Raw genomic sequence first — 72,089 nt, 5'->3', positions numbered from 1 at the left:
GTGAAGGGGGTCTCTGCATATCAAATGCTCCTTCTCCTTTTCCACATCTTCCTCCTCCCATAATATTTTTTGTCTCTCGTGCTGCAGATGCTGTCAGCACGCACGTCTTATTTGCTCCTCTCCCCACTCCACAACTCAACCTGTTTCCCTTTGTTATTGCAGACACCCAAGAACACGGGGCGGCATCGTCCAAGGAGGAGGAGGAGGAAGAGGAGGAGATGGAGGATACTGAAGACACACCGTCACTCGATCTGACACTTGCTTCCACCAGCTCAGAGACTGACACTGTGCGTCCTTTAGAGGTTAGGTTAGAGGTGGGATCTGCATGTGATGAGACACCGAGCACAAGTGCACAGGAGCGGGGCGGGGGGGAATGGATACCACAGGTGCCAGCTCACCGGAGGGCAAGGTCGCTCACTAGTTCTGCTGCAGAGGAGTCAGATGAGGACTTTGATGGGCCAAGCTACAGAAGACGGCTGATGGGCGTACACCAACAAATGCTAGGGGCACTGGAAAGCCTGCGCACAATGAGAAGGGGCATGGAGGAGTCCAGCTCCAACTTGGCACAGGGATTTGCACAGAGCTTGGAGCCCATTCTTTCCAACGTGTAACGGGTGGTCACCTCCATCCGCGCACCTGTGGAACCCACCATGATGCAGCGCCTGATGACTGATGTCACAGCTTCCATTGTATCACAAAGGTCTGACTGCTGCATTTGCAGCTCAGACTGCTGCCTTGGAAGCTCAGACTGCTGCTATCGTGGCTCTGGGGAGCACTGTGGAATGGGGCTTCCAGGGCATCACAGCGCTCCAGCAATCTGTTCTCCAGCCGATCACCGGGATTGCTGAGGCACCGCCCTGGGAGAGTGGCAGTGGCGCCATGGCAGTCGGACTTGCTGTTCACTCTCAGGACGACAGCCTTCCTGCTCCCACCCCTGCCACTCTGCCAGTGCCCCTGTTGTTGCCTATCGGCCAGCCAGGCCAGACTGCTGCAGCCCATGCTGCGATGATGCAGCTTGAAGCTGGGCCCTCCCGGCCCAGAGCTGCTCGAGGTTGTCCTCCAAGGCCATCTGCACACTCCTCCAATGAAGGCCAGCAGCCTCCCACCACCCATGTTTCAGGCACTGGGGAAGCACCTCGTGGGAGCACTAGGATAGGTAAAGGCACACGGACAACAGGCACTAAGGGAATGCACAAGGGTGAATAGTTCTGTTCTGTTTGCATAATTTCATTTATTCATTGATAAATGAGAGTTTGATTTTGTATTTGGTGGTGGTTTTTATTTATGCAGTGAGCTGAGAGGGACACCAATGTGTAATCTGATGGAGGGCGATTTGATTGTCTTGTGGGAGCGGAAAGGTGGGGAGTGTAGGACTGTTGGTGAGTTGGGGGATGTAGTTCAAATTATTGATAGCGGGCACGGATCAGGTGAGCACACAGAGCCCTTGCAGACAAGGCGTGTGGTTCCTGCTGCACCCTTGCATCTTCCTCCACTTCCTCTTCGGGCTCCACCCCCTCCTCCTCCTCCTCAGCCTCTTCCTCCTCTTGCTCCTCCGCCTCTTCCTCCTCAGCCTCCTCCTCCTCCACCTTTGGCTCAGGGCCTTCTGCAGTCATTGGTGGCAAAAGCTGGTCCCTCATGATGGCGAGGTTGTGCAGCATGCAGCAGACCACCACAAATCTGCCCACCCGCTCAGGGGAGTACTGCAGGGCTCCTCCAGACTGGTCCAGGCAGCGGAAGCGTTGTTTGAGGAGGCCTATGCTGTGTTCCATGATGTTGCGTGTGGCAGCATGTGTCTCACTATAGGTCTGCTGTGCACGTTTGCGTGAGTTCCTGACCAGTGTGATGAGCCACGGCGTGGGGGGATAGCCCTTGTCGCCCAGTAACCGGCCTTTGACTTGCCGAGTCAGGTGAAAGATAGCTGGTACGTTGGACTGCCGCATGACAAAGGCGTCGTGACTGCTCCCAGGGTAGCGGGCATTGACCTCCATGATTCGATGTGTGTGGTCGCACACCAGTTGCACGTTGAGGGAGTGGAAGCCCTTTCGGTTGGTGAAGACGGCCGAGTTGATGAGTGGGGCACGCAGGGCAAAATGCGTGCAGTCCATGGCACCCTGCACCATGGGGAAGCCAGCAATGAGGGCGCACCCCTGTGCTCGCTCGTTCTGCTTGTCTCTGTCAAGAGGGAAGGTGATGAACCTGTTCCTCATCTGGTACAGTGTGTCTTTAGCCTCCCTTATGTAGCAGTGCACTGCATACTGCGAGATATTGCACATGTCGCCAGCAGAGGCCTGAAATGCTCCTGAGCCGTAGAAATTCAGCACCACAGTGACCTTCACAGCCACAGGCAATGCTGTCCTCGCCCTGCTCTGAGGCTGCAGTTGTGGCCGCACCAGTTGACAGATCTCGGTGATGGCTTCCTTGGTGAACCTTAGGCGTCGGATGCAATCCTCCTCGGTCATGTTGAGTTTTTTTATTTGTTCATGGGATGTGGGCTTCGCTGGCGAGGCCGGCATTTATTGCCCATCCCGAATTGCCCTTGAGAAGGTGGTGGTGAGCCGCCTTCTTGAACCGCTGCAGTCTGTGTGGTGAAGGTTCTCCCACAGTGCTGTTAGGAAGGGAGTTCCCGGATTTTGAGCCGGTGGGTTGGAACCGGGATTCCTGCCCGTTCCAAAATAACCTGATTTTCTTTGCCCCTCCCACCCCCAGCAGATTTCTTTCAAAATTGTGCCCAATGAATCGAACTTGGAAGCTTCTGGTGGGTATCTACAGACTGTACAGTCTTCAGAGCAGTGTTTTGTGTGGGAAAAAGGCAAAGAACATTGTGCTGTGCAGATATTTAACATTAATATTTGCGTGGAGGCACTTAGCTACCTCTGTGATCAAATGTTTCTGGTGACAATGAGACACAAATTACTGATGAACACTATTGTTTAGACCTACGTGTTTGTTGTACAGTATTTCAAATGTCACTCACTTTTTCCTTCATCCCTGTTTATAAGTTAATCCCCTGAGTTTTATTTCAAAGTCCTCTTGTTCTTTGTAATCCAGCGCTGTAGTGATTAAGTTGGCATGGTCCCAGACTCGAGCTCTGTTAATTCCACTCAGCTCAGCTACAGCTGCTGAATCCTTTTGTTTTCTCATTACACATTCTTTATGTTCACTTAACTTCATCTTCAGTGAAAGTCTAATTCATATTCACAATGAATTTCTGTCAGCTCCAGATTCGTATGGTGGGCTTGAATGAACAATGCATTGTGTTGGTTTTGTTTGTGCTCCTCAAGGTGAAGGATTTTTCGAGCCCAATTTTCTTCTTTTTATCATTCCATCAACAACGCTGCCTTCTTTCACTGTCAAAACATTGCCTGCTTCTGCCTCTACCTCTTCCACACTCCTGCCCACACTCCAATCCCATGCTTTTATCACCTCAAGGCTGGACTCTCTAATGCTCCTCTAGCCAACCTTCTCTATAAATGCTAACTCATCAGGAATGCTGCTGCCGGCATCCTTAACCACTCAAAGCCCCACACTTCCATCACCATGCTTCTTGCCAGGCTCCATTGACAACCGTTACAATTTAAATTTTAATTGAAATTTCCTCCAATTGAGTATTGGGAAGACTGAAGCCATTGTCTTTGGTCCCCGCCACAAACTCTGTTCCCTAGCCACTGACTCCATCGCTCTCCTTGGCCACTGTTTGAGGCTGAACCAGACCATTTGCAACCTTTGACTATTTGACCCTGAGCTAAGCTTCCGACCCTGTATCCTCTCCATCTCCAAGACCACCTACTTCCACCTCTGTAACAGCGCCCATCTCCGCCCCTGCCTCAGCGCATCTGCTGCTGAAACCCTCATCCATGCCTTTGTTACCTCAAGGACTTGACTACTCCAATGCTCTCCTGGCCGGCCTCCCATCTTCCACCCTCCATAAACTTGAGCTCAACCAAAACTCTGCAGCCCGTATCCTAACTCGCACCAAGTCCCATTCACCTATCACCCCTGTGCTCGCTGACCTACGACCTACCATAGTAACATGCATTGGCCCCATGTCCCATCTTGTGCCATTTGCTCCTCTGACATTGATCTGCTCCTTGGTCTCCAACTTCTGTGCTCAACCACTGATGGCCACTCTTGCAATCACTGTGCCTCTGCCTTCTGGAATCCCGTCCATAAATCCCTCCATCTTACCTCCTTCCTTCCTCCCTTCAAAAGACTTCACAAAATGATTCCCTTCACCTGGACTTTTAGCCTCTTCCCCTAATTCCATCTTACCTGTTCTTCCCTTCCATATGGTATCCATGGTTTCTTCTTCTCCACATTGTGAAGCATCTTTCTGACATGGGGAATGCTATATAATTACAAGAGCTTCCTTGTTGGGGAATGGAGCTATTTACACACCCAGTTGAACATAAAGTATTCTTTTAAAATGTTACTTCTTGTTAGTTTTTGCCTTCCCTTTCCCTGTTGAGTGCAATGATTCCACAGAAGTCTGCTGTATTCCGATGCATAGGAACATAGGAATTGCTAGACGAAGAAAGACCAAAGTCCACCTATTCGCCTTCTACCATCCTGGTAGTCGCATGATACAATGATAATGGAGTTGTTGACTAATCATAGCAATCAATCTCGAACAATTAATCTACAAGGCCCAGACATGACATGAGGAAAGCCCCAGTGGTGGAGAGCTTTGGGAACCATTGGTCCAAAGTCACCATTTTTCTCCCAAGCAAATGTTACACTTACCACATGTCATAGAGTCATAGAGTCATAGAGTTATACAGCACGGATAGAGGCCCTTCGGCCCATCGTGTCCGCGCCGGCCATCAAGCCCTGTCTACTCTAATCCCATATTCCAGCATTTGGTCCGTAGCCTTGTATGCTATGGCATTTCAAGTGCCATGTCATGTCTCATTACTCATATACTGTATCCCAAAATGTTATTTTCGGAAAGAAACCTATCTAATTTGCATTTGAATGAATCAATACTAACTGCTTCCACCGTCTCCCTAGGGAGTCTGTCCCATAAATTGACCACTCGTTCACTGAAATTGTGTTTCTGCCGATTAGTATTGAATTTACTCCCCTTCAAGCACAGGCCGTGTCCTCTGCTTCAACAGTTCTGGATAAGGTGAAACAACTTGTCATGGTCGACATTATCTAGTCCCTATGGAATCCGAGTAACAGCAATCACATCACTTCTCAACCTTCTCTTTTCCAGTGAGAACATGCCCAATTTACACAATCGGTCCTCATAATCCAATCCCTCCATCCCTTCAAATCATTCTGGTTGCTCTCTTCTGTATCCTTTCAATGCCTTGCCATTTGGTTGTTATACATATGAGGTTAACTATAGCTACAGCCATGGTTAAAATCAATTCATTCGGCACTACCCTCATCAGAGGGTCTACAGACAGAGGCTCTGCTTCCTGGACCTCTCTGAGGAGCAGTGCATACGGAGGCTCAGAGTGAGTCACCAGGTGCCTCCTTCATGCCGAGCAGCTCCCAGCGGGGCCTGGCGGCATCTCATTACCCGTCGCTGTTAAAGTCACCACTGCCCTCAACTTCTTCACCTCCAGATCATTCCAGAGTGCTACTGGTGACATCGCCGGGGTCTCTCAATCGTCTGCCCACAAGCGCATAAGGCAGGTCACCGACGGTTTGTTTTGCAGGGCCTCGCAATACATCAACTTCCCCATGGACGACCTCAGCCAGACGGAGAGGGCAGTGGGATTCCACTCTGTGGCAGGCTTCGCACGGGTGCAGGGTGCAATCGATGGTTCCCATATGGCAATACGAGCACCTCCACACGAGCCAGGACTATTCATCAACAGGAAGGGGTATCACTCCATCAACGCTCAGCTCATTTGTGACCACCACAAAAGATTTTTTCATGTGTGTGTGAGATTCTCTGGCAGCTGCCGTGATTCATTCATTCTGAGGGAATCCAAAATCCCCGGCCTCTTCCACGCACCGAACAGTCTTAAGGGCTGGCTCCTCGGGGACAAGGGATACCCCCTGCACACGTGGCTCATGACACCCCTGAGGTACCCCATCAGCAAGCAACAGCATCGATACAGCGAGAGCCACATCGCCACTAGGTCTGTCATTGAACGTGTGATAGGACAGCTGAAGATGCAATTTTGGTGCCTCGATCGTTCTGGGGGAGCGCATCAATACACACGAGCGAGAGTGGGTCGCATTATAGTAGTGTGTTGTGTCGTGCACAACATGGCGCAACAGAGAGGGGTACCAGTTGATGAGGCCCCATGCCCTCATCCAGCATCCACATCTGCAATGAACATTGAGGAGCAGGAGCAGGAGGAGCAGCAGGAGGAGGAGGACGAGGATGAACCCATGGGCAGAGTGGCAGCTCACCTGGCTGCTTGTGAGGCCAGGGAGTCACTCATATGTGAACGGTTCTCATAAGTTCACAAGATGAGAAGAGTCCAGTCCTCACACCACCTGGAAAAAGTAGCGCCAACACCAACACCCCCACCACCACCTCACAAAACAGTCCTACAACTACACATACACCCACTGTAAAGTCACCCACTGGGTGGCATCAAGTGTCGCCATTCATGTGAAGCACTTGAAAGGACGCTATCACAAAAGGCAGTCAAGAATGGGGAAGACATGGCAGTAGTGGTGAGAATGATAACATTTAATGTGACTTTAACAGAAACCAAATATAAATGAAAAACATGACAGTCTGTCAGACACCCTGTACATCCCCTTCGTGATCACAATTCCTTCGTCTTTCTCTTCCTACCGCTTCTACGTGGTACATCCCCTGTGGCTGCAGCAGAGGCAGTAGCAGGTTGCTCATGGTCATGCACTGACTGCCTAGATGCTTTCGGCCTACGCCCTCTGGGGTTTTGGAGCCCGTGAGGGCCCCGCCAAAGACTGCTCCACATGCACCTGTGCAGGGGCACACTCGGTCACCTGACGAGGAGGCAGCATTGCGGGTGCTGGTTGAGAGGGGGGCAATGGGTGAGATGTGGGAGCACTTTGAATGGCGTCCCCACTTCCATGTCCCCTTTCGCCATCATTCCTATCCTGGACCAGGCCCACATCACTCCTACCACCCTGCTGGACAACAGTTGGAAGACATGTGTGATGCCTTGGAAGCCCAGTTGTAAAGTTTCTGTCTGCCTGTTTAAGGTGGCAGAATGTTGTTCACCGTGAGTTCGAACGGCCATTGTCAGGACCTGAATAGACTCATTTGTGAACTGTGCTTGAAGCTCGATGGAGGCTAGCCTTCCCTCCATCACAGGCATTCCCACACTTACCTGCGACTCTATCTCTGACATTTCAGCAGTTATGTGCGACACTATCTCAAACAGTTCCTCACGTCCCTGTGACGCTATCTCAGAGATTCCCTCACGTAACTGTGCCATCATTCCACTAATGCAGGAGTTGGACACCTCCATCCTATGCACTATTGTGGAGAGTGTGCGTGGCACCTGTTCCAGTACCTCGCAAATGTGCTGCTGCCCCTCGATCATTCTCCATTTAAAGGATGGCCCCCAGGGTTCAGCATCTGTGTCCAGCTGAGCAGAGCCTGGAGAGGAGTGCTCCCACCGACACGGACTCTCCGCAGCTGCCCCTGCCACCAGTGTCTGCTCGTGATCACTGGTATGTGGTGACTCACCAGGTGCCAACCCAACTAACCGACTACTAGGACCTACCGAGGTGTGAGTATCTGCGCTGGTGGATGCCTCACTAAGATGAGACAGTGCGCCCTCAGAGGCCGGGAGCTACTCTGAGGAATCGCTCCCTCCCGTCACTGCGGTCGTTGAAGGGCCTGTAAGAGAACAGAAGACAATATTAAGCATCATCACAGAATGTGTCATGTTGCGATGAGCAGACTGAGGTGTTCAACATGCCAATCATTCTTAACATCAATTCATGTTGTGTGTGATGAATGTTAAAGCTGTGTCACCAGACGTTTGGGGGGGGTGCCAGTCTCGGCTTCCTCGACAGACAGGCGCTCGAGGGTGAGGCTGATCTCCAGGGCCTCCTCCTCCGCCTCTGTGAGGATCACTATTTGTTGTGGCCCCCACTCCAGTCCTCGCCCTCCAGCGTACATTTTGCGCTCTCTTCTCCTAGAAGGGGAGAAAGTGCAGACGTGTGAGTGAGTGAGGGTGAAGTGACCAACCGATGAATGCATTGCTTTGGGTGAGGCTGACCGTGAAAGAGGTGCATCAGAGGGTGAGTATCAGACAGAGACATCACATTGAATCAGGATTACGGTGAGTGGTACTGGTGGGTGACTAATGGGGAGGTGAGGAAGTGCTCAGGAAGTGAAGGTAAGTTGAGGATGAGCCTTAAGTGGGTGTGAGGAGTGATGTGATGGAGTAGTCTTGGCAACGCAGAATGAGTTGGGGGGGACCGCTGGCGGGGGCTGATGTGCAACACGGAATGCAGGAGAATCAGTAAGTGTACTCACTTTTGCTGACATAGTTCGGTCATTGAAACGCTTCCTGCACTGGACCCAAGTGCGGGAGATGTTGCTCCTGCTGGTGACCTCCTCTGCCACCTCGAGCCAGGCCTTCTTGGTGGCAGAGGCAGGGCGTTTCCTCCTGTCGGCCGAGTAAAATAATTCCCTCCTCCTCCTCCTCACCCGGGCCAGTAGCAGCTGAAGTGAGGCATCGCTGAATCTTGGAGCAGCCTTGCCCCTGTGCTGCTCCATTGGGTCTTCTGGCTCTTTGCTCCAGCAAAATCCACTGGAGCAATGGTCCTTTAAATCCAGATGCTGCAGCTGACAGACAGTCATGCGGGTGCGCAGTCCGCCCACTGCACAGCTTTCGGACAAACCCAGAAACAAGATTAAGTGGCACCAATTAAGTCGCGATCACATGGGGAACGGTAAGTTTTTATTATTCGTGTTTGCCGCGCGCCCATTGACCCCCCCACCCCACCGCTGCCATCCCGCCGACTTATTAAAATCGTGCCCTTGGTGTGTGTTGAGTTAACTGATGTCAGCGGGGCCGTTATTGAAGGAGAATAATTGGCCTCAGGACCCCAAAGGGGAAAATCACTCCATTCACTATCTACTGACCCCTGCTGGACAGTGTGAGTATATGCACATCAAGTGGCAGCAGCATCAGTCACCACTGTGGTTCCATCCAGATTTAAATAGCCTTTACACTCCCCATCTAGGCTCACACATGGAGAGGTCACTTAATCAAAGTGTGAAGGGTAGCTGGCAACCACGGAATCATATAGAAAGAAAGAACTTGCATCTATACAGTGTTCTCCACGACCTCAGGATGTCCCAAAGCGCTTTATAGCCAATGAAGTACTTTTTGAAGTGCAGTCACTGTTGTAATGTGGAGAACACGGCAACCAATTTGCACACAAGGACCCACAAGCATAAATTAGATAAACGACCAATTACATTCTTTTAGAGATGTTCGTTGAGGGATAAATATTGACCAGGACACCAAGAGAACTTTCTTGCTCTTCTTCAAATAGTCCCATAGCATCTTTTACGTCCACCTGAGAGGGCAGGCTAGCCTTGGTTTAATGCTTCATCTGAAAGATGGCACCTCCAACACTGCAGCACTCCCTCTGTACTGCACTGAAGTGTCTGCTTAGATTTTGTGCTCAAGTCTCTGGAACGGGACTTGACCCCATGCTGTTCTTGATTTACAGATGAGGGTGCGGACTACTGAGCTACAGCTGACACCGTGGTGAAATTGTAGCTACAGGTACAAAGAAATCTTTTGATTAATTCAATAGTATCTGACAGCCCTAGGTAATATTAAATAAAAACAGAAAATGCTGAAAATACTCAGCAGGTCAGGAAGCAGCTTTAACGTCCTGAGGTTGTGAAAGGCACTCTATATATTCTTTCTTACTATTTCATTTTTCGGTTTTTATTTCAGATTTCCAGCATCCGCAGTATTTTGCTTTTGCTCAGGTAATATTAAGATGTTTCCCACCAGAACTGAGTAGTGAGGGTGGATCTATTGGTGGTTTGTCACAGTGACATTCATTCATCACTTAATTGACACTCTCAAGATGTGGTAACTGTTGGGCCTGAGGATTCGTGCTGTTTCAGATCAGAAGACTCCCTTTATTACATATTTTATAAGAATTTGTGACTATGTCAAATATTGGAACAATTTTTAAGTGGTCTCTGTGACTGCTTCCTGGGAGAGTTGTGAAAGGGAGAGTACACAACCTGACTGGGTTTGATAATTGAAGTGTGAGAGTGGGGAGAGAGTCTAGTTTTTAACAGTTCCTCAGCATAGGAATGCACCAGGCAATGACCATCTCCAACAAGAGAGAGTCTAACCACCTCCCCTTGACATTCAACGACATTACTATTGCTGAATCCCCCACCATCAACATCCTGGGGGTCACCATTGACCAGAAACTTAACTGGACCAGCCGCATAAATACTGTGGCTACAAGAGCAGGTCAGAGGCTGGGTATTCTACGGCGAGTGACTCACCTCCTGACTCTCCAAAGCCTTTCCGCCATTTACAAGGCACAAGTCAGGAGTGTGATGGAATACTCTCCACTTGCCTGGATGAGTGCAGCTCCAACAACACTCAAGAAGCTCGACACCATCCAAGATAAAGCAGCCCGCTTGATTGGCACCCCATCCACCACCCTAAACATTCACTCCCTTCTCCACCGGCGAACGGTGGCTGCAGTGTGTACCATCCACAGGATGCACTGGAGCAACTTGCCAAGGCTTCTTTGACAGCACCTCCCAAACCCGCGACCTCTACCACCTAGAGCAGCCGGCACATGGGATCAACACCACCTGCACGTTCCCGTCCAAGTCTCATACCATCCTGACTTGGAAATATATCGCCATTCCTTCATTGTCGCTGGGTCAAAATCCTGGAACTCCCTTCCTAACAGCACTGTGGGAGAACCTTCACCACACGGACTGCAGCGGTTCATAAAGGCGGCTCACCACCACCTTCTCAAGGGCAATTAGAGATGGGCAATAAATGCTGGCCTCGCCAGCGATGCCCATATCCCATGAACGAATAAAAAAATTAATATTGGTTAGCCGAACACCTTGGGTTTGTGATATGTTAATATAAAGATCCCACTACGAGAACAAAGGTTATTGTTAACCTAATGGACAAACCGTCAAAGATGAGCTTTGTTTTTCAAAAGCTGGCTGTACATTTGTGTCAGAATCAGCATTTCCTGGTTAAAGTCGGCATAAGGAGTGTCTAGTAATGATGTTCCAGGCATCATGGTGTGGGGCAGGCTTGATGGACCAGCTGGTCTTTTCCTGCCCGTCATTTTCCTCTGTTTGTATCCACACTTTTGGAGTAATAAAGTAATACAGCTTCACTAAGTTGCTTTAATATTCTGCAACATGTCCTTCTCTGTCTTCATGTCGACTTTTTCATGGCGCACCCTGGTAGCCCTAGTCTTTTAATATTAAAATTCCAGCTGATTTCTTTTGCTCGCCATTAAATTGGAAGCAATGTATGTGCCCCATAACTGGAACACCGTGACACCACGAAAAACGTCACGATTTCATTTATCCAACACACACAGAGACCTAGGATTAAATTACAATGAGAAGGGTTCAGATAACCACTTGAATTATGAAGGCACTGACAGAATAATCGATGATTATCATCTGACACTACTTGACCTGAAATTTGATCATTTAATTTTCTTCTCTCTACACAGAGACTCCTGCAGGCCAGGGTCACTTGCTCCCGGGTCTCTGCCAACACCTCCCTTCGGCCCACTGTGCAGTACTGAGGGAGTGCTGCACTGTCAGAGGTGCTGTCTTTTGGATACGACGTTAAACGGCAGCTCCATCTGTCCTATCAGGTGGATGTAGAAAATTCCATGTCACTTGTCCTGGTGTCCTGGCCAACATTTATCCCTCAACCGACATCACTGAAATAAATGGTCTGGTCATTTAGCTCATTGTTGTTTGTGGGACCTTGCTGTGCACAAAGTTGCTGCCACGTTTCCCTACACTACAACAGTGACTACACTTTAAAAATAAAAGCACTTCATTGCTTGTGCAGCACTTTGGGACATCCTGAGGTTGTAAAGGGCGTTTATAGCAAGTTCTTTCCTTACACAGCTCATCAGGATGCTGCATTATCAAATGATGTGACACAATACTAGATGCACCATGGGTTCGATTTTCACACCCCCGAGCGGGTGCGTTCGTTGCGGGAGGGGCTGCAAAAATCGGGGATTCCTGGGGTGGGTCCGGAGCCCGGCTCCAACCCGCCCACTTCCAGGTTCCCCAATGACGCGCTGACATGCGCGCGCAGCCCCCGCATGTGGGACTCCCGCCGGCAATTAAAGCCAGCGGGGTGCCATTTGAAGTAATTAACCAGGTACTTCAGGTCGTTTACAGACCTGATTGACCTGATATTTTAGGAGGGGTGGGATTTTCCAAACAACTGGGACTGTTTCCCGTGCTGGGGTAACACTCCCAGTTGAAATGGACGTGTTGCAGCCATCAGCCTGTGGCAGCTGTAAAGGTCCATTTGACAGGTGGTGGGGGGAGACCCTCACTCATTGCAGGAGCCACTCTGTCACTTTGGACAAAGTTTGGCCTCCACCACCCTCCTCCTAACAATCAAATTCACCAACTTGCACACTTACCCCGGTGTCCAGACACATTAACCTACCTTGCGGACCCCCTCAAATGTACATCTTCCGGATGGGGGCCGCCATAGCTGCAGTCATGACCTCCTCGGAGGGTGAACAGCATCACCAGCCTCGCCGGCCATGCCGTCCACCTCTGACACGTGGAGCACCGCAACACAGTGCTGTGACACATCCACCTGCACAGCAGGAGGGAGGGCTACCGCAGAGAGAGATGCGTCGCAGAGGGCACTACCCTCGCCACAGGGTCCACAGAATGAGGCTCAGCTTCCTGGACCTCTCTGAGCAGCAGTGCACATGGAGGGTCAGAGTCACTCGACATGTAGTCGTGGACATCTGCAGCCTCCTTCATGCCGAGCTGCTCCCAGCTGGCCCGGGCACCATCTTCTTACCTGTCGCTGTCAAAGTCACCACTGCCCTCAACAACTTCTCCTCCGCATCCTTCCAGGGTGCCACCGGGGACATCGCCGACGTCTCTCAGTTGTCTGCACAAAAGAACCCTGCAAATACACCTACACCCACTCTGCAGTGACACAATGGGTAGCATCAGTTGTGGGTCTTCATTGTGATCCTCAGGAAAGGGACAAACCAGACAAGATTCGCAAAGATGTGGCAGTAGTGGTGACAATATAATATGTTATATGAGTTGATCAGAAATTAAATATCGGTAAAAACCATGACAAATCCTCAAACACCCTTGTGCATCCCCTTCATGCTCACGACACATTTGCCTTACGCTTCCTACTACACATATGCCCTGTGGCTGCAGCACAGGTAGTGGCAGGTTGAGTGAAGCTGACCGTGAAAGAGATGCACGAGAGGGTGAGTATGAGATCGAGCCATGAGATTGTATGAGGATTGGGTTGAGTGGTAGTGGTGGGATGAGTACTGGCGAGGTGAGTAAGTGCAGGTAAGATGAGGATGAGCTTTGAGTGGGTGTGAGGGGTGATGTGACAGAGTAGTGTTGGCAGTGCAGATGTAGATGTGGGTTGGGGGCGGTGATGTGGTAGATGGAGTGTAGGGGAATGAGTAAGTGTACTCACTTTGGCTGACCTACTTAGGTCGTTGGAGCGCCTCCTGCACTGTATGCAGGTGGGCGATATGTTGGTGGTGCAGGTGACCTCCTCTGCCACCTCGAGCCAGGCCTTCCTGGTGGCAGAGGCAGGCCGCTTCCACCTGCCCACCAGGGGGAAGAACTCTGTCCTCCCCCTCCTCCTCACCCCATCCAATAATACCTGGAGTGAGGCATCATTAAACCTGGGAGCAGCCTTCCCCCTGGGCTGCTCCATGCTGTAATTTTGCCTATTTTCTGCAGCATCAGTCAGTGGAGGACTGCCCCTTTAAATAGGGCTCCTCCAGCTGACAGCCTATGCTGCGCATGCGCAGTCCGCCCGCTGCGCAGCTTTCCAGCGCGAAACCCGGAAGCACAAGTAAGTTGCTCCAATTAGCCTGCGATTCCGTGCGAGCACCCCGATTTCACTGGGCGCGTTACCCACGCGCCCAGTCGACCCCCCGCTGCGAACCCGCCGCCCTCCTAATATCGGGCCCCATAAGTGGTTTCGGTATCCCTGGGGTGACTAGAGGGGTTTCAGCTAGGGGCCCTGCTCCCAATCACTATCTAACGACTCTTGCAGGAAAAGCGTGCAAGCGTGAACTTTGCAGAGAGGACAAAAAAAAAAATCAGGATTCGACGTGATGCCCCCCAAAGTCAAATAGCTGGCTGAGCCTCACACCAAGGCTCACACTTGAAGAATGGCCACTTGGGCAAGGTAACAGATGGCGGCTGGCTCCTGTGCAACTGCAACCATCAGCGCCTTTGGCAAGCAAGAGAAGTAAGTTGGAAAAATAACAGGACAGCAAACAATAGGGACTTTCCACGTGGTGGGTTCTATCAGACATGTTCTTGTACTGAACAATGGATGGCTAGGAGTGAATTATATAGAGGATAGTGGGTGAGTAGAATAGGAATACAAGACAAAAAGATGGTGTTTGAATTGTCCCAGCAAAGCCGGAGCAGTCTGTTCCCAATCTAAAGATTCTATTCATAGTGAGTCACCGAGCATCTTATCTAATATATTGTGCAATGTTCTTGTTTTGTTTTTATTGTGGGAGAATAAAAATCCTACACAAAAAGAGTTTTAAAAAGCTACCAGTTGAAACCTTTCTTTATATAATGTTTGACGACTAATACCTTATGGTGGCCTTTTGCTGCATTGTACTTGAATCCAATTTTAAAGCACAACAAGGAAGGGTCAAACTGTTGATCAACTTTGAGATGAAATCGTGCTGTGCGATATTAACAGTTTAATTTGTTCAGAGGCATTAACTCACTCACTTCAAAGGACGGAAGGCAATGTTAAAAAAAAAGTCAATTTCATATAAATGCTTCGACAGCCCGTATGTTAATATTGCAGAGCAAAACATCATCCGAGCTTTTTCTTTCCCCTGCGACCGATAATTCCGTTTTTCTTTCTCTCTGCCCGTTCCCAAGCCTAGGACCTTGTCCGACAGAATTCAATTATTTCTGAAAGCAGTTTGTCAAAAAAAAAAGGGGATTGCGTGTCAAGAGTTTTAGCTATTTTTCTGTGTGTGTGTGTTAAACGCACGCACGGCTTGTGGCAAATGTCATTTACCGATCATTTGGAACTATAACCCGACAAAGGCTGGTGCATTTTAATATATGTTCCTCTCCTGAACTTTGCTTCGCGAGTAAACAAGCACTTTGGGAACCTGGTGTGTGCACATTAATTCCACGCTGGAAACTCAGCGCAGTCATTATTTTATAATTTGGCATGTAAATAAGATGGTCTTAGGAGACCTATTGAGGAAATTAATGAAACAGCTGGTGCGGAGAGCAAAAAAAAATAACAATATCCAGTATAGTGTCTTATTACAGCAGGCCTTTGCTCAATGACTGATGAGAGCAAATTGACATTTAAGCTTTGACAGCGAGGTGAAATTTATCAACACCATTGCCTGTTGCAGAGCTGGAAACATTAGGAGTTACCATAAAGACAGGAATAAAAGATCAGCTGCGAGAGATTTACAATCCCGGAATCGTTGAAATGTCCGCCAGTGTTAGCTCTACCCCATCCTACTTCCCTGCTCTTTCTCCCTCCCCTTCAAATGGGCCGGATTTTGCTCTGGAAATAACGACGAGGCTGACAAGGCTCATCGTTATTTCTGTGCATCTGGTGCAGCTGCTTCTGGCGGCCGCACGGGCGCAGTTAAACGCGAATTCCGGTAGTTGCTCTATCAGGTGCCCTGCTCCTCCGCAAACTTCCCGAGAATAGCGTCTCGCCGGCAGACTCACCGTTCAAATAAATCAATCGGCGTGAAGCTCCTGCATTAACCTGACGGATACAAAGTAATCTCGCCAAAAAAAAAGGTGTGTTAAAAAATTTAAGTCTAAGCACCCTTTTAAAGACATGGTAAGTCTTAATGATTGCCAAACAACCTCCCTGGCACTGAAAATTTACTTTTCAAAATGTGGTGTCTCATTCCTTCAGATTTTAATTGTTGTCGGACATTAAAAAAATTATATTTTTTTTACTGTTTCTTTCTGTCTCTTTTATCTCTGCCTTTTAATTTAATATTTCTTACCCTCTCTTTATTTCGCTTTCTGTACCTGATTTGACATTGAATTCACTATTCTAACTTACACTCCCTGGTTCTGACTCTGTGTTTCTTATTAACATGCTTTAATCTGACTGATTGAGGGGATAGACAGTTGCTTGCCCCGTTCACACAGGTCCCAGCTGCCCTATAGGGGGCCCCGTTTTGGATTCAGTGCCGCATCAGAGGAATGTGCAGTGAAAAGAAACAAGAAAAGTTTATGGGCAAGTGCAAATCGAACGAGCAGCGGCCGCCGTTCCTTCGCCACTTAGAGGAAAATCCAGGCCAATAAATTTTTCTTTGAGTGTTTATCGAGTTCTTTCTTAAATGTCACATTAGGAATCACTGACTTTTTGGTAGATACTTGGGGAAAGTCAGCCAGTGGTTATTGTTAATGGACTAGCAACCCAGAGGATGGTGAGTTCAAATTCATGGCAAGTTATGAAAATGGGATTCAGTGAATCTGGTAATTTATGGGCTGGTTGATTCTTGCGAAAAACCCAACTGGTTCACCAGTGTCCCACAGAGAAGGGATCTGGCCACTCCTACCCGCTCTGGCCTAAATGTGACTCCAGTTCCACACTTTGTGGTTGACTCTTAATGCCCTCAGGGCAACTAGAGAAATACAAAAAAAAATACCAGTATCACATGAATCATCGAATCATAGAATCTTACAGCACAGAAGAAGGCTATTCAGCCCATCGTGCCTGTGTTGACTCTTTGAAAGAGCTATCCAATTAGTCCCACACCCCTGCTCTTTCCCATAGCCCTGCAAATTTTTCCCCTTTAGCTACTTATCCAATTCCCTTTTGAAAGTTACTATTGAATCTGCCTTCACTGCCCTTTCAGGCAGCGCATTCCAGATCATAACTTGCTGCGTAAAAAGATTTCTCCTCTTCTACCCTCTGGTTATTTTGCCAATTACCATAAATCTGCGTCCTCTGGTTACCAACCCTCCTACCAGAGTTACCAGACAGCTTCTCCCTATTTACTCCATAAAAACCCCTCACAATTTTAAACACCTCCATTAAATCTCCGCTTAACCTTCTCTGCTCTAATCTCAGGTTCTTTAGCCTCTCCACATAACTGAAGTCCCTCATCCCTGGTACCATTCCAGTAAATTTCCTCTGCACCCCCTCTAAGGCCTTAACATCCTTCCTAAAGTGTGGTGCCCAGAATCGGACACAATACTCCAGCTGAGGCCTAACCAGTGACTTTATAAAGTTTTAGCATAACTTCCTTGCTTTTGTACTCTTATGCCTCTATTTATAAAGCCACGGATCTTGTTTGCACCATTTAGTTTATATTGCTTCTCCTCATTCTTTCTTCCAAAATGCATCAATTCACATGCCTCTGCTTTAAATTTCATCTGCCATATGTTCTCCATTTCACCGTCTGTTTATGTCCTCCTGAAGTCTGCTACTAACCTCCTCACTGTTTACTTTAAGAAGGATACCAGCAGGGAAGAAGAGGAGTTTAAGGGCAAAAATGAGTGAGTATAAAGCTCCAGGTAGCACGGTTGATTGAGACAAATACAAAAACAAGGAAAGTAGGTTAAGAAATGGGTCAGAGTTAAATTAGAAATGAGGTTAGGGTAGCAAGGAATGTTAAAAGAAATGCCAAACATTTCTAGAAAGTTATTTGCAGAAAGCAAATAAAAATGTTGGGGCCATTGAAGGCTTACAAAGCCAACATGATATTAGGTGACCAAGGACCAGCAATTATACTAGATTAATTCTTCTTTTCTGTGTTCACAGAAGAGACGGTGAGCTTTCTCCCTTGCATGAGGAGGAAAAACTAAAAGAAATAGAAATTTTAGAAAGGACAGTCACTGAAAGGCCAAGGAAGTTAAAGGAAGAGAAGGTACTAGGCCCGGATGGACATTTAAATAAGTTATCAGCAAAATCGGTCACATCCTTGCCACTATCTTTAGTGAATCATGAGAAACGAAAATAGTGCCCGAGAATTGGGAAGTAGATTTCATAAGGGTAATCTTCAAAAAGAAGTAGAGGGATGATGCAGGAAACTACAGGCCATTGCGCTAACACCCATTGTGGGGAAAGTATTAGAGGGCATTCCGAAAGAGGAGATCATGAAGGACCTCAGTAGGGTCTGTTATGGTAAGAGGGAGTCAGTGTGGATTGGGGGAGGGAGGAAGAAGACTTCTTGCCCAACAAATTTACTTGAGTTCTTCGAGGAAATTCTGTGGATGCGCAACATTTAGATTTCAGCAAGGTTTTCCTTGGTTTAGAGTTTTCAATCCACCTCATTCTAGTATATCTCCTCCGCACACACTCCCAGGCCTTGACAAACATCCTAAAGTGTGGTGCCCAGAATTGGACAAAATACTCCAGCTGAGGCCTAACAAGTGATTTATGAAGGTTAACATAACTTCCTCGCTTTTGTACTCTACACCTCTATTTATAAAGCCAAGGATCCCGCATGACTTTTTAACAGCCTTCTCAACTTGTCCTGCCACCGTCAAAGATTTGTGTACCTTACTCCCCAGATCTTTCTGTTCCCACACCCTCTTTAAATTGTACCATTTAGTTTATATTGCCTCTTCTCGTTCTTCCTTCCAAAACACATCACATCACATTTCTCTGCATTAAATTTCATCTGCCACATGTCTGCCCATTTCACCGGTCCACCTGAAGTTTGCTACATATCCGAGATTTGTGTGATCTGCAAACTTTGAAATTATACCCTCTATACCCAAGTCCAGATCATTAATATATATCAAAAAGATCAGTGGTCCTAATACTGACCCTTCGGGGAACACCACTGCATACTTCCCTCCAGTCTGAAAAACAACCATTCACCACTACTCTGCTTTCTGTCCCTTAGCCAATTTCCTAACCATGCTGCCACTGTCCCTTTAATCCCATGGGCTTCAATTTTGCTAGCAGCCTATTATGTGCTACTTTATCAAACGCCTTTTGAAAGTCCATATACACCATATCAACCAGACTACTCTCACCAACTCTCTCCGTTACTTTAACAAAGAACTCAATCAAGTTTGTCAAACACGATTTACTTTAACAAATCTGTGCTGACTGTCATTTATTAACCTATGTTTTTCCAAGCAACAATTAATTTTGTCCCGGATTATTGTCTCTAAAAGTTTCCCCACCACTGACGTCAGGCTGACCGGCCTGCAGTTACCGGATTTATCCCGCTCTGCTTTTTGGAACAAGGGTGTAACATTTGCAACCATCCAGCCCTCTGGTACCACTGCCATACCCAAGGAGGATTGAAAGATTGTGGCCAGAGCCTCTGTTATTTCCACTCTTACTTCCCTCAGTAGCCTATGATGCATCCCATCAGGACCAGGTGACTTTTCTACTTTGAACGCTTCCAATTTTTTAAGTACCTCCTCTTTATCTATTTTTATCCTATCCAATTTCTCTAATACCTCCTCCTTTACTATGACATTGGAAGCATCATCTTCATTAGTGAAGACAGATGCAGAGTATTCATTTAGTACCTCAGCCATGCCCTCTGTCTCCACAAAAAGATCTCCTTTTTGGTCCCTAATTGGCCCCATCCTTCCTTTGACTATCCTTTTACTATTTATATGTTAATATAAGTGTTCCCTTTTATGTTACCCATTAATCTATTCTCATATACTCTGTTTGCCTCTCTTATTTCCTTTTTCAGTTCTCCCCTGCGCTTCCTGTATTCTGCTTGATTCTCTACTGTATTATGAATCTAACATTTATCATAAGCCTCCTTGTTCTGTTTCATTTTAATCAGTATATCTTTAGTCACCCAAGGAGCTCTCACTTTGGATGCCCTTCCTTCCCCCCCCCCCCCCTCATAGGAATGTGTCTAGTCTGTACCCAAAATACCTCCTCTTTGAAGGCCTCCCATTGCTCATTTACTGTTTTACCTGCCAAACTGTTTCCAATCCACCTGGATCAGATCCCTTTACAGCTCACTGAAATTAGCCCACTTCCAGTTGAGTATCTTCACTTTAATTGTTCCTTGTCCTTTTCCATATCTACTCCACACCTAATGATATTGTGGTCACTGTTTCCCAAATGCTCTCCCACTGAAACATGCTCCACCTCATTCCCCAGAATGGATCCAGCACTGCTTCCTTCCCCATTGGGCTGGAAACATACTGATCAAGAAATAAAAAACAGAAAATACTGGAATTACTCAGCAGGTCAGAAAGTTCTCCTGTACACATTTCAGGAAACCCCTCCACCTCTTGCCCTTTACACTGTTCTTTACCCAATCAATATTAAGATAATTTAAGTCCCCCATTATCACTACTCCTATTGTTTTTACATCTTTCTGAGATTTGCTTGCAAATTTCCTCCTCCATCTCCTTCCCATTATTTGGTTGCCTATAGTACGCACATGGGAGTGTTCAAGACGTTGTAATGTAAACAGAGGCAACAACTTCCCAAAGTTCTCATTAATCTGTGTTAACGTGAACAGCGTGCAGGAGAATCAATGGCGTAAATCAACATACAGACTGCCCAGCTGAATGGCACAAAATGCACTTCTGAAGTGTACAGACTGACCCATTGAATGGGCCAGTTAACCTGTTGTGAGTTCACTCCAGTTTCAGTAATCAGTGATTAACTTGAAAACAAGGAGGAATCAATTATTAATATTGCTGATAGGGAGCACTAAGTCTGGTCCATTCCTTTTCCATTAACTCGGCAGCATTTCCCATCCATATAGGATTGTTCCCTCGGACTGATTGTTGGAGGCTTCACTGCTGCCTTTGCTGTTTATTCCAAGTACCACGGCTCAGTCAGCACTCTTCTATAGGCTAGGAATGGCAGCACGTGAAGAAGGGCAGCCCATAATTCACATCCTTATCATGGACAGGTATGGTGTACACTCGGGGGTAGGGGGAGGGGAAGGAGTTAAGAGTTTTCTGTCCGCTGTTAAAACAAATATTGCAGTGGATACGTTTTGAAACACTGCCTTCCAAGGCCCTGAAAGGCCTAGATAATAAAACGTGTGTCAGGGCAAAACTGAAAGGGAATCTCTACAAAATTTCTGATAGTTACTTAAATCCTCAGTGAACAGGGGGAGGGGTACGGGAATTCAACTTCGGCGGCAGCGCAAAACGAGCGGTATCAGATCGGCCGCCTGCTGTACACCCCGCCATTTTCATTGACTTCAACGCATACCGCCCCGTTTATGCCAGCGCTCCCGCCACTGCCATATTGAAAGGGGCCTATCACTGGACGGCCAGAGCGTCCGCTTCAGGTGGTCCGCCCTCTTAATATGCAATTCGGATTGCTACAATGTAAATCGGACCCATTTTAGGAGGCAGTTTATGGGACGCACAGCTGAAAGGAGAGGAGATCTCAGAGTTCAAATGCATAATTGTTTGAAAAGGCAAGTGCAGGTACATAAAGCCGTAAAAGGGAAATTAGCATTTCTTAGATTGATAAAATAGGTTTCTTAAAATAAAATCACTAGCGGTCACTGGCTTTGTCAGCAGGAGTGCACCAGATTGGCATGCGGCCCCCGCTCCCAGCAATACTGCTCTCCTCACCTTGAACGGGACAGGCTAAGAAGCTAATTTTTTAAGCAATCAGGAAAGAGCTGCCGATCAAACATATAATGAAACTAAAGTCACAAGATGTTTGTATTCAAACGGAATGGCTTAGCCCCTTTCTCAGGTAGCTGACCAAGACGTTACGTTTATTTTCTGATTATCTTGTGGCTGAGCCACATTCTGTGTGTGAACCTGGCTTTTAACCCCATATTTTTCATGACTAGACAGAAATAAACCAATACCCTGATACATCATAGACAAAACCAATGCACTGGAGAGGCTTCAGGAAGGGCCAATCGGGGACTGTACGTTATGTTTTTATTCGAGAGAAAGCGATTGATGATTGCTGAAAATCTCTTCATGCATTCAATGTCCTTCAGTGAAGACCCACCTCAGGATTCCACAATACTGCAGGGAGGGATTAAAAGACAGAACTCTGTTGGCTGAATAAGATGAGAAAGCAGGCTGCATTTGATCATTCAATGTGTACACATGGCTTACGTTTCTTGTTCAAACATGTCTGGGGTTATAAACCCCTTTTAATTGAACAATGTTACATTTGAAGGGAAGGTTTAACTGTATCCCTTTTGAACATTAAACTACAGACATTGGAAAAGCTTTCAGGAATTCATAACAGTGCTTGTAAAAATAACTGATAAACCATTGAAGAATGTAACAGGACATGCAAGGGGCCAGAAACAAAGATAATGAGAGGACCTCCCACATTCGGATAGTTTGAGATCACTGCACATGGTCTTAACTACATCAAAGAGACCTAGCAATGGATGAAGCCTAGTAATAAAAGAATTACACTGTCTCCCAATCCTACGTCCCATTGGTCCAAAACAATATAAAAAGACTTTGCGATGAAAACAGTCTCTCTCTCTCTCTCTCACTGCAGTCGAAGAGCTTATAGGAAGGTCCAACAACAGGAAGAAGAAAAGAACCTCAAGTGGTGAAAAGCTTATCACTTCAGGCCTCGATGAAAAAAACCTTTGGTTTTTAAGGTTGTATATATATTGGTTTTTAAGGTTGTATATATATTGCGTGATTTGCCTGATGTTTGTATGAATTGTTAAATCATTAAATAATCACGCTGTGAACTGCTAAGTGTATAACGGGTAGAGGCAGGTCATATGTATGGTTCGATTTTGCTTCATGAACGCTTGTATGAATTATAACATCATTAAATAACTACTTTTGATCAACGAAACTACCGTGAGTGTGTGACTTTCTTTGACTGACTATTGTCCAGGTTCAAGGTTCACTACAAAATCAGGCTTCCCTACACATGCATTACTTTACATTAATCCATATTAAAATCCAACTGCCATTTTGTAACCCATCAACCCAACTCGTTCAGATCACTTGACAGGCCATCAAACTCCACTCAAGTAGCGGCACCAAACTATTTGGCCACGCTATCAGCAAATTTTTAAACATTAATAGTACTGTCAGCGCTCTCCTCAGACAGTGAGAAATAGTTGAAAAATATTTAAATGTAATATTTGAGATCCGTATAATTTTGGCCAACAGATGTGTTGTGACATTGCTCGTGTTAATCTAGGTCATAATTTCTTACCTCGATAAAAGTATAAGCACCGGAGAAATCTTAATGGAACATTCCTGCCAGCCTAGATGTCTCATAATGAAAGGCAGCATTCAAGGAGAATGGGGGAGATATGACAAGATGTTGAAGGGCATTGATTAACAATAACAGAATTTAGCAGACAGAGGAGGTTAGTTAAGAGTGAAAGAGAAAATATAGCAGAAAAAAGAGTAACAATATTTTTGAGAATACACTTTGAGGCAAGGGAGAGAAGTGAAAAGCATACTTCGTGCTTTCGTAAAAATACCGACAATCATGCAATTTTTTGTCACTCTTGGTCCTTTTAGCCTCCAATGTTTTTTTAAGTAGTGTCAGTTCAGGCTGCTGTACTAGACTGAGCATTATGATGCAAGCAGTGCAAGATAAAGAATTAGTTTTATTCAGTGATATCTAGTCGGAACAATAATCAAACACAAAAGTAGAATAAGGTACAGAAGAAGTTTTTTGTTTGCTTTGCCAAGTTCATTCATAAACTAGCAGAAATTCCTTCCTTAATTCTAGTCCCAGTATATCCAAGTAGATCAATCACAGGGTTCTAGTGCAGTTATACTACATGTACAGGGCAATGACCAGTGTCTGCTACACGAGTGATGCGAGGCCAGCAGACTGGAGTTATACTCTCTGATCAGGGAAGACAGAGCTCGCCAGCATCCACACGAGCTAAATTATTGATGTTTGCAAAAAGCTCGCGGGACAGCTGTCACTTTGTTAACATCTGAAAGGTTAAAATCATTTTCAAATTCGCTTCACATCAGCTGAAGTTTTATTGCAGCCCATGCAAAGCCAAAGCAGCTCAAGACTGCCCCCTCGTGTTGGTCATCCATGCCTTTGTTAGTTCCAGTCTTGACTATTCCAATGCTCTCCTGGCCGGCCTCCTATCTTCCATCCTCCGTAAACTTCAGCTCATCCAAAGTTCTGTAGTCCATATCCTGACTCGCACCAAGTCCCGTTCACCCATCATCCCTGTGCTTGCTGACCTACATTGGCTCCCGGTCCAGCAACAAAAACAACAACTTGCATTTATATAGCGCCTTTAACATAGTAAAATGCCCCAAGGCACTTCATAGGAGCATTATCAAACAAAATTTGACAAGGAGATATTAAGACAGGTGACCAAAAGCTTGGTCAAAGAGGTAGGTTTTAAGGAGTGTCTTAAAGGAGGAGAGAGAGGTAGAGAGGCGGAGAGGTTTACGGAGAGAATTCCAGAGCTTAGGGTCTAGGTACCAGAAGGCACGGCCGCCAATGGTGCAGTGATTAAAATTGGGAATGCACTAGAGGCCAGGATTGGAGGAACCCAGGGACCTTGGAGGGTTATAGGGCTGGAGGAGGTTACAGAGACAGGGAGGGGCGAGGCCATGGAGGGATTTGAAAACAGGGATGAGAAGTTTAAAATCAAGGCAATGCCTCAAATTTAAAATTCTCATCCTTATATTCAAATCCCTCCATGGTCTCTGTCTCTGTAATCTCCTCCAGACCTACAACCCTCCGAGAACTCTGCGTTCCTCCAATTCTGGCTTCTAGTACAGCCCCGATTTCCTTCGCCCTTCTATTGACGACTGTCTAGATCCTAAGCTCTGGAATTCCCTCCCTAAACCTCTCCGCCACTTTCTCCTCCTTTAAGGTGCTACCTCACCTGTCCTAATATCTCTTTATGTAGCTTGTTGTCAAATTTTGTCCGATAACCACTCCTGTGAAGCACCTTGGGACGCTTTACTACATTAAAGGTGCTATTTAAATGCAAGTTGTTGTTTTTGCTGTTGTAGGTCTCACGCCACCTGCTAAAATACAAAGTGCAGTCAGTTTGGGGACTTCATAACTGAATTATATCACATCATTTACATGGTTGTGGGGCAGTTTAAACATTGCATTAATTCAAAATGTGTGGTATAACTGGTCTATTACAGTAGGCCTTGCATAGCACTTAGAACAGCTACAGGCATTTCAAATTCCTCCTCTAACAACTCTTCCCATAATATATGTAAAAGAAAAGAAAGACTTGCATTTATATAGCGCCTTCCACAACCTCAGGACGTCCCAGAGTGCTTTACAGCCAATGAAGTACTTTTTGAAGTGCAGTCACTGTTGTAATGTGGGAAACGAGGCAGACAATTTGTGCACAGCAAGGTCCCGCAAACAGCAATGAGATAAATGACCAGATCATATGTTTTAGGTGTTAGTTGAGGGATAAATGTTGGCCAGGACACTAAGGAGAACTCCATTGCTCTTCTTCGAATAGTGCCATGGGATCTTTTACGTCCACCTGAGAGGGCAGACAGAGCCTCGGATTCCATGTTTCAGTTCTTTTTCTAGGTGAGCTGAAAACCAATGGCCTTACCCATGACATTTACAACAGTTACAATGAGAGCGTAGCAGGACATGAGCAATAACGAGCTGTATTTGTATCCGATTTGTTGCAACTTCTAAAGGGAAAAACTAAGGTGCATAAAAATGCTCTTTTTGCAGTGGCAGATTTACAGTTGTATGAAGGGGAGGGGGAGGAAATGAGCACTGATGATGAAAACTGCATCCCTCGAGGGGTTCTGGGGGCATAGCTCGACCCCCCACTTCCTCCATCCTCCCCAGGAAATCTTAATTTCTAATGCATTTTCTGGCATTTTGCAGTCTGCTTTAATTCTGCCAGAAAATGATTCGAAATATACAGGATCCACAGATTAGTCCAGCAATGATTCAGGTACCATCTGAACCAATGAGCAGTCAATCCAATACCATCCCTTACGACGCCATCTAAAACATCAACGATAAAGATATCGAATAGGATGAGCGATGGTAAAATCCTCTTTTGAGAGAGCAAGACTCAGCCAGTCTCCCATCTTCCCAAATATGGATCCTGGAGCTGAATCAGACATAAACTCCAGGATTTGATCTTGGAATCCATAGTGAGCAGTTTGCTCATTAGGGTTTGCAGGAGGCACTGGAGCAAAAGACCAACTAAAATCAATGAACGCAGTCCAAGTGGGTTCCCTTGAGTCTTATAATGCTCCACAATTTTGTATAAAACCACAACCACTTTTTTTCCTGTATTCCTCATGAGAGCAAAATGCAAATAGAACAGGGATTACCCTGTGGGCCTCCTGCAGCATTCCATGTGGAGTCACAACAAGCTGAAGAAGCACTTCAAAAGCCATCAATATCAGGCGAGATTAAAACATAAACTTAAATTTATATAGCACCTTTAAGGTAGGCGCTTCACAGAGGTGTAATCAGATAAAAATGGGCATTGAGCCAAAGAAGGAAATATTCGAACGGGTGGCCGAAAGCTTGGTCAAACAGGTGGGTTTTAAGAAGGGTTTTCAAAGAGGAGAGAGAGGTGCAGAGGGTTAGGGAGGAAATTTGTGAGTGTGGGGTTGAAGGCACGGCCACCAATAGTGAGGTGACGGTAGTGGAGGATGCACAAGAGGCCAGAGTCGGAGGAACGCAGAGTCCTCGGAGCGTTGTAGGTCTGGAGGAGGTTACAGTGATCGGGAGAGGGGAGTCCATGAAGGGATTTAAATGGAGTATGAGAATCTAGAGGGTAGAGGGATGGGATGGATTTGGAGGTAAGGGTATGGAGACTGTGGTGGAGGTTGAAGACGATGGCTTCGGTCTTCCCAATGTGTAACTGGAGGAAATTGCGGCTCATCCAGGACTGGTTGTCAGACAAGCAACCTAACAACATAGAGTCAGTGGAGGAGTCAAAGGAGGTGGTGGAGAGGTAGAGCTGGGTGTTATCAGCGTACATGTGGAACCTGACCCCATGTCTTCCGATGATTTCGCCAAGCTGCAGCATGTAGATGCCGCCAAGGGAAAGCATGGAAATGAAGGAGCGAGCGGAGCCATGGATAGGCAATGGTGAGGGGGCACCATTTTTGGGCTCAGTAGGATCCCCTTCTTGTGGATAGAAACCACAATTGCACATCTTATGCAGAAAATGCTATTCAGCAGCCTCAGAAAAGGCAGCTCCAAAGCAAGTTGATGGAACAGACTCAAGAGGCTGAATGGCCTACTCCTATTCCTATGGTTAAGTTGCAAAGGTCCTAGTCAGATCAAGTCCCAAGACTGCCATTGCCCTCCAACCTCCCCCCATCCTCCTCACCTAGAGCAGAGCTCAAAGCACTGTTACTTGGCGGGCGTGTGTCAACTCCCTGACTGTATACTTTACATTGCTCTCTCCAGTATGTTTTACACTGCATACCTCTGCTGCATAACTCCCCTTAAGACATTTCAGACCATTGGTGGGCCCTACTTCATCACAAGCCATGCAGAAGCTCCACGATTAGGCTGCTATGCGTGTGCCCACATTCCTCACGTACCTACATATTGTGCACGCACACTAAGCACGTGCGTACATGCTTTGTCCGTGCCCATTCTGGGACAAGCTCAGGGCAGCTAAAACAGCCTGCCTTTGACAAACACTGACACAATGTAATAAATTGTGACCGTTGGGGCGAGACGCTGATGGTCCAGCATGAATGCAAATTTCCATTTTTACCAACAAGTCTCTTTTTTTGTTTCCCCCCCCGGGTCGCACCTTTTGTAGAATTTGGTTTGTTTCCTTGCCGGGAAAATAAGGAAATAGGCAGCGGTCTTACAATAGACAACAGCAGTAACTTGGTCACACTGAAGTGTGGTGACTATCGGGTTTATGTAAGGGGAGAGAGAACTCAAACAGACTGAAGCACTTCTTTTTGATTTGAAACAACTGCAAGTGCCATCTTGAAACTAAGCAGCTCCCAGGGCACTGATTACCGCTGGTTCCCTGCCAACCGAGACAGCACAGGAAACCAGGGGCATATTTCCTGGCATAAGATGCCAAGACAGTTTGCTACTGCAGGTGGTGATCCGAACATTCACCGGCATCAGTGTTATCTCTCATGAGTTCTAAATTTAAATATTCAAATCTTTGCTGCCAGCAAATGTCATGCAATGCGACAGCTTCTTTTTTAGCTACAACCTGCACATTACTATTAGATTAGTGTCTACTTGACTGACGGGAAACACAGGCAATGCGGGACCCAGATAATTGTGCAAACACAGAATGGAATTGCAGGACATCCTGGGGGCAACTACACAACAGCTGCATGCGGTGGCTTTGGCCAACAAGCACTGAGAGGCTGACACAAGGGTACGTAAAAGCAGCAATATTTTACTTTTCCACAAGTGACCAAGAGGACAAATTCCGAGGGCTATCAGGTTTATGTAAGAGGAGAACTCAGGCATACTGAAGATAAAAGAGGCGTCTCTCTTTAAATCAGCACGTACGTCACTGAAACCTGTCCTTTGCCCAGTACTTCTTGAGGCTAGAATCGCTCAGCACCAGGTTGGGTATATGGGCAATGCATGCCCGTCATCATCTCAGCCTTGGTGAATACTGAAAAACAGACTAAACGCCACGTAGAAAGCTGCTAAACGTTTTACCTTAAAGTTACCTTAAACTTCCTGCAGATTTAATCAAAGCTTCCCTGCTCGGAGATCTGAGGCTGCTGCACAATGGGGTAGAATTTCCGTTAGATTGCGTTGGTTTTATGGGCGCAACCTGCCCGAATCAGCGCAAAAGATGGAGGAAAATCGATTTGCACTGGGCGTAAATTACATCCGGCGTAATTCAAGTTTCCTCGATCTTTTGCGCTGGTTCAAAAATCATTGCGCTGAAGCCGGCCCCGCCCACCAAACTAGCCACACACCCCCCCCCCGCTCGAAATAAAGAGGATGGTGTGTTTCCACTGATTGCGGCCGCTCGAGGAGGTCTGCAAATTGAGCTCGTTTTCTTAGGCTCACAGGCACTAATAGGCACAGTTTAAATGTTTTGGCATATTCAAAAATATTTAATTTACTAAGAAACGGACCAGTGCACACCAATGAAAGCTGTAAATAGTTCAGTATAGTTTTTTTTAAGTAATTTTCAGTCACTTTAAGTCAGGTTACTCACAGGTGGAGGTCTAGACACTTATTAAAAATGTTTATTTTTGTGATTGACCCATTTTTAGCTGCATTAATAAAACTGCACCAGGTTACCACTCTTAAAAACATCTTAAATACGTCAATGAATATTTTTTACTGCAAAAGAAAAAAAATAAACAATTATGCTCTATTAAGCTGCCATCGCACTGGTTCATGGAAGATTTTACGTTTGTGATTCGAACTGTAACCCAACCAGCACAACCTTCCGGGTGTAATTTGTGTCCAATTACTGATTGCACCCAAAGCAGAAACTCTACCCCAATGTGTTTACTCTTTGGAGCAGTGCGTACACGGCGGGAACTAAAGTCAGCAGTAGAAGAATGTCAAGTGTAGAGAGATGGAATTTCTCAATGCCCAGCTCACTTGGCCTTTAATGTACGAGAAAGCTGCAATTTATCAGGGCGCAATGCAGGGCATGGTACAGAACATTACCAGCGATCAATCAGGATTCAGGTTTTTTGCGCTTAAGATGTAGTGGAGGAAGATTTGCTTGACTCAATGTGCAGAAAAAGAGAGAAAAGAAACACTGAAATGATCTTTATATATGTAATTATATCAAAAAACAGAACATTAAAAATACATATTGATAACTCACACAGACCCAACATATACCTTTTTACAGATGTCTGTGTGAGACTTTATACTTTTGGTAAATACATAACCTAAGCAGTACTGACAGCATTTAATCATCTGACAGAAAGCTTAGACAAATATACATTTCAGGGCGAATTACAACTACCGGCCGCCCGTTTCTCAGCTGAAGATGGAGTGGCCGACAGTGGAAAATCAGAGGGGCAACTCAGCCACACCTTGGACACCCAAGGCCTGTCCGATGCAACTTTCAGGCGGGCCTGTAAATGGAAGCTCAGCATGCCTGCCTGAAACAGGCAGGAGGCTGCTTATATGTTCATATGGGGGTCCTACACTTGTTGTAGGATCCCATTTGCAATTGTCAGGTACAAATGGGCAGAGCATGTGCTGCACCTGCTCCGCCCGTTTGTACCAGGCAGTGAGTGGCCTAACCAACGATCGTAAAAGGGACCTCCGCCTCGACCCACAAAAATACTGTTTTGGGCAGAAGTTAAAGATTCACCTCAGTAAATAATTGCACCCCTATTACAAGGTTTGGATGTGCCTCAACTATTCTCTTGGGTGCAGTGGTGCTAGTCACTCCAGTAAGCGGTCTGAGCGTCTTACATTCAGGAGTGTGCCCGTATTGCCCAAAACCAAATTCTATGATAGCGTAACCCAAGGCTGCAACATTAGGACCTCCTCATTATTACGCTTCTCCAATCTTTCTAAAGGCAGGCTGAAACATTTCAGTAAGACGAGGTGAGATACAAATTGTTAAGCTGCTTTATTTTAAAACCAACAAGTGAACACACAGAATAACAGATGTACTCTAATTTTACCTTGATTCAAATCACTACAAAACCCATCTTGAGAACAAGAAAAATAATTTTTAAAATACACCAAACTATCCCTAGTAATGGGCTCGCTTAACTTTTCCTGGTAAACTGTTTGATTCTTACTGGTACTGAGCTTCCTGTCCAGATCTAGATGGCTGACTAACTGACCATCTGTCTCTCTTCTTCTAAATCTCTGTGTTCCCAGCCAGGAGGGCTGTCACTCTGACTCCTTCTCCGATCAGCGATTCACCGGTAGGCCTGTCAATAAAACCGACTATTTAAAGATTTAAAGAAAATATCTCCTACTATTCTCAAAATGAATTGGAGTTATCCTGTGTAATGGGCCAGGGATGAGACAATTGATCCTAATTTTATCAGTCCGAATAGACTGTGAGCTGCAGCATTCCACAAACTGGCTTGTCTGGCTTTAATACATATCTTCAATGGCTGCAACTTTTTTTTAAACCTGTGCAAATTCATTTCATTTTAAAACAATGCTTAAAGATAGCTCATTCATAAACCCTTTTCATGGAAAAAAAGATCAAAATCCCAAAACATGATAATCAAAAAGCCTAATTAAACCTCTTTATTCAATGTAAAGAACACATACACAATACCAATTGCATAGAGATAGGTGTGTAAAACTATCCAAAGATCATATGGACCCAAGCTTTGTTCCAAAAGCACCTACACACAATCTGTGTGGTCAAGGACACATGTAAGATTTCTTTTACTCTATGAGTCAAGTGTTATTTATAATATAGATTGAACTACAAACTACAAAAAGAAACATTTAATGGTTTAACTGTAGACCAGTAACCAGCCCAATATACATAACTTCGCCAACTCCAAACATGACAACCGTGTGACAAGTGGCAATTGCAGGATGTGGAGTGTATCCATGACAACCACCTCCAAGGACCCAAGATCAAATGCATTCTGAAATATGACTATTTCCAGGTTATGGGGAGCTCAACAATCAGGGGAGGTGTTAGGTTCAGTGTATGTCTGACAACTCCAATTTCCGCAGGCTGTGGATGGTGTAATATTGGACTGAAATACTACTCAGTGAGTCAACACCATCGCCTCATCTTGATTTTCCCTAACAAATTAAAATTCCAGTGTTTGGGTGCAGCCTCCTGTTAGAGTGTTGTGCACAGTACATACACCAACATCACATAAAGCAAGGCCTGAATCTGATGTGTTCAATCACAAACATTTTGACAGATGGTAAGATTAAAGCCAGGCAGCCCTGATTTGAAGCACTGCAGTGTATGCATACTTGTAGATGACTGTAATGGAAAGAAACATTCAAACCCTGGGACTTCCTTCATTGGGAAAAATATCTCCTAGGCAATGGTGTTGACCCACACAGAGGCAGGTTAGGACAACTTAATACATCAAGATAAATGATGCTTGATAAACAATGTGAGAAAAGTGTAAAAGAAAGTTTGCATTACACCCTGATTAAGGTGCAAGCTCAGCAGGAATGTTACATCAGAGACAAGGTCCATTGATTTTGTGCAGGGCTACTAAGAAGGCCAATTCCACACTGCACGCTCCCAGGGAGTGCTTAATGAGTGCACTGCCCATGGTTTTCTAACAGGTGGAAAATCAAAGGCCATGAATCCGCAATTTCCCACAAAGCACTCCTCGCGGTTTTGAGCAGAATGGGCCCTTTAGTGCATCTAATTAAGGGTTTGGGAATGGCTGCAGCAGTTGGATATTATCCGTAATATGTAACACTATAACCCACAGTATGGTAATATTCCAATACACGATCTCACTCATTTTCAGTTTTACAATTACAAACGTACTAAGAGCCTTTCCGGTGATTACAGCAACGATATTGAAGTGACTGAGCTCAAGACTGTCTACACTATTGGGAATTCATAATATAGACATATTTCATAATATTTAAACACTCACGTTCCACAATGTTCTAAAATGTTTAATTTGCATTACACCCACAGACTCCTCAGCTATTAACACTTTATGTATGTAATTATACCTAAAGTGACAGCTATTATCTGTCACTTTATTACATTAACACCTCACCTGACAGTCGCTAGTGATTATTCTCTGTACTTACAACAGTTGTGTCATTTTCTGTGAATATTAGGTTTGATTTTGAACTGCAATCTGAATATGACAAATTTAATTCAAGCACCTATTCATAAATATCTTGCTAATATAAATTATCAGCCTATAATCTATTTACCTGCCATTTAGTATTTGTCACCTGCCATAGCCGAGCTCTCGAATTTTAAAAAAATGGAAAGTTTACATTCCGGTTTGTGGAATCTTGCTGTGCATTATCTGCTATGGTTATCTACAGAACAGCAGTGACTGCGGTAAAAATGTAAGCTATTGATTGTATAGTGCTTGCAGACATCCAGAGGATGTGCCACAATGCAATATATGTGGACGTTTTCTTTCTTTACTGTTGATGTTGAAGAATTATGGACTTTTTAATACCAGTTTTAAGGAAACTAAAAAGAAACCCTGGATTGCTGAAAAAGCAGAATTTGGTTAAAAGTTTTAACACCAAAGGATAGGACACAGTGTTGTTAACCTAACTGCTTAGAAGGCTAACTGTGACGATGTACTTTCGCGGAGATAAAGGACGAGGTTAAAGAAGACAGCTGCCCAGCTGGACCTTGAGAGACTGAGGGAATATTAGAAAACTGCTTTTGCATCAGAGAGAGAGGGAAGATGGAAAGTTTCTGAGAAGTTTGTTTTTGCCAGCAGCCAGGGTATAAAGAAGGACTGTTTAACCTTCTAAAAGAACAGAAAAGACTGCGGTCGGCAGGGAAGGAGTCCACCGTCCCGGAAGAAAGAAGACGTCAAGAGTGTACCCTCAAACAAAGACATGATCAACCCTTCGTTTTGGGTGTTTTAAGGTTGTATTATTGTTAACTGCTCATTGAATAATTGGTACAAGTAATAAAGTTTGTAGATTTTACCAATACATTGACTTATGTTTGTGGCTCATCTTCCCTCCGAGTTTGAACCTAAAATCTATAGACTACAACAGAAGCAATGTGGCAGTGAAAAGTTTAATGAGAACATTTTGTCAGGCACCGCCCTCATTCTCTGTAAAGCGTACTCTCAATGGCAGCCTTCCTTTCAACAGGCTTCTTCTTTATTCATAAATTCCCTCTGCCAATCAAAACTCCCCTTGGCGCATCCAAAGTTTGTCACTCATCATTGAACAATATTTTGTCTGTGTTAGTAAACTGCTACATTAAACTCAAATACAGTGGGACCAACACGGTGCTCATGACTTCACATATGACACTGTGTTGACAAAACAAAAATTGGTTTCGGAAATTTGCGCATTTCACATTAGCACTGATTGCTCCTCATTTGGAAGATTGTTCAAATTCCATGTTGAATTGCCATAGAGTCCCAAGAGTCACATGTCCCCGCACTTTGCAAAGAGTAACAGGCATTGACTCACTGTCTGCAATTAACAAGCTGAGTACTCATCAGGACTGTAAGACCTGGTAGGTTAAGCTTGTATGTTGTCAACAGCCATTCAAAATGACTAACTACAATTTTCAAGGTTAGGAGTTCTATCCCAATATGGTCTGTGGCAGTTTCCTGAAAACTACAGATACCCAAATTGAAAAGCAATTAACAGGACACATCAGTAAAGATTCTCCTCCCATTCGCGGATTTTTGGCGGGGTTTTCTAAGCAGGTGCTGCGCTATCGGAGGTGCCGTCTTTTGGATGAGACGTTAAACCGAGGCCCGGTCTGCCCTCTCAGGTGGACGCGAAAGATCCAATGGTACTATTTCGAAGATGAACAAGGGAGTTCCTTCTGGTGCCCTGCCCAATATTTATCTCTCAAAATTGCTGGAAAAAACAAACTATCTGGTTATTATTACACTGCTGTTTGTGGGATCTTGCTTTGCACAAATTGGCTGCCACGTTTCCAAACATTACAACTGAAATGAAGACCACACTGAAAAGTACCTCATTGGCTGTAAAGTGCTTTGGGATGTCCTGAGGTTATGAAAGGTTCTATATAAATGCAAGTCTTTCTTTCTTTATAGGGGATGTCTTTCAAGAAGAGCCCAGCCACTCTAATGGTTGTCTGGACACATCTAGATCAACAGCTGCTGCCACATCCTCACCAAGTCCGTCTGAACATCTTACCTGCACAAGCACCAACACAAGCATCTGTGAAGAGAGTAGACATTTTGGGAATAGACCCTTTGTCAAAACTGCAAGGTATTACCGATGAACAACATTTAAAAAGTAGAACAAGGGAAAGAGGCAGGGAAACACACACAAACATACACAAACACACACACCTTTTATCTGGATGGATTTTTTTTCTTGGTTCTGTCTTGCTGGTCACAGCACATGTGGTTTTAAAATTAAGGTTCACTTATAGCAAAATAGCACAGGCTTTTTCATCTTCATATTCAAGTCAATTCTCACCCTAAGGTCAGAGATACATTTGTAAACTGGAATTCTGTACTTGGTGGCCAGGTCCACTGTGTTCAATGCAGCTCCTAATTGGTATTAATTGGATTCCTCCTGCAGAATCCAGGTGGGACAAGGTACTTTGGCCACAGATAGGGTGAGATCATTCAATTCAAAGTATCCTGTCGATCTTTTTTTAAAGTTTTGCTTGTTTGACAGCAGTACTTGGATGGACAAACACAATTTTGAATACTGTGAATACCTGACCATCTAAATATAGTTATGAGAAATATAGTTTTGATGTCCTTTGTCTTCAAAGGAATATCTGCGTACATTTTAGCCGAATTGCAACCGGAGTGTGGTCGGTCTGAAGCAATTTGGGCTGTAAGCCTAATTGGAGGATTCCGTGAGATCGAATAGTTATACAAGAACTAAGAGACCATGTTTCAAGGGTCAGTCTTACATTGATGGTTAGCGTAGGTAATCTGTTTAGGTGGTTTCAAGGAGATTAGTAAAAGTCTGGAATTACTGTAAGTATACTCTTTGTACTGAGTACTGTTCATTTATACATTTTATGTTCAATTAAGTTTAGAACCCAATTAAGTTTAGAACCCAAACCACAGTCTGATAGCGTTAGTCTTCCGCCTATCGAAGTTGAGGAGACCACACAGTAGCACAGGACACATCAATTAAGCAGGAGTACACTGATTAAGGCTCCCTGTTCAACCCCTTGGGTCTCGTTACATTTACCTAGATATTGAGAAGGTAAAGGCACACTCTGGTCCGCAGGGGACACGAGGTCCACTTACAGGAGCGGCCAATACAACTCAACCCAAGGAGGATTGTGGAGTTCAAAACCCCTTTAACAAAAGATATTTGAAGGAAAGGGTTAACTGTACCCCTTTTAAACCAAAGACATTTGAAAACCTGCATACACAGTAATGTGGTAAACTGTATTCTCGCAAATCCTGTTTTTCCCTCACTGACGCTGATGGCATCGGAGAAGTCTGAGTTTCGGGATTGAAGACATTGTACTGCAGATAGATATCTAGATTATTAAATAAATAAGCTAGATGGATAATATTGAGTTTAAAGCATTGTCGGGCTTTTAAAACACATAGGCTTTTGGAAGCACAAGCTTTTCAACACAGCAGGGGATAATGGAAGAAAAGGCAACAAAGACTTCGGATCAGGAAAGCAATGACAGGTGTGAAAAAAGCACGGGCCTCTCATTCCTATCTGGTAATCTGTTCAAAAGAACTGGGATTTGTAAAACATCAAATAGTACTGCACCCAGCATATGGTCAAATGGTATAAGGAATGGATTTGAAGCCATTGAAGCAATCAAAATTGGAGATGCAAGGACCATTAAGAATGTCTGGGCATAGAAATATAAGGGGCCTTTTAGAACCCATTGTTCGAACACATGGGGCTCGATTTTCAAATGAAACTCCGGGTGCGTTGAGGGCAGGGGGGGGCAGTGAAAATCGGTAAAATCCAGAGCAGGTAAGAAACCCACCAACGTCCGCGTCTCACATAGACGCATCTGTGTCCGCGAGGGGTTCTCGAATCTGGAAGTCCCGCCGGCAATTAAAGCCGGTGAGACGATATTTAAAGAAGCAAACGTGCCTCGTTGAGGTACTTAAGATACTTTATTTGTTATATAGTAGATAGTTAAAATGATTTTCAACTTACCTGGGAGGCTTTCCCATGGCTTCTGATTCACGCCTGGTGAAACAGGCGTGAAGGGCCGGATCAGTCAAAAATAAACTAAATAAATTATGTAAAATAACATTTCACAAAGTTAAAAAAATTAAAAAACCTATCTTTCAAACGATCTCACCTGCACCTCCCTGCTCCAATGTCCGATGTCTCACCCCCTGATTCCTCCGATGTCTTACCCCCCCGTGTCTCCTGATGTCTCCCCCCGACAATGTCCGATGTCCCCCCCATCTTTGTGTCCCCCACATCTTTGTCCCCCCCTCAAGTCTTTGTCCCCCCCACCCCCCCGATCTTTGTCCCCCCTGATCTTTTGTGTCCCCCCCCCCACTCCCTGTTCCAGCATTGGATGACATCCCTCTCTTTCTCTCTCTCTTTCTCAACCAGGCTGGCTGCCGGGCACAAAGCCCTGAAACAAGATTAATGAGCATCAATTACCTCGCGATCGGGTGGGAAAAGGTAAGATTTTATTATCCGGGTTTGCCGCGTGCCCATTGACCCTCCCCCCGCCGCTGCCAACTTGCCACCATTTGAAAATCAAACCCATGGTCTTTTCTACATCAAAGGGTCTCCAGTCGCATGATCAAGGCCTAAACTGTCAATCATTGGGGTATGTTAATGATTGAGGCATAGCAACAGGGGGCGATTGGACAAAAAGAATGACCATCCCCCATTCTACGTCCTATTGGTAAAAAAACAACATAAAAAGAAAACTTTAAGAGAAGAACAGTCTCTTCTCTTCTTCACCACCCGGCAGTCACAAGGAACGCACACTGCAGTTGAACATCACGCAAGAAGAAGAGGACCTCGCGTTCTGAAGAACTGATCAACCATCAGGCCCGATGAGCAAAAGCCTTGGTTTAAAGTTGTATATGTATTAATGATTTGCCTAGTGTGTGTATGAATTGTTAAGTCATTACATAGTAACATTGCAAATTATTAAGTGTATAATGGGATTTTATACAGGAAAGTCATATGTGTGGTTTGATTTTGCTTCGTGAATGCTCATATGAATGATAACATCATTAATTAATTACTTTTGATTAATGAAACTACCGTGAGTGAGGGTGACTTTCTTTGCTTGACTATTTGTCCAGGGTCCAAGAATCACACAAAATAAGGAATTCCCTACAGGATGTCTCAAGTCAAACCCAAAAATGTAACATCATGCAATTTGAACGACACAGTTGTTCTCAAGCTTCTGCTATCGTGCACCTTGCGGGTACACATTCTGGGTGGACAAGAGTAGACAGACTCTTACTGAAACATGTCACTCCTGTCTTATTGTAAGAGATAGATCTTAATCTGTTATCTTGAACTCGGTCTCCTACCATGCGTTTCAGTGCAGGTTAAGGAGAAATTAAGTGAAATTAATGAACCTCTATTTTCATTACATCACTAAAATCATATACCCAGAATTCAGAGTGAGAGAAAGACATAACCAAGTAGGCTTAAAAATGGAAAGAAACTGATTCGCTAATGCAAGGGATCAATCATCAACATTATTTACTCTAATAAATAATCTTTGAGTGTTAAACATTTTTTCTAAAAGTTCCTAATAATGAGTGTGAAGGGTCAAAAAACATGTTTATAAAATACTATCAGTGAACTCAACCATTCAGTCAGATCAAAGTCCTGAATTGTAAAATATTACTGAAGGACTGATATGAATCTTAGTATTATATAAAGCTTTGACGAGCTATTAAACAGAGTTATTCACCAGTATCCTTCACCTTGATATACTGAAAGATTTACCAAAATAACAAAAAGAAAATTTAGAAAGGGTATTTGAGTAACAAATTTGACTTGAAGTGATGACCCTTCATCTGAGAGCCTACACAGAAGCTGCAGCAGAAAATTAGACCATGGGGGATCTTCACAGCGAGCTCGATCCTGTTGTCTCAAACACTTTCCAGCAGCTGTCACTAGATAGCAATCAGGGGTGAGAATTCTGGCTGATCTTTGTTTCCCCTGGCTAAAGGGGTCTTTGAAGTCAGTTGCAGTGCTCTCCTCACTACTGGGCTGAGACCAACTAACAGTAACAACTTGCATTTATATGGTGAATATTTAAAGAAATATTTCATAATTCTTCCATTGAGAAATAAAAAATCCACAGGAAAAGTGATCCATCCGTGGCTAACTAAAGAAGTTAAGGAGTGTTAGATTAAAAGAGGCTTATAACGTTGCCAAGAAGAGTGGTAAGCCTGAGGATTGGGAGAGTTTTAGATACCAGCAAAGGACGTCCAAAACATTGCTAAAGAGGGAGAAAATAGAATATGAGAGTAAACTAGCTTAAAATATAAAAACAGATCGTAAGAGCTTCTATGTAAAAAGGAAGAGAGTAGCGAAAGTAAACATGGGTCTCTTAGAGGCTGAGACAAGAGAAATTATGATGGGGAATAAGGAAATGGCAGAGACGTTAAACAAGTATTTTGTATCTGTCTTCACAGTAGAAGACACAAAAAACATACCGGAAATAATGGGGAACCAAGGGTCTAATGAGGAACTTAAAGTAATTAATATTAGTAAAGAAAAAGTGCTGTAGAAATTAATGAGACTAAAAGACGATAAATCCCCTGGACCCGATGGCCTACATCCTAGGATTCTAAAAGAGGTGGCTGCAGAGATAGTGGATGCATTGGTTGTGATCTTCCAAAATTCCCTAGATTCTAGAATGGTCACAGTGGATTGAAAGGTATCAAATGTAACCCCGCTATTCAAGAAAGGAGGGAGAGAGAAAACAGAGAACTACAGGCCAGTTAGCCTGGCATCAGTTGTCAGGAAAATGCTGGAATCTATTATTAAGGATGTGGAAACAGGGCACTTAGAAAATCATAATATGTTTGGACAGAGTCAACATGGTTTTATGAAAGGAAAATCGTGTTTGGCAAATTTATTAGAGTTTTTTGAGGATGTAACTAGCAGGGTAGATAGATGGGAACCAGTGGATGTAGTATATTTGGATTTTCAAAAGGCATTCGATAAGGTGCCATACGAGAGGTTGTTACACAAGATAAGGGCTCATGGCGTTGGGAGTAATATATTAGCATGGATAGAGGATTGGCTAACAAACAGAAAACAGAGATTAGGAATAAACGGGTCATTTTCAGGTTGGCAGGCTGTAACTAGTGGGGTGCCGCAAGGATCAGTGCTTGGGCCTCAGCTATTTACGATCTATATTAATGACTTAGATGAGGGGACTGAGACTGTTGTATCCAAGTTTGCTGATGATACAAAGTTAGGTAGGAAAGTGAGCTGTGAGGAGGACATAGAGTCTGGAAAGGGATATAGACAGGTTAAGTGAGTGGGCAAGAAGGTGGCAGATGGAGTATAATGTGGGGAAATGTGAAGTTATTTACTTTGGTAAGATGAATAGAAAAAAAGAATATTTTTTAAATGGTGAGAAACCATTAAATGTTGGTGTTCAGAGAGATTTGGGTGTCCTTGCATACGAAACACAGAAAGTTAACATGCAGGTACAGCAAGCAATTAGGAAGGCAAATAGTATCCTGGCCTTTATTGCAAGGGGGTTGGAGCTTTTTTTTATTTGTTCATGGGACGTGGGCGTCGCTGGCGAGGCCGGCATTTATTGCCCATCCCTTGAGAAGGTGGTGGTGAGCCGCCTTCTTGAACCACTGCAGTCCGTGTGGTGAAGGTTCTCCCACAGTGCTGTTAGGAAGGGAGTTCCAGGATTTTGACCCAGCGACGATGAAGGAACGGCGATATATTTCCAAGTCGGGTTGGTGTATGACTTGGAGGGGAACGTGCAGGTGGTGTTGTTCCCATGTGCCTGCTGCTCTTGTCCTTCTAGGTGGTAGAGGTCGCGGGTTTGGGAGGTGCTGTCGAAGAAGCCTTGGCGAGTTGCTGCAGTGCATCCTGTGGATGGTACACACTGCAGCCACTATGCGCCGGTGATGAAGGGAGTGAATGTTTAGGGTGGTGGAAGGGGTGCCAATCAAGCGTGCTACTTTGTCCTGGATGGTGTTGAGCTTCTTGAGTGTTGTTGGAGCTGCACTCATCCAGGCAAGTGGAGAGTATTCCATCACACTCCTGACATGTACCCTGTAGATGGTGGAAAGGCTTTGGGGAGTCAGAAGGCGAGTCACTCTCTGCAGAATACCCAGCCTCTGACCTGCTCTTGTAGCCACAGTATTTATGTGGCTGGCCCAGTTAAGTTTCTGGTCAATGGTGACCCCCAGGATGTTGATGGTGGGGCATTCGGCAATGGTAATGCCATTGAATGTCAAGGGGAGGTGGTTAGACTCTCTCTTGTTGGAGATGGTCATTGCCTGGCACTTATCTGGCGCGAATGTTACTTGCCACTTATCAGCCCAAGCCTGGATATTGTCGAGGTTTTGCTGCATGCGGGCTCGGACTGCTTCATTATTTGAGGGGTTGCAAATGGAACTGAACACTGTGCAATCATCAGCGAACATCCCCATTTCTGACCTTATGATGGAGGGAAGATCATTGATGAAGCAGCTGAAGATGTTTGGGCCTAGGACACTGCCCTGAGGAACTCCTGCAGCAATGTCCTTGGGCTGAGATGATTGGCCTCCAACAACCACTACCATCTTCCTTTGTGCTAGGTATGACTCCAGCCACTGGAGAGTTTTCCCCCTGATAGCTATTGACTTCAATTTTACTAGGGCTCCTTGGTGCCACACTCGGTCAAATGCTGCCTTGATGTCAAGGGCAGTCACTCTCACCTCACGTCTGGAATTCAGCTCTTTTGTCCATGTTTGGACCAAGGTTGTAATGAGATCTGGAGCCGAGTGGTCCTGGTGGAACCCAAACTGAGCATCGGTGAGCAAGTTATTGGTGAGTACAAGAGTAAGGAAGTTTTGCTGTAATTGTAGGGCTTTGGTGAGACCTCACCTGGAATACTGTGTACAGTTTTGATCTCCTTATCTAAGGAAGAATATACTTGCCTTAGAGTTGGTGCAACGAAGGTTTACTAACTTGATTCCTGGGATGAGAGGATTGTCCTATGAGGAGAGATTGAGTAGAATGGGCCTATACTCTCCGGAGTTTAGAAGAATGAGAGGTGATCTCATTGAAACATACAAGATTCTGAGAGGGTTTGACAGGGTAGATGCTAAGAGGTTGTTTCCCCTGGCTGAAGAGTCTAGAACTAGATGATGGGACATAGTCTTTATGGGAGCATAGTCTCAGGAAAAGGGGTCGGCCATTTAGGACTGAGATGATGAGAAATTTCTTCACTCAGAAGGTTGTGAATCTTTGGAATTCTCTACCCCAGAGGGCTGTGGATGCTCAGTCGTTGAGTATATGCAAGGCTGAGATTGATAGATTTTTGGACTCCAAGGGAATCAAGGGATATGGGGATCGGGTGGAAAAGTAGAGTTGAGGTCGAAGATCAGCCATTGACGAACCGGATTCTTTCCCCTCAGTCTGGTTCAGCAAGAACTGATTCGAGTACACCGTAAAGTTCAAACAACTTTAATAGCAGATCTTAGTCTGTAGCTTCAATTCAGATTCCTGAGAGAATCCGAACGATTCTAACAGAATAAGGAGAGACAAAGACAAAGACAAAAACTCATACCTTTATACAAATCCATAGAGGTTGGAACATCATTAACACAAGAGTCAACACCAATCATAAGCCGGGCACAGGCTGCCATGCGGGGTTACATTATTTCCGGCCAATCATAGACAATCCATGTGCTGACCATGTTGCTATTAGACATCAAAGGGGATACTTCCTCACCTTCCAACTTGGAATGTTCTTCCCTGTTCCTTCTATTCCTTATCTCCCAACCTGGAATGTCTTTCAACTTTGGCTAAGCTCGTTCCCTATATTGATCTGCCATAAACATGGAGACATTCAGACCAGTCCTTGACTCACATCAAAGACCTATCATTGATAAGACAATGCAGGCCTGCTGACTAAGCAAACATATGGCCCAGCAGGAGGGCCAGGCCACTTGTATCAATCTCAGTTACTAACTAATTAACCCTTTCTAACCATTTTGCATTCTGCTTCTTTGCCACATAGGCATTTTAATATTTTACTAAAAACTGACCACGTAGGGATTCTCATTCCCCCCCTTTTATCATTTAATGATAACCAACCCTTGTTCACTCATCAGTTCTGCCTAAGCAGAGTCTCATACACGAATCTGTTCCATTGCCGCCTTACAGCAGATTTTAACGCAAGCAACGATCAGGCCAAAAGTAAGTATTGCTACCATTAGAATAACTAATCCATGCATCAAGTACGATCCCCATGAGCCACTGAGGAGCCATTCTAACCAACCTTCTCCCAGGGTTTGGTGTAATTTTGTTACGGCTTTCTGTATATGCTCAGCCAGATTAGTTATATTTTCTGAGTTATCTGGTATGTAGGTGCAGCATTCTGATCCAATCAGTGCACAGGTTCCCCCTTTTGCGGCTAACAGGTAGTCTAAAGCCATGCGATTCTGCAAGACCATTGTCCGAATGGCTATCATTTCTGCATTTGTATCCTTCAGTGCCACTGCGGTGTCATTAGCTACTTCTTCTAATACCGAAGCCATCTGCCGAATTTCCTTAATTGTCCTGGCTACCCCATACCCAGGGAACAAAATAGCGAAATATCACTCCGTTTCTGTAATTTCCCTTTTAGACCTATATTGGTAATGATCCGCTAGGGAAGGCAAGTGATGAACATGGGGTACTACATATCCTAAATAACAGGACCCGATCCAGTTCTGAGGCAACCATGGGTATGCCTTATGGCCGCATATGAAATACGTACCATTATATGCAGTTAAATTTCCCTTTTTAGCCATATATATAAGAGGCTGAGAGTCAAGGTGATTCCACAACAACCCACTGGTTTTATTAAGCGTTGGGGCCCATTGGCCCTGGAACATGCCCTGGGTAGTCAGGTTGACTATGGGCGGTAGCCAATAGTGGGTGGTGCTGCAATCACTATGTCCCATAAAAGGGCCATTATTTGGGGCATTCTTATTCCAACATATCGTCCCGTTTGGTCTAGACGTATTGGTCAAGAGCAAGAACGGGGGCTTATGGGCTTGATTGTAATTAGGCTGGTACCATCCTCTAAACTCATTAAGACTATACCCCGCTGATGCCCATTCTATTGTTTCCGGGGTTCCTATCGCATTTCCCGAATTGTTTCGTCTAATGACCCATTCCGCAGATTCATGGGACATAAAGGGAATCGGCTTTAAAGGGATACCTCCCTTGGAATGGATAGGAATGTGAGAACACACCCAACAGCTAGAGATACCCTGCCGTTTGGCATACACATAACTCATGTACAGGAAGGTGTTAACGTGCAGTTCGAGCTTTTGGAGTTGGAGATCTCTCTTTCGTCTCTGTAGCAGAGAACCCCCTAATCTTGGATAGTTAAAAATCTCTATGGGGGCTAACCCATTACGCTTTCTCCCTTGGTTAAATCTCAGGTACCGATCGTACCTCTGTGTATCTCTCTCTTGTTCACACAACTCAGAGGTCTTTTCCCCTTCACGCTTACAAACATAATCATATTTGCACTCAGTCCAATAACAAGGTATTCCTCCATGCGATATTCCAAACTCTATCGAGCGGTGGGGCTGCCTCAGGAGCCCGGCACATCCATCTATCCGGGTGATGTTCCACCTTCCGAATCCGTCTGGGTCATTATCGTTGCATCGAAGTACGTCTCCTTTGCATAGGTGGTGTATGCACTTAGGCTGGTCCCGTCGACATGTTCTCTCTTTGGTTACTCCCAGGGTCAGCAAGAGTTCAAGGCAGAAGATCCAAGGGAAGACTTTCATAACTGGTCACGATACCTATATAGGGAAGATTTCTTAGAAGAAAAGAAAAGTGATAGTTTTACAGTGGTGGAGGTGAACCCAAGCACTCTTCCCCTCTACCTTCACAGCGGTAGGGGTGGTGAGTAGAACCTGATAGGGTCCCTCCCAACGAGGTTCCAGTCCTTTCCTTGCCCAATTCCTGATTAACACGTACGTTCCCGGTTCAATTTTAGATGGACTGGCGATAGGAGGAAGTTCGATGTAGGCAGCTCGTACCCGAGAGTGGAGGCTTCTCAATGCCTTAGTTAATGACAAAATATAGTTAGTCATTTCTGTCGTCATGTGGTGAAAGTGGACAGTTTTCGGAACGTTTTGATTCCACGGGGTCTTGAGGGGTCTCCCGTATATAATTTCAGCAGGACTTAACCGTGCTACCCCAGCCGGAGTAGTACGTATCTGAAATAAGGCTATAGGAAGAAGTTTAAGCCAAGTAGTACCAGTCTCTGCCTGCAGTTTAGCCAGTTTATTTTTCAAAGTCTGATTAGCTCGTTCGACCAACCCAGCGGCCTGTGGCCTGTAGGCACAGTGTAACTGTTGTTTAATGCCCATTTGGGTGCAGAATTCCTTGTTCACCTGACCCACAAAATGAGGGCCGTTATCTGAACTCAATTGATTTGGGATTCCGTATCTAGGGATGATCTCTTTCATCAGAACTTTTACAACAGTGGAGGCTTTGTTATCTGTTGTCGGATAGGCCTCTATCCATTTACTAAATACATCAACAATAACTAGGACATATTTATAACCCTGACATCTTTCCAACTCAATGTAGTCCATCTGGAGGGTCTCAAAGGGACCTTCCGGCAAAGGGGTCTTTCCCCATTCGCAAGGCACTCCCTTCCCAGGGTTGTATTGTTGACAAATGAGACAGCGACTGCTGATGCTCTGAGCTAGGGCTTGCAACCTAGGATGCCACCAAGTGGCCAGCAGCGTACCACTAACAGCTTTGGCACCACAATGAGTTGCAAAGTGTACACATTCAATAACCCACACTGCTAATTTATCTGACATACAGGTCTGCCCCACAGGGGTAACCCATAATTTAGATACACAGTCATAAGTACAACCAAGTTGTTTCCACAATTGTTTATCACAGTCAGGAGCATCCTCCTGTAATTTAATGACGTCTTGGATGGTTGGCATTGGCTTTTCAGAGGGAGACTTGCTCTGTTTTGAGCTTTTAGTCTGACTCATCATTCTAGGGACAACCACCCTCTGTGTCTGGGACACTTCCTTAGCTTCCTGATCAGCATATCTATTCCCTATATCTACTGGGGTCTGTCCTGTCGTGTGGGCGGGGCATTTTATAACCGAGATCTGTCTTGGTAGCATAAGGGCTTGTAACAAATCTGAAACTAACTTCTGATGGGAAATCTGCGTACCCACAGAAGTCAGAAACCCTCTGTTTTTCCATAACTGTCCAAAGTCGTGAACTACCCCGAAAGCATATCTCGAATCTGTATAGACATTAACCCTTTGGTCTTTCCCGAGGACACAAGCTCTTATCAATGCAAACAGCTCCGCTTGCTGGGCAGAATATGGAAACTCAAAAGCAGCAGATTCGACAGTTTTACCGTCCTGGTCCACTATTGCATATCCAGAAAGTTTCTCTCCAAAGGAACCAATAGAGGCACTCCCATCCACGTACATAGTTATGTCCGGATCTTTTATTGGGACATCAGATAGATCATCTCTGACAGAAGTGTCTTCCTTAATTAAAGATAAACAATCATGTCCTGGATCAGTCTGTTCCATGGGTGGTTCTGTGAGAAAACATGCTGGGTTGATAGTAGTACAATGTTTAAATCGCAGTCTAGGATTATTAAGCAGATATATCTCATACTTATTCTGTCGAGCCATGGTAAGATGTTGAGTCTGCAGCTGTCCTAATAATGCAGTTACCGAGTGTGAACTGTATACAGTAATGTCCTGTTGTAAAGTCAGATTAGCCGCCGACTGTAGGCTATTGTAAATGGCCGTTAAAATCTGAGTACAAACTGGATGTCCTAGTGCTACTGGATCTAACTTCGAAGAGTAGTACGCCACCGGTCTATGCTTGTCGCCATGTTTTTGAGTCAAAACAGCAGTCGAGCAATCAGCGAGGATAGTACAGTACAACTGAAATGGTCTGTCATACAAGGGTCTCCCCAATGCGGGTGCTTGTGACAAAGCTTCCTTTAATCTCTCAAATGCTCCCAAGGCATCAGAATCTAGTTGAAATTCACCCTCTATGCTGGTGTATGGCGTTAATAATTTAGTGTCCAAAGCAATGTTAGGGATCCACTGTCTGCAATAGTTTACCATTCCCATCCACTGCCGTACCTCCTTTGCAGTGCGAGGCACAGGGAATTGACAGATTGGTTCAATCCTGCTTCTTTCTAGGCTCCGCTCAGTTGCTGAGAGCATAACTCCAAGAAACTTAACCCTCTGTTGGCCCACCAGTACTTTCGACTGGGATACTATGTACCCTAGCGAGGATAAGTGATTTAGCAATTGGGAAGTGTCTTTTCGGTTACTCTGCTCATCAGGGCTGGCTATCAACAGATCATCCACATACTGGACTAGCGCAGACCCTTGTTTCAAAGTCAAGGTCTGTAATTGTTCCTGTAAGCATCTAGAAAATAATGTTGGGGAGTTAACAAAGCCTTGTGGCAGTCGGGTCCAAGTATATTGCTGTCCCTTGTAAGTGAAGGCAAAAAGGTACTGACTTGATGGGTCTAGCGGTAAGGCGAAAAAGGCGTGTTGAAGATCGACTACTGCAAAGACTTTGGCTGTTGCAGGAACTTGAGCCAGAATATGAGCTGGATTGGGCACTAGCGCGTGGAGTGGCCGTACAATGGCATTGATTGATCGCAAATCCTGTACTAATCTGTACTGGTCTGGCTTGCCTGGCTTTGGAACTGCCAGTATCGGCGTGTTACACGGGGACTGACATTTAATCAAAATCCCTTGTTTTAACAACCCAGCGATCAATTTGTCAATGCTTGGTATCGCCTGTTGCTTTAGTGGATATTGTCGAATAGAGGGTAATACAACATTTTCCTGCAGGGCAATATGAATAGGAATCATTTTAACGCATCCTACCTGTGTGGGATCCTCCGCCCACACTTGCGGATTAACATATTCTGGTTTTTCATTGCCCACATGGTGGCGCAATTGTGCCCTGTTAACCCTTGGTGTCTGGTAAAACAGAATAGTCCGGCCGCATGACAGGGTCTGTTTCTGTCGATTATTTGAATCAGCTTGTTCGACTGTCTGTTTTATCATGGGTCCTAAATCTTTCGCATGGTACGGGTAATTCACCTCCCAGGTGATATGTGGGGCTCCCTTTATTTCAAAGGGTCCTGGGTCCCATCCTATTGTTTTTGCAGCACCCCGAGGGATGTAACCTGTAACAGGTGCTTCCTTCCACAACTCTGAGGGGATCTCAACATACTCTGCTCTCCCTTCTGGTCCTGTAACCATAGCCCGGCGAATAACCTCCCATTCCGTTCCTATATAGCTTCGGTAAAAGTCCTCCAATTCCTTATTTCTCCCACTCATATCGTAGGCCAAGGTTACATGAAGGGAACCCTCATCTTCGAAGTCTAGAGACCACCATTGTGGGGTGATGGAAACATAACACTGCATTTTGGGAGCCCATGGTTTCACAATCAGTCCTTCGTCCCCGCATTCAATGCTCAGGCGGAATGCACATAGCAAGTCTCTAGCCATGAGGTTACAGTCTAGTCCACTTGTAATTACAAATTGGTGTTTCACTGACTCATTTCCAAATTGTACTTCCACTGGTTCAGATATCGGGTATTGGCTCACTTGTCCCTGAAAACCAGACAGACTCTGTTTTTCCCCGGACTCAGGGACATTGAGCTCCGATCGGACAGATGACATGGTTGCTCCGGTGTCTACCAAGAATGTATGTGGGTTTCCTTTAATCATCAGTGACAAAACGGGCTCCTGCTCTGACTGGATCCCGTTTACCACAAGGTTAGCTAGTCAATACTGGGGGAACGGATTGTTTTGGGAAAAGTCCGTATATCTTCCTCGTCCTCGATTCCCTTGCCAACCTCCTCTTCGCTGCCCTTGCATATGGCCCCCTCTTCCCTGTCTACGGGAGGGACATTCCTTGCTCCAGTGGCCTAGCTGACCACAATTGAAACAGGCATCTGACCCTGTTTGTCTCCCTCCTCCTCTTTTCCCTTCAAAATTACGTCTCGGAGGAACGTAGGGTGGGCCATAGTTAGGGGCGGTTGGTCCGTTAGGGTGTGTATCGTACCCATACCCTTCTCCATTAACCCATCCTGGAACACAATACTGAGGCTCCATCTGATATCCTGTTCTGTCTGAGGTGCGTTTCGGCCCTTCCTTTTTCACCACATACTCAGTTTTAACTCTAACTTGGGCCTGACCTTCCTGGTGCTTATTATCCATCCAGTAGTATTTTACTGCCCTATTCATCTGGCTGGAAGTATTCTCTGACCAGTCCATATTATTAGTCCTAATTGCTTGAGAAACCGGAATCGGTAGGCAGTTCAGTAGCATAGCGCAGTACTGTGGTGAGTCTCTTCCCTCACGGTACGCTGTGTCTCCTGATTGATTCCGGTATACTTCCGAGAATCTTTCCAAATATTCATCTGCTCCTTCTCCCTTTTTAGGCCTGGTGTCTAAGATCTTAGTTATGTCAATTGGTTTTTGTAGAGTAGCACTAAGGGCACCCAAAAGACGCTCCTGGCGCTCAACATCATTGTTTGGTATCTGTGCTACCAATGCGACATGAGTCCGGACATTCAATTGGTCCAGGAATTTGGTATGTTCAGCATGGGTTAAAACTTGCTGTATTAGCGACCATAAGTCCCTTGATTCTGCATTATAGACAGAAACGGTAGTCTTAAGGAATTCTATAAATGCGGTAGGTGACTTTCTCCTATCCGGCACCCCAGATAGAATGGCCATTATCTCGTTAGGTTTCCATGGACAGTACACATCTATCGTTCGGGAGTTGCCGGCTACTCCAACATTGGCTGGGTTTGGGTCAAAAGTAGGATTAGGCATCGGCCTCATTGGTAACTGACGAGGGGTCGGCTCATCCCTAGCTAGTGTCTCAGTAGTACGTTCTAAGTTTAGTGATGGCAAGTCGTCTCCTGACTCTTCAGTTTCTGCGTCTCTAAGTCCCTGACTGTCCAATCTCTGATCTCTCTGCTGACTTAAACTAAGTGGGCTGACTGAGAATTTAAATGTTGGAGCCAATAATTCCCTAGTTTTACTTCTAGTACGGGAAGCAACCGGGGAGACAGTTTGAGGCATTATCACAGGGGTCTGAACAGTCTGTACCGTAGGCCCTGAAGAATAGATATTACTGTACTCAGGAGGGGCACTAGGACCCTGGGGAGCTACACGGGACCTACAATTCCACTCATCCAAATCATCATCGTCTCCCCCAGCCAAGGCAAGGCCAATCATTGGATTACATAATCCACTTTTCTCAACCAGTTTGGGCTCGCCCGAAGTCTTTTCAGACCTCTTTTTAGAGCACTTTTCATGAGCACATTCTCCTTTTAGGACCTCTACGGACTTGACCACCCCTCCTTCAGTGAGTCCTATCCCTAACTTCAACGCATTATCCTGCCAACTTGCTAATAACGAAGCTTCTTTTAGTTCTTGACAGTACTGTCTCCATAAAGCAATTAAATCTTTGGCTACTTTATTTCCGTTATTTTTCCAAATTAATTCCTGTGCTTTTATGGCAGTATCTAGGTCTTTAACTCCTCCCAATGGCCATTGACCATTCCCCAGTTTTTTATTCAACCCGCCTGACAATTGTCTAAATTGTTTTGCCTTGTCCGGATATTTTTCACACAAAGTCTGTAAGGCACTCCCTGGTTCTGCAGAGGTATCCAGACAACTACCCATTCTATGTCCCGTTTTCCTTTACTCTTAGTCAACTAATTAATACAACCGTATTTGAACAGAATTCAAAGATGGACCTGACTCCTTGTGCCTCACAATCCCAAGTGCCTTTGGTCTCTACGCCCACTTCAGGGTCCTGACCTTCGCGTGGGGGATCTCCCCTCTTAACAACCGGTCGAAGGCTGCGCGTTGAGACAGGCACTTCCTCCCTTAGTCGATCAGCACAAGCAATCAGTTCCTGTTTATACCCACTCACCAAGAACTCGAACTCTAACTCTCAGTGATAATTTTAATCACTGACTCAAGATTCTGGTTTATAACCAATCACCAAAAACTCGAACTCTAACTCTCAGTGATAATTTTAATCACTGACTCAAGATTCTGGTTTATAACCAATCACCAAAAACTCGAACTCTAACTCTCAGTGATAATTTTAATCACTGACTCAAGATTCTAGTTCGATCACTGACCCGAAGTTCTAGTTCGATCACTGACCCGAAGTTCTAGTTCGATCACTGACCTACCGCTTACAAGTTATTCCCTCAGTCCCTGTACTGACCCTCAGTGATATTCAACCATTGACCTCTTTCTGCTATTTCTGTGTATTCGCCAGACTGACCTGAATCTCGTAAGGACGTCACACGAGTGTTAGCGATTGGACGATTCGTCGTCAGACTTAACAGATTTAGGAAAGCCGATATAGTAAAGAAAAGTTTACTCACACCGGGCGCGCCCTTCCCGTCCTCTGTGTCCAAGACAAACTGCCTCTTACTCCGCGAACTCTCGGTGAACGACCGTTGAAATCCCCGTACGGGCCACCAAATGACGAACCGGATTCTTTCCCCTCAGTCTGGTTCAGCAAGAACTGATTCGAGTACACCGTAAAGTTCAAACAACTTTAATAGCAGATCTTAGTCTGTAGCTTCAATTCAGATTCCTGAGAGAATCCGAACGATTCTAACAGAATAAGGAGAGACAAAGACAAAGACAAAAACTCATATCTTTATACAAATCCATAGAGGTTGGAACATCATTAACACAAGAGTCAACACCAATCATAAGCCGGGCACAGGCTGCCATGCGGGGTTACATTATTTCCGGCCAATCATAGACAATCCATGTGCTGACCATGTTGCTATTAGACATCAAAGGGGTTACTTCCTCACTTTCCAACTTGGAAGGTTCTTCCCTGTTCCTTCTATTCCTTATCTCCCAACCTGGAATGTCTTTCAACTTTGGCTAAGCTCGTTCCCTATATTGATCTGCCATAAACATGGAGACATTCAGACCAGTCCTTGACTCACATCAAAGACCTATCATTGATAAGACAATGCAGGCCTGCTGACTAAGCAAACATATGGCCCAGCAGGAGGGCCAGGCCACTTGTATCAATCTCAGTTACTAACTAATTAACCCTTTCTAACCATTTTGCATTCTGCTTCTTTGCCACATAGGCATTTTAATATTTTACTAAAAACTGACCACGTAGGGATTCTCACCATGATCTGATTGAATGGCGGAGCAGACTGGAGGGGCCGTATGGCCTACTCCTGCTTCTATTTCCTATTACTTACAGATCCTTTAAAGTTGTAAAACGTCCCAAGGTGCTTCGCAGGAGTGCTTTCAGACAAATCTTGACACTGAGCCATATAAGAAGATATTAGGACAGGTGACCAAAAGCTTGGTCAAAGAGGTAGGTTTTAATGAGCATCTTAACGGAGGAGAGAGACGGACCTTCCTGGGACCAAACCAGGGACTTTCCTAGTCTGCGCACCTCCCTCCAAGGGAAGCCTTCTCCCACTGAGCCATCAACAGGCTTTTTGACAGATATGTACGGTGTGGACATTTCCATTCAATCTGAACATGCAGATGGTCAAATGGACAACTTTCTAGCCTGTTGATTCGATTTCGGAATTAATCTACTGGGAAAAGGTTCCATGCTTCTTTTCTTTAAAATCCACTCAAATACTACAGTTAAATTTTACATGCCCAAACCAGTCAGTGATTCTATTTTGAACAGCTGTCTGGGGCTGTGAGCATCCCTTGTGGTTAAAGACACTTCTGGGTTGATATCGCACTGTGCGATATTAGAAACAATTGAATTCATGTGAAATTAACTTTTACCCATTGTTTTACTCAAAGTGTTAACTTACTTATTTTAAACAGGTTAACATCTTCACTAAAGTAGCAGATAGGAGCACGACTTCAAATAATTTATTTACATGTCTATCTATAAATCATATTAAAAATCTTACATCTTCGTGCATTTCCGGCCTACTAATCCTTACTTCCAGTTGTCACTTTTTTGTCACATCAACTTTTCTCAATGTCCATCTTTAACTTTTGATTCGTTTTTGAATAATCAAACTTTGTTTGATAATGCTCCTGTGAAGTGCTTTGGGACGTTTTGCTACGTTAAAGGTGCTATATAAATGCAAGTTGTTGTTATTGTTAATATGGAAAAGCTATGTCAACTGTCACGATTGTAATTATCGCCGCCACCATTGGGTGGCACTGTGATCCTACTTTCAGATCTATCTGTCCCAGCTCTGCCACCTGGTCAGTACATTTTCCACTTAATCTTCAAGTTTTAAATTTAAGCGGGGTAGAGTCTCCACTAGATTGCACTGGTTTTATCAGCGCGATCCGGCCGCAACAACGTAAAAGATCGTGGAAAATCGCGGAAAATCAAGCGCAATTGACGTCAGGTGTAAATCGAGTTTCCGCGATCTTTTGCGCTGGTTCAAAAATAATTTTGCTGAAGCTGGCCCCGCCCATAAAACTGGCCACACCCCCCGATCGAAATAACGAGGATGGCGAGTTTCTGCCAATTGCGGCCGTTCGAGGAGGGTCTTCAAATTGAACTCGTTTCCTTAGGCTCATAAGCACTAGTAGGCACAGTTTAAACATTTTTACATATTAAAAAATATTTAATTTACTAAGAAACTGACCCGTGTACAGCAATGAAAGCAGTAAATAGTTCAGCATAATATTTTAAATAATTTTCAGTGATTTAAAATCAAGTTACTCACAGATGGAAGATTAGACACTTACTAAAAATGTTTATTGTTTGTGATAAACCCATTCTTAATTGTATGAATAAAACTGTACCAGGTTACCACTCTTAAATACATTTTAAATACATCAATAAATATTTTTTATTGCAAAGAAAATAAAATAAACGATTCTGCTGTATTAAATGCCAGATTGCGCTGGTTCATGGAAGATTTTACATTTGTGATTATGCAAATACATTTTAGTGGAAACTTAAATTGTAATTTAACCGGTGCAATTTTTGGGCATAATTTACACCCAATTACCAATTGTGCCCAAAGCAGGAACTCTACCCCCAAGATTTTTTCTTTGATTTCATATTCCGTACCTCCCACCACGGTTTCCTGTCCCTTCCCCTGGCTGTTTTCAGCTGAGTAACACTGCTCCCAATCAGGAGCGTGCTCTGCCTCTCCCCCCACTCCCCAAATGCCGCTGCTCCCCACTCTCTCCCTTACCATATTTGTGTCACTAGTTGTAGCAGTGCAGCCATTTCTTCTGATTACACCCCACTCTGACTTGCTCTGCCTTCAGTTCTCTTCTTTCTCCTGCCCCAGCCCTCGAACTCTCCGCTGATTTCTTACAATTCAGTATCTTCCTCCTCCTCCTCCTCCTCCCCTCTCCCCCCCCACCCCGCCCAAACTCACACAGTGCTCTTCCTACCCCCTGATTCCTCCACCCTGCTGTACCTTCCCACTCTGCCTTCTAGTGGCCCCAATCGAATTATTCCCCCTCCCTCTATGTGGAGAGAGAACTTGCATTTATATAGCGCCTTTCATGACCTCAAGATGTCCCAAAGTGCTTCTTAGCCAATGAAGTACTTTTGAAGTGTAATCACTGTTGTAATGTCAGGAAGCACAGCAACCAATTTGTGTACAGCAAGGTCCCATAAACAGCAATGAGACAAACCACCAAATAAACAGTTCTTGATGATGTTGCTTGAGGGATAAATATTGGTCAGGGCACAAGGGGGAACTCCCCCACTCTTGTTTGAAAAATTCCATCAGATCTTTTACATCCACCTGAGAGGGAAGACAGGGCCTCAGTTTAATGTCTCATCTGAAAGACAACGCAGCGCTGTGTCAGTTTAGATTATGTGCTCAAGTCTCTGGTGTGGGACTTGAACCCATGACTTTCTGATCCAAAGGCAAGAGTGCTACCAACTGGTTTAGAATGTGAATCATGGATAATTTTACCTGTCCTTTATCCAATGGTGGTGAGGTCAGGTAACTCAGCACAGACCAGGAACTGAACAAGAGACCATCTCTGCATATCATAGCTTAGTTTCCACAGTAGGCAGTATGCTTATCAACTGAGCCACTGAAGCAGTGCCAATATTTATTTTTAAAAGGATGCCTTAGATTGGCAAAGGAACATTTCTCCCTCAATCAAAAAGAAAAGTGAAAGTAAGCATTCCACTCCTCTCTCCTGAATACCAGTTTGCAGAAAATATCATTTACATTACCAATAACCAAGACAGAGCAAAGAATTCAAAGTACTGTATTGTGTTTCATTTTGTTTCAAAACCTTCAGCATTTTCTGAGTTTTAATAAAAAGAAGTGGGATAGCCCTGTGATTGAAGGAACAGATGAAGCACGATCTGAGTGAAACATTCAGTCTGCAAAATTCATAGAGATTGCAAAATGGATCTGATAGAAATGCTGAGCATTTGTGCAGTGACTTTTGACATATTAATGCAAATTCGGTCCCTGCTACTCAAGTACATTAGTGCCGAAAAATGCTCACTGTGGAACAGTGCCGTCAGATATATTACTATGCAAGGCAGAGGATGCACAATTGAGAAGAAAATGGTACCATTTTTATGATAGTTTAGGTCAGCTGAATAATCCAGTGACAGCTAGAGTAATCAGTGCAATGTTTAATTACCTAACTAGTCAGCGAAGGCAGCCCTCAATTCAGTGCCCAGCTGGGTTCGTTGTCCAGTTCAGTATTAATCATATACATGTGATCTATGATAATTGCAGGTTTAGGAAATGTTCTTCATCTTCAGACTGTAATTATGGAACTCAACACACAGGGATGAACGCAAAATTGGACCAAGCATCAGAACCTACCTTGAAGTGTTCAGTTCACTTAGAACGAGCCAAGAACTGCATTCTTTGAAGAGGGGAACCTGTTGGCGTAGTCCAAAGCAAGACGTTCTTTGAGTGCAGACGTCATTCTCTGATCAGAGGGAAACTGCGAAACAGGAAATTGAGTCATTTAGCTATTCCAACAAAGGAAAGAAACTAGCAGAGGTTTAGATCAACATGAAGCAGCAAGGGATTGGCCAATCGTAACCCAACCTATCAGAGAAAAATACCAATGAACTGGCTCCCAAAATTTCATGAAAGCTGTCAGGTCTGCAATGAGCCTCGTCAGTCTTTCTTTAGACCCAATTCTGTAAACATGCAGCACCATTATCTTAACAGAGAAATAAGTTTCCTCTGACATCTCTTTGGAATATTGTATGTACAGTGCAGCATCTGAAAGGATCGATCACCATCTCCTCCTCACTGGCACGCAAAGGCCTGGAGTAAAAGCCTGACATCAGCGAGATCTGGGTGGCAATTCTCGAGGAAGTTTCTGTCCTAGAGCTGTCGATGCCTCCGCAAGTCTTGATTGTTTGCTTCTACCAGTGGAGAAGATGAGAGAAAGCATGTTGGGGTCAGTGAATGTGTTCAACTCAGTGGTGGATTTAAATCAAATAAAGCAGCAAAGGACATGACCCCCTGTAAGTGAATCCTTGTGAGTAATATCACCAGTGGTTCACTGTCCAGAATTTGGCAGGGGGAGAATATACATTACATGTTGGGTTATTGTTTGTTTTTGATAAACATCCCCATAAGACCATGTGCAAACCATAAACCATTATTTGTAAAGCTGAAACCAACACACATTTCAATAAGTGAAGAATTCAAGTTCCAAATAGTAAAAGTATTACACAAATATGAAATCATCAAATTTGTCGCTATAAGTTGCTGATTTTCTTATAGGTAATTTCTCCCTCCAATTTTACATCTGGTTTACTCCCTTAGGCCTCTTCATTCCTGAAGGCAAGGAATCATTGCCCGGTTGCAGTTCAATGAGTGGCAGTCTCCCTTTGGTGCTGCGTCCAGCAATCTCCATCCCAGCCAGGAACAGGTCCAGCTCTCCCTTGAAGAAATTCGGATAATCAGTGTTAACTGTACGCAAGTAAGGTCTTTGATTGGTTATAGTCCCACCCTCCAACTAATATAATTGTTCGGAATGGTTCCAGTTCTGTCTTCCAAATGATCTGAATTGTTGATAGTGACAACCTCCAATCCCAATGAAAATAATTGAATTTTCTTGTGAAACACTGTCAAGCTAACAATGTGGATTCAAAATTCCAACGTGGTGCCAGCTGGGATTGCATGGTCACTGCACAATGAGCTGCCTGAGAAACAGAGCCACGGTGCAGGTTGACTGGAGCACATAGCTTCATTCCACTCGGGCCTTGTCCCAGAATGGATAACCCTAATAAAATAACAAAGCACCATTCAACAATAAAAACAACTTACATTTATAATGCGCTTTTAATGTAGAAAATGTCCCATGGTATTTTACACAAGGGAAAGAGAAAACATACAAAAGAAAGAGGGAATCAATAATGAGTAATGGTGCAAGAGTTAGGAGACGGGACCAAATGCTTGGTCAAGAGCTTGGTTTTCATCTTGAGCAGCTTTCAAAAAGGGAAAGCCGCAAGGATTTAAAGAGAGAATTCTAGGGAGTGGGAGACCAAGAAGACTCTGCCACCAACACAGAAGGCCAGAGTCAGAAGATCAAAGAGTATGAGGGGGGGACGTATGAGTGCAGGAGTGTGCACAGCTAGGATGGGCGAGGCCCTGGAGGGACTTGAAGACGAAGATTTTAAATTCAATCCACTTAGGAGCAGGAAGCCAGTGTAGGCCAACAAGGGCAGGCAAACAGGACTTAGTGTAGGATAGGAAGTGGGCAGGTGAGTTTTAAATAAGGTGGAAGTTATGGAGGGTGGAGGATGGGGGGTCAGCAAGCAGGACATTGGAGTGATCAAGTCTCGAGGTGACAAAGATGTAGATAAGGATTTAAACGTCAGTGGGGATGAGGTAGAGGTGGAGGCGGGCGATGTTGCGGAGGTGGAAGTAAGCAGTGTTGGAGACATGGGTTCGAAGCTCAACTCTGGGTCAAACAGGATGCTGAGGTTTGACACAATATCATTCATGCAGGTGGTTCAGGTAGGGGAATGGAGCCAGTGGCAAAGGAGTGGGCTGTTACAAAGCAGATCTAAAATTACACCTATATTTAGTTGAATTACTGACAGTAAAATATCAGTATCAGTGATTCTATCTGAATCAATGCGTGCAGCTCCTTCAATAAAGGTTTCAACCAAATGCTATTTTTGAACCTATCGACTGGCTGGTGTTTGGACATTATCCTGGCACCATTCCCTTGTTTCTTTTCTTCAAGAGGTTTTGTTCCTAAAATACCTTGAAATGCTTTTGAACCACTTAGCATCTTGATGGTCTTTATTACAAATTGTCCAGTTCATTGACTAGAAAAATGCAGGACTGAATACATTTTTTTGAGCAGCAATTTCTCATAATCGAATCCAGATTGACTGAAGCGAAACGTAAACTGCGTCATGTTTCAAATGAAAGCAGGATATCTGTAAGGTAACAATGACTCCCCCAGCACCAACAGCTATTCATGTTAGCTTTTATCAGCAACACTCATGGTAATGGTCAAATTCTGCCCGGCCTCAATGGGTCCATGTGGACAAGTGAGTTTGGCTGCAAAAGAGGAGAGTGACAGATGCCCAAATATGTATGTAGCACTGTTACCTTTTACCAAGTCCAAAACCTGACAGCAGCAAGACTAGTGAGGGGATTGTGGCTTTCGGATTTTTTTTTCCCCCGCTGTGATGAAAATTCACTGAACACGATAATAATTCATTCCTTCACATAAGAAATAAGGTGGAGCAAGCTATTTAAAAAATACACCCCTTTTTGTGCTCTTATTTACATTTTATGAATTTAAAGATGGCTCAACCAAAAGCTGAGCTTCTGAAACAAGATGGGCTGCCACCAGAGTCTGGGCCCATTGAAATAAGTAGGTGGTGTAGATGACCATGGTGTAGACCAAGGAGAGATACCTCCACAGTCTTCATACAGACTCATTTCTGTATGTGTGCTTGGGTGAGGGAGGGGGATTTTATTTTTAAATCTTTTAATATTAAACACGGTTTATACATTAGAAAAATCTTTTTAAAAATTATATGCTTCATTTTAAAATAACTTTGCAATTACAATGTGCTATATTAGCAAATACTCGTAAAATTTTTGCTAATCACTCTAGAAAAATGATAGAAAATATGTAACAGACTCACTCATATCTTCCCCACAACACACCCACCATTTTCAATCCACAACTCAGTGGGAAGAGTAACGCTAATATGTAAGTAGCACCTTAACTCTACTCCCCCGGCCATTCAGGTTAAATTTTAGGTTCCACCTTCTGAATGAAGAGCCTGAAGGAAGAGGTTTTAAGATGCAAAGGTTTTAAGAGGTCAAAGGTTATAGTAGGTAGACGGGAAAGTAGGGTTGAGGTCACAATCAGATCAGCCATGATCTTATCAAACGGCAGAGCAGGCTCGAGGGGCCGAATGGCCTACTCCTGCTCTTAATTCGTAAGTTCATAAGAGATCATACTTCCTAATTGCTGATAAAAATAAAAAGTGGCTCAGCAGGATAAGACTGAAAATGTATTTAGTTTAACAGGAGCTCCAAAACAACAGAAACACTACTTACCGTACTGCTCAAAACATCCCCATGGCTCCCATACTTTGAAACATTCCGATCAACCTGATTGTGAGGAAGGTATTTTTGTTCCTTTTCCCCCTTTATTTATTGGGATGATTTTACTGAACCAAGTATCATTTTCTTAGTGTGCAGCAACTGAAGTGCTCCCATGCAGGCTGTGCAGTTCCCTTCAATCAGAGCATTTATGGGCTATTTTAGGAAGTGGAGGAAGGAGACAGCAAGATCTTAAAACAGCTGAGGGACCCCTGCACACAGTTTCCATTGCACCGCAAAAAGTATATTTTAATTTGAAAGAAAATTTATAAAATAAATGTCCATTAAAACAAAGACTTCTCCCATCACATCAATTAAAAAGCCTACATTAGGTTGCTGTTAATAGTTCTCTTCAAGATAAGCGATTTGTAGTGTCACAACATCCTGTGAACTTCTACACTTGTGTGTAGTGCGATTTGCTGCTTAAGCATCTCAATTTTGTACAAAATGTTCCAGAGGCAGTGAAAATACTACTTTCTGAACAGAGATACGAAATAATGAATCGCTCGTCCTATTTACAGTGCAAGCGGTCCCTTTAGACCATGTATATTTGCCACATTAGCACCTTAGAAAGACACTTTTCGACTGAGCAAAATAACCTTGTTCGCACTCACAGCTCCAGTTGAAAGGAGCATTAAAGTGTACAGTAGACCATTGCAAACTGGAACAAATAGTTCAAGAAAAGTCAATATTTAAATATGACAGAAAAGACTGCAAATATATCCAAATAACCACCAGGGAGATGAGTGTTTATGTTCATTTAGTGTTCAACCCTCCTCTTCTGAAGTTCATCGGGTATGGTTCCATGGCACAGTGCCTCACCAAAGTTGCCATTCTTTGTTAGAGAGTGTAGAAAATGAGTGGCAGGAGACTATTCAACCATGTTGTGGGGGAGATCCTGTCCTCAGCCAATCGGCAGTCCCAGCTGATTGTGGCTACTTATTGCTGCTTCCTAATCAATCTCTTATAACAATACGGGGGAGATTTTCCTCTGCGTTGTGCTTGGGGAATGCTCAGTTCCCAGGTGTGAGGAAAAAAAAATATGGGCGGATGAGGTTGGATCAGGTCTCTGCCCTCATCACATTGCCCGAGATTTCCAGGGGTTCCCAAAATTGGTGCAACTGGGCCTGTGCTTGCAGCAGGCGTGACCTTGCAGGTGAGGAGGCAGTGGACGTCCCACCTCATTTTCCTCTTGGTACGACTGTGGGTTGTCCGGCGGGAGTGGTTCAAACCCTGGCAGAGGGTATACGGGGGTCCCAACAGCACCACGAGTAGACAAGGAGGTATAAGGTCAGCAGGCGCTGATGCCAGTGGCCAGAAGCACAGCCGTAGGCCTCTCAGACTTATAGCTACGGACCCGGCCAACTCCCAGGCACGGCGTGAGACCCTGCCAGGTGGCCATGTAAATGGCTCGGGGTAGTAAAATCAAGTAGCCTCATCCCTTCACCAGTGCAGCACACCTCCATTACTTTGTGCCTATCCATTGCCTGGCGGGGAGCCCTGAAAGGAAAATTAGTGCTTACAGATTTTTTAAAATGGGAGACTGCCTCTCTAAACGCTATCGATGGTGAGCGGTGCAATTCCACTGAACTCTGAATGGTAGAAATGGCAACACATGGTGAGTAAGTCACTAATAGGTGTTATTGCAACTATCAAATAGATTGGCAAAGCAGGCTCGAGGGGCTGAATGGCCTACTCCTGTTCGTATGCCACAATTGATACTGCCTCTAAATCATTACAATGGTAGTTTTAGTACATGAAAGAACCATGTTCTTTTAAAAAGAGTCATGAACTTGTTGCAGTCTCATTTTTTTATTAGAATTTTCCATTCGTCGCTCCGTCATTACTTATAAGGCAACGAGTCAGGGATTGGCCCTCAGGTTCCCTGACAGCTGTTTGGTTTATTCTAAGTACAGCAGCTCCCCTTACTGGTGTAATACGAGAATACCACACAGCACAACATTAAGGGCAAGTTAAGATCTAACTTCGGTGTCTCCTGCAAGTGAAGAAATTGTACGGTGGAAATGATTCTAAATTAGTGGTGAGAGTAATGGCACAGTATTAAACCTGGGACCAATAATTACATAATTATTCATCATGTACCTACCACTCATATACTCAACTGCCAGCTGTGGCTCAGTGGTCGCACCCTTGCCTGCAAGTTGTGTTTTCCAGCCCCACTACAGGGACTTGAACACAACATTCTAGGCTAGATACTCCAGTGCAGTACTGAGGGGGTATTGCAATGTTATAGTTGCCTTCTCTCAGATGAGATATTAAACCAAGGTCCTGTTTGCCCTCTCAGGTTGGACGTAAAAGATTTCATGGCACTATTTTGAAGAAGAGCAGGGGAGTTCTCCCCGATGTCCTGGCCAATATTTATCCTTCAACCAACATCATTAAAACAGATTATCTGGACATTATCTCAATGCTGTTTGTGCTGTGTGCAAATTGGCTGCCGCATTTCCTACAACATTTACAACACTGACTACACTTCAAAAGTACTTCATTGGCTGTAAAGCACTTTGCAACGTCCTGAAGTCATGAGAGGTGATATATAAATGCAAGTCTTTCTTTTTAATGACTGTGGTGCTAACACTGCAAGTGGTGATCAAGAGTTGAGAATAAGGAAAGAGCACTATCTATGTCATGGCTGTCTGTTGCATCACTAAATTCTGTGAATAAGACATGAAAAAACCATTTATTTACATAATGTCAGCCTGGTTTTAACATTGAAAACACACTTATAGCAAAGGAACGTGTGAGTACTCAATATAGGTGCACATGTCCCGATCCCTAATGTAGTCCAGGCTAATGATGGTTAAGGCCCTCAATAATTAGAGCCGAGGACTGACACTCTTCTTCCTCAGTGTTCCCATCCTTTCCTCAGTTAGCGCTACTCATTAGTTTTATCTGTGAAACCAGACTGCTGGGTGAAGACTGTGTCTGCTGCCATGAGCTGCCAAGGCCTGCTGCTGTGTTTCTCCACCATTAAAGCCAGGTCCTTGACTTGTCTTGCCATGAAGGAGCTGTTGTTTCTGAAACAACAACAACTTGCATTTATATAGCACCTTTAATGTAGTAAAACGTCCCAAGGCACTTCACAGGAGTGTTCTCAAACAAAATTTGACTCTGAACCACATAAGGTATTATAAGGAGAGGTTACCAAAACCTTGGTCAAAGAGGTAGGTTTTAAGGAGCGTCTTAAAGGAGGAGAGACAAGCAGAGAGGTTTAGGGAGGGAATTCCAGAACTTAGGGCCTAGACAACTGAAGGCACGGCCGCCAATGGTGGAGTGATTAAAATCGGGGATGCGCAAGAGGCAAGAATTGGAGGAGTGCAGAGATCTCGAAGGGTTGTAGGGCTGGAGGAGGTTACAGAGATAGGGAGGCCGAGGCCATGGAGGGATTTGAGAACAAGGATGAGAATTTTAAAATCGGGGCGTTCCCGGACCGGGAGCCAATGTAGGTCAGCGAGCACGGGGTGATGGGAGAAAGGGACTTGGTGTGACACACAGCAGGTAACAACATGACATTGATCTAGTCAAAGAAAGAAAGACAGAGACACTAAAATATTAAAGCTGAGTAGCCTCACACGAGTTTCATTCTGAAGCTTCGTAACATGAGTTTAATGAAACAAAAAATAGAAAAAACAGGAAGGAGCCTACCCAGGCAGTACAATCACTTAAAAAAATACAGGCATGTTCAAATATTCTATATTCGGTGATTTTGTACAATAAATACCTTTCCACACATCACTTGCAAGCTCCACAATTACTGTACAGATGTAGTTCAAAAACAACATGGTTCTTCATTTTCAATAGACATGTTTAGCAGGCCAGTCAGAAATATATTTTATCCTTTAATATCACCTTTGATGATTTGCCTCACTCTTTGTGGCTGTAGCAGGACATTTTACAAATGGCCTCTAATTCTCTCCACTAACAGATCAAGAAATGGGACTTTCTTTTTGTTTATATCTAGAGCCATAGGTCAGTAATCTGATGATTTTAAAATAAATTTGTTGGACTATAACCTGGTGTTGTAAGATTCCTTACATTTGTCCACCCCAGTCCATCACCGGCATCTCCACATCACAAGTAATCTGATGGAATGGGGGGGTGCGGTTACTAAGATCAAGATCACAGGTAGGGTGCCATCTTTTGCCAAGTCCAAACCGGAATGGACTCATGACTCAAGTTCTGGTGTTTGCTTCACCATTGATTATAAATTCATTGAAAACCTTAATATAATGAATTAACTAATGTCTCTGTACCATAAGCAATTGGGAAAAGATAACTTTTACAAGCAAGACTGTTGGGGGTTTAAATTTATTCTGGTAGTACACTTGTTAAGGTATTTGCATAAAATTCCCTTGCACCTTTATAATGCCATTGTTAAACTATGTAAAATAAATGGGTGCAAATAGTGCACAAAAATGTATTTACCAGTACATTGCTAGAGGACATTAAACCCCAAGATGTCCAGTTTATTTTAAAACTATCGAGGTACCCCATTGAATAACTATCCCATTCAAAACCAGATGGAGGACAACTCTGCATTGGGTAGATAAATCTACTTGCCACTTCATGGGACATTACTTTTCTCTCATTCATAAACAATGTGGCGTTTCAGCTTTCATGAGGCAGTCGTGAATTTGTCTCTCCATCTCCAATTCTTTGATTCTCTGGTCCCTTGCTCCATCTGTTCCTTTGTGTCCTGCTGCTGCCCCCCCCCCCCACACCCCCAACCCTTCGGCTAGAGACTCACCTCCACCGAAATGTTGATTTTGTTCCTTTTGAGAATTAATTTCCTCGAGTATTTGTTTATAGTTGATGTTGTTAGTTTAGATGACCCCCCCATTCAACAGTGAAGAACATTCTTCCAGCAGTGGGTATTGTCATGTCCACAAGATTGAGCAAACAGAAATGTTGCTAGGTTCCTATTAGTTAAGGGACTTGTGGTCAAGTTTAATGTTAGTTAAGGCATTTCATCTCAATTATAAAACAGAGGGAGGTAGGCTGGCCTTGATACATCACAGGTCTTGTTTGGAATTGCAGATTGGTCAAAAAACCAACAGATCCCTCAGTGGGTGATGCACCATGTGATGCAAAACTGAGCTATCCAGATGTGTTATGAGACAGATAGGGTAGATTGAGAGAAACTATTTCCTCTGGTGGGGGAGTCCAGAACAAGGGGGCATAACCTTAAAATTAGAGCTAGGCCATTTCAGGCGTGATATCAGGAAGCACTTCTTCACACAAAGTGTAGTGGAAATCTGGAACTCGCTGTCCCAAAAAGATATTGAGGCTGGGGATCAATTGAAAATTTCAAAACTGAGATTGATAAATTTAAGGGCTATGGAACCAAGGCGGGTAGTTGGAGTTAAAATACAGATCAGCCATGATCTAACTGAATGGCAGCACAGGTTCGAGGGGCTGAATGGCCTACTCCTGTTCCTATGTTCCTATGTCTTGATGTGTGACCTCCGATGAGTTCATTAAACTGAGTCAGAAAACTGGCAAAACAATAGTGTCCCTAGGCTAGGGAAAACAAAACAAAATAAGCTTGAGTTCCTGCTACTAAATATTAGCCAATGTCCCTGCTCGAGGCATTGAATCAGGATTATATTATTCTGATCTGTGAAGCCTTTCATGGTAAAGACCCCAAAACTCGATGTCTGGGCCTATCAATGAATAATAGTCACCTATAGCAAGGTACTGGAAGGTTGCCACATCTCCTGGAACCATAGCCCAACAGGAGTGTCCGCCATCAGAAGAAGAAGATTGAGGTGAGAAAATAGTTTCTGTTCAATAGGAGAATTGAATTGAAAAAGGTCACACTGTAGCATAGTAAATCTTCGTTGCATCACCAAATTGCCCCAGAAGCTAACATCAGTGCAGGCTTTGGAGTAGATGTTCCTGATGCTGAGAGGGAAAGAGGTCAAAAGCTCCCCACGAGGTGAAAATTTGATTCCTGAAGAGTTGGGTATGAGACTGGAGGGGAATTATCAAGGGTCAGATCTGTTTTGGTCATGCATTTTTGTGGCGTTGGTGCAGAATTTACAGACACCATTTTGGACAGACAACTCAAAGAAAAGATATGGGGATGTTGTTGGAAGTTACATTTTGAAGACAAGCAATGGTCTGACAAAATAATGTTGACCTGTAGGCTTGGACCTTGCAACCTTCTTCTGATTCTCATTTGATGGAGACCTGATTTATGGATTGATAGAGGTGTAAATATTTCACTTAAAGGTCGTCTTTATTTTCAAATTGAGGTTATTTTCAGAAGAACTTTGGAATAGAACAAAGAAAATTGGATGATTTGGCAACCTCAAACCAAATCTGAAATGGAGAGCACAACTTTGCTTATTGCTGTGATGGAATACAAAGTGAGATGTTCTATTTCTCAACTTGACCAGCATAAAATGAAAACCTCTGGTGGCAACGACATCCCAGAAGGTGGTTAATGGAAAATCCTGAGTTTGCTGGTGTGTCTCAATGCAAGCACAATGCAGGCTGCTGATAAACTGCAACCCTGTCAAATATCATTCAGGTGAGCATGAGTTATAAGTTATCAAGAGTAGAGCTATTGGCGAGGGTTACCCACATCTGTCCTCATGTGTTCCATCCAATCATTTTAATAGAAAGAATGAAAGACTTGCATTTTTATAGCGCCTTTCACGACCTCAGGACGTCCCAAAGCGCTTTACAGCCATTGAAATACTTTTTGAAGTGTAGTCACTGTTGTAATGTAGGAAATGTAGCAGCCAAATTACACACAGCAAGGCCCCACAAACAGTACTGTGATCATGACCAAATAATCTGTTTTAATGCTGTTGATGTATAAATATTAACCTGGACACCAGAGAGAACTCCCCTGCTCTTCTTCAAAATAATGCCATGGCATCTTTTATGTGCACCTGAGAGGGCAGCAAGGCCTCAGTTTAACATCTCATACTGAAAGACAGCACCTCTGACAGTGCAGGACTCCCTCAGTACTGCACTAAAGCGTCAACCTAGATATTGTGTTTAAATCTTTGGAGTGGGGCTTGAACCCACAACCTCCAAGGGGCAAGAGTGCTACCCGCTGAGCCACGGACGGACAATCTCGGTATGGAAAGCACAGAAGTGGGTTGTACTGTGCCTGTTTCAAGCTGCAACCCTCCACCAGAACCTTTATACTCAGCACAGCCTAGCAGAACCTGTGCCAATTCTGATTGGAAATATTATAGCGTCTGCAGCCTGCACTCAAGTGTTGCTGTGAAGAAAAGGTAACAGTGGGACATTTTTGACAACTATTCTCCAGCCCCCACCCCCCACAGTCTTTACATCTGGATAAATTTTCCTCTCAGGCTACAGCTAATTCACCAAGTAACTGGTCATTAGGAGTTGCCAGATGTTACTTAGAGATGACTATGCCCTCCAATTTGCACTCACAGCCTTCAGTCAGCCCCTCCCTGTTTGATGTGGCTCATCTTCAGAGCAGGGCTCAAACCTTTGTCTCTCCTAGTTCTGTGACACCGAGCATAAGCGTGCTTAGAGTGACCGTAGCAAAACAGTAGGTGCTAATAGTGTCGCCACAAGTGCTAAACGTAACCAGGTGCCCATTTACCAGTTTCAACTTAACCCTCCACAGTCAGCAAATCTCCAACTAGCCGTTTCCCCCTCAAAGAGTACCGCAAGTTAAGGAACCTCCTTTACGCTTTGTATATTTACAACCCGAGTCATAAGGAATTTACAGAGAACAAGACCCACAGTATGAAAAGATCATCTCAACCATCGCAGCAGGTGGGGGTGGGGGGGAGGAGCAGGATGGTACTGAACAGACACCAGTCACTTCTTCAGACCAACTTATCCCCACCATCTCACTGCTGTTGACAAAAGACCTAGAAGCTATAGACCATAAGACCATAAGAGATAGGAGCAGGAGTAGGCCATTCGGCCCCTCGAGCCTGCTCCGCCATTTAATGAGATCATGGCTGATCTGATTTTAAACTCCACTTTCCCGCCTTTTCCCCATATCCTTTGACTCCCTTGCTGATCAAAAATTTGTCTAACTCAGCCTTGAATGTATTCAGTGACTCAGCCTCCACAGCTTTTTGGGGTAACGAATTCCAAAGATTCACGACCCTCTGGGAGAAGAAATTCCTCCTCATTTCCGTCTTAAACCAGTGACCCCTTATTCTGAGACTATGCCCCCTAGTTTTAGATTCCTTCATGAGGGGTGACATCCTCTCAGCATCTACCCCATCGAGTCCCCTCAGAATCTTGTATGTTTCAATAAGAAGAAGCTTCCTCTGGCATCCTACTCATCCGGATTATGGAGCATGGGCCAAGAAGTTCCTGGAGCTCGTCCAGTTCTGCTGCCGTGACGTCACTGGAAATACAACGGATTGGGAGCAGTGCCGAGAAAATTCCCGGGCCCATGGTGTCAGGAAATAGCAGATGTAAGAAGAAAGAAAACGCACGCTTCAGAAAATTATTTTAGCCAATGTTGCCCAAAAGAACAGAAGGACAGACCTTTAAAAGTGAAAGGTTCTTCAGTCATTGAAGATTTTGCAAGCCAAGTAATGGTCAGTGAACAAACCAAAGACATTGTATTTCTGTATTAATTATTTTCACACGTGTACAGCATAGAAACATATACATAGAAACATAGAAAATAGGAGCAGGAGTAGGCCATTCAGCCCTTCGAGCCTGCTCCGCCATTCAATATGATCATGGCTGATCCTCTATCTCAATATGGATTCCCACTCTCTCCCCCTTACCCCTTGATGCCTTTTGTGTCTAGAAATCTATCTAGCTCCTTCTTAAATATATTCAGTGACTTGGCCTCCATAGTCTTCTGCGGTAGAGAATTCCACAGGTTCAGCACCCTCTGAGTGAAGAAATTTCTCCTCATCTCAGTCCTAAATGACCTACCCCGTATCCTGAGACTGTGACACCTCATTCTGGACCCCCCAGCCAGGGGAAACATCCTCCCTGCATCCTGTCTATCTAGCCCTGTCAGAATTTTATGTGTTTCAATGAGATCCCCTCTCATTCTTCTAAACTCGAGCGAATACAGGCCGAGTCAACCCAATCTCTCCTCATACGACAGTCCTGCCATCCCAGGAATTAGTCTGGTGAACCTTCACAGCACTCCCTCTATGGCAAGTATATCCTTTCTTAGGTAAGGAGACCAAAACTGCACACAATACTCCAGGTGTGGTCTCACCAAGGTCCTGTGTAACTGCAGTAAGACATCCTTGCTCCTGTACTCAAATCCTCTTGCAATGAAGGCCAACACGCCATTTGCCTTCCTAACTGCTTGCTGCACCTGCATGTTTGCTTTCAGTAACTGGTGTACAAGGACACCCAGGTCCCTTTGTACATCAACATTTCCCAATCTATCACCATTTAAATAATACTCTGCCTTTCTGCTTTTCCTTCCAAAGTGGATAACTTTCACATTTATCCACATTATACTGCATCTGCCATGTATTTGCCCACTCACTCAACTTGTCTAAATCACCTTGAAGCCTCTTTGCATCCTCTTCACAACTCACAATCCCACCTAGTTTTGTGTCATCAGCAAACTTGGAACTAGCAACATCTAATATGTGTGCTAATGGGAAAGATCAGATTTACAAAGTAAAGGGAATGCCTGGAACAGATTTTCCAAGTTGTGATGTAGAGTCAGGAACACTCAGGTTAGTAGATATGTGGATAGCTAGCAACAGTTTTACAGATTTTATGCTGATTGCGTTTGCAAAAGAACAGAATTGTTTCCTCTTGGCTCAACTGGAAGCCCTCTCGCCTCTGGATCAGAAGAACGTGGGTGTAAATCCCACACCAAGACATTTAAATGCATATCCTAGGCTGCCTTGAAAGAAGTGCTGTCCGTTGGTTTAGATATTAAACTGAGATCTGCCTTATCAGGGGGAATTTGAAGATCTCATCACACTATTCATTCAAACAACGACATGTCTTGTGTCCGACATGTTCCTTCAACTGGAAAAAAAACCAGATCAACTAATCATTTCTATTTCTAGGATGCCATTGGCATAGATGACTGCAATGTTTTCATAAATAGCAACACTCACTGCACTCCAAAAAGTAATTTATTGTGTGAAGCATTTTGACAGCATGTTTAACAGCAAGTAATTCTTTCCTTTCTGTAATAGATGTTATAGGCCCATACTGCGTGTATTCAGCCAGCACCGAGACTCAACACTACAAAGCAAAATCTGCATCATGCTGGTTTAACTCGTATCTGCAGGGATTTCTTGAAGAAATTTTATGATTATGATTTTACTCCTTCTTCTCAGGTGCTCCCGCCTGAATACCAACAAAATGGATCAACAAGCTACAACCTTCTAGGTTAACTCGGGTATCGCTGCGCTTTACAATTGTGAAACATGCACTTTGTTTGCTATTCCCTGACATGAGTTCTGTGACCACGTTGTGCAGCATTGCTTTTGAATAGATTCAGTGGCATCACAACAGAGTACAGTCAGAGGTCACTGTAATGTGGATCGATGTCCTGTGAAAAGATGCCAGTGGTTTCTGAGAGCAATGGAATTGTGCGATATAAGGAGCGGTTTATACTTTCACTACTCAGCTTATATCAGCAGAGATATATAGACATGTGTGATCATTGAGTATGTTGGTTACTGTTACAGGATTAGGGCTTAGGTTCTCCCTTGGGTACAGTGGTGCTAGTCACTACGGTACGTAGTCTGAGCATCTTAGGTTGTGGGATGTGCCTGCATTTCTCAAATATCTAACCATACAATAACATAACAATGATGTCCCCTTGTGATCTGGATGTTTGTGTCTTTTGCATGTGCGCTTCTTAAATTTTTTCGAAGGTGAACCAAGAAAACACCTGCTGAGCCAAGGCCAGATGTGAATTATTAAGTTACTTTATTCCACATTTTACATATATAGCAACAGTTATGATTAATTCAATCAGTAAAACTTGTCTCTGTGTAATAATACAAAAATAATGAATATGTCATACAGCTCTACATCAACAGGTCATCTTGCTTGACTTAAACAAAATAGCTCCTAACTATCCTCTTGCATTCTTGTCCGGAGCCTGGCCAAAGCTCGCCCTCACAGCTTGCATCTGAAAACCTGACTGATCGGCAGTGACCCTTTTATCACCCTCTGTTCACAGCCAGACCAACCCTGCTGAGCTCCCGGGACCAAAGACTTTCCAACACAATGGTTTTGAGGTGTTCAATGATTACTGCGACAGGATAATAAATTGCTCATTTACTGTCTTTACACAATATCAAAGTTTAGCTTATTAGCACTTCATACACCGATTGTCTCTGTGTCCTTTTAAAAAAATACTTGTGTTAATGCACTTTGCTTTAAAACCATAACATTTATAAATAACACTTTTCTCCACCCCCCACCCCCCGCCACCTAAATCCTTTCTGTGGAAAAATAGTCAAAAAAATCCCAAAATATAAAAGTTACTTTTGGGAGTTTCTGGTCTGTCCTGATGAAATAAACCTTGGCCAATGCCACAAAGTGATATGGGCTGAAATCTGTTGACATTGAAATGTCACGTGTTCAGTAACAGCAAAAGCGTCTTCATCTTCGGAGAACATGAGCTCAAAAAACACCGACAAGACATGTACCATCCCAGTATAATGTTGGCATGCATGTTGCACATAGAAGTACAAGTACCAGCAACACTGCAACCATATATAAAGGTTACCTGTAAGACCACTATAGTTCTGATCTATATATTTCATTATTGAACAAATAGGGGCATAACAATGTGGATATTGGTCGTTCTGTACTTCAAACACATGGCAGTAGCTGTAGCAATACACATTGTCTGATTGATGGAGCTCATTAACCTGGACTGTTGGATGTGGAGATGCCGGTGATGGACTGGGGTTGACAATTGTAAACAATTTTACAACACCAAGTTATAGTCCAGCAATTTTATTTTAAATTCACAAGCTTTCGGAGATTTTCTCCTTCCTCAGGAAGGAGAAAATCTCCGAAAGCTTGTGAATTTAAAATAAAATTGCTGGACTATAACTTGGTGTTGTAAAATTGTTTACAATTGGACTGTTGGAAGTATTGATCCCACTTCAGCACCAATGCTAGCAGTATTGCACAGTGCAGCAGTGAAGTCTGTCCATGTCACTTGCCCTCCTTCATGGAAGGTCTTACCTGGCCTGCATTGAGCAATTCCTTGCCGTAGAGGGGGGTGGATCCGATGCCTCCTGGTGTACATCTTGCAATTTGAATGTAAAGAGAAGCTGCAGGAAACCAATCTACAATTACCTTCTTGAAGCCTATCGACAATCCCTGCTATCTGTTGGCAGCCGTGGCTCACTGGGAAGCACTCTCACCTCTGAGTCAAACGGGTGTGGGTTCATAGTCCCATTCCAGAGACTTGAACACATAATCTCAGCCAGATACTTCAGTGCAGTCCTGAGGGAGTGAGGTACTGTATTTTGGATGAGATGTTAAACTGAGGTCCTGTCTGCCCTCTCAGGTGGATGTAAAAGATCCCATGGCACTATTTTGAAGAAGAGCAGGGGAGT

General features: G+C 44.3%; 1 long non-coding RNA gene across 1 annotated transcript; it reads left to right on the top strand.

Annotated features, from left to right (window-relative positions):
• Positions 1-33,443: 33,443 nt before the first annotated feature.
• On the top strand, positions 33,444-69,779 carry LOC137300386 (uncharacterized). The gene is made up of 5 exons (XR_010958063.1): positions 33,444-33,642; positions 34,802-34,979; positions 37,284-37,355; positions 56,713-56,869; positions 69,696-69,779. It is a non-coding gene; the product is annotated as an uncharacterized lncRNA (long non-coding RNA).
• Positions 69,780-72,089: the final 2,310 nt, after the last annotated feature.

The sequence above is a fragment of the Heptranchias perlo genome, chromosome 31, assembly GCF_035084215.1.
Source record: "Heptranchias perlo isolate sHepPer1 chromosome 31, sHepPer1.hap1, whole genome shotgun sequence".
NCBI lineage: Eukaryota > Metazoa > Chordata > Chondrichthyes > Hexanchiformes > Hexanchidae > Heptranchias > Heptranchias perlo.
The sequence above is the reverse complement of the archived record's forward strand: the minus strand, read 5'-3'. Positions and strand labels throughout refer to the sequence as shown.